General features: G+C 34.8%; 4 protein-coding genes and 1 long non-coding RNA gene across 5 annotated transcripts; 1 reads left to right on the top strand and 4 right to left on the bottom strand.

The window, feature by feature from the left end:
• Nucleotides 1-6326: 6326 nt before the first annotated feature.
• On the bottom strand, nucleotides 6327-7124 carry LOC128237929 (52 kDa repressor of the inhibitor of the protein kinase-like). Its single transcript, XM_052953504.1, has one exon. The coding sequence runs from the start codon at nucleotides 7122-7124 to the stop codon at nucleotides 6327-6329; it is 798 nt and encodes a 265-aa protein (XP_052809464.1).
• Nucleotides 7125-26058: 18934 nt separating this feature from the next.
• On the top strand, nucleotides 26059-28061 carry LOC128237928 (G-protein coupled receptor Mth2-like). Its single transcript, XM_052953503.1, has 2 exons — nucleotides 26059-26240; nucleotides 26551-28061. Exons 1-2 carry the CDS (start codon nucleotides 26231-26233, stop codon nucleotides 28059-28061), a joined length of 1521 nt encoding a protein of 506 aa, XP_052809463.1. The 5' UTR covers nucleotides 26059-26230.
• Nucleotides 28062-34027: 5966 nt separating this feature from the next.
• LOC128239217 (uncharacterized) lies at nucleotides 34028-43880 on the bottom strand. Its single transcript, XM_052955763.1, has 10 exons — nucleotides 43579-43880; nucleotides 43285-43442; nucleotides 42547-42653; nucleotides 42217-42375; nucleotides 40499-42022; nucleotides 40041-40200; nucleotides 36909-37229; nucleotides 36687-36760; nucleotides 35594-36428; nucleotides 34028-34222 (listed from the first exon to the last, which is right to left on the bottom strand). Exons 1-10 carry the CDS (start codon nucleotides 43665-43667, stop codon nucleotides 34137-34139), a joined length of 3513 nt encoding a protein of 1170 aa, XP_052811723.1. The 5' UTR covers nucleotides 43668-43880; the 3' UTR covers nucleotides 34028-34136.
• Nucleotides 43881-57410: 13530 nt separating this feature from the next.
• LOC128236436 (uncharacterized) lies at nucleotides 57411-61057 on the bottom strand. The gene is made up of 3 exons (XR_008261355.1): nucleotides 60714-61057; nucleotides 59133-59330; nucleotides 57411-57633 (listed from the first exon to the last, which is right to left on the bottom strand). It is a non-coding gene; the product is annotated as an uncharacterized LOC128236436 (long non-coding RNA).
• A 3-nt stretch (nucleotides 61058-61060) lies between these two features.
• LOC128236435 (uncharacterized) lies at nucleotides 61061-65606 on the bottom strand. The gene is made up of 9 exons (XM_052951293.1): nucleotides 65537-65606; nucleotides 65211-65293; nucleotides 64888-64959; nucleotides 64665-64791; nucleotides 63625-63722; nucleotides 63157-63236; nucleotides 62366-62507; nucleotides 61492-61674; nucleotides 61061-61082 (listed from the first exon to the last, which is right to left on the bottom strand). The coding sequence occupies exons 1-7, from the start codon at nucleotides 65580-65582 to the stop codon at nucleotides 62381-62383; spliced, it is 633 nt and encodes a 210-aa protein (XP_052807253.1). The 5' UTR covers nucleotides 65583-65606; the 3' UTR covers nucleotides 61061-61082; nucleotides 61492-61674; nucleotides 62366-62380.
• Between the last annotated feature and the right edge of the window lie 6483 nt (nucleotides 65607-72089).

Raw genomic sequence — 72089 nt, 5'->3', positions numbered from 1 at the left:
GTCATCCGTAAGGTATTACCCATTTTGTCATCACTAAGTTTTCACCCATGACCCAGAGTGCTTAATGGAAGACAGGTATGTGCGGCCTTCGGGCTGAAATTATATTAAACAACAAAATATCAATCATGTTTAGGTATCTTGATGACAAAATCATTATCCTTTAACATAACAAGATCAGCATCATCACCAACAGCACTACCATCATCGTTTTAACCATCTTCATTATAATTTTAATCATTAACTTTAATATCAATTAAAGTTTATATCTTTGTTGTACGAATGCCATTCGAAAGAACTATAGTGATATTTCAATTATGGTATTTCCATTAAATAATATCTTTATTTTAGTTCTAAAATTCAATCAAGCAATGTTTTGAATAATTCGTACCATTGCAAATGCCACTGATGGAGCATCGTTCAGGTTGCAAGAGGTATCACTCCGAGTCGCAAGGTGGGACATTTCCGGTTCCCTGGACACTGAAATATTGAACCACATATGGGTCAAGTGAGGGTTAAGTTAAAAATCATCATCATTATGAAAAAAGAAGTCGATCAAGGGTAATAATTTGTATTTAGGATAATATGGAATTATGTAATCGTATTGTTAGACGGCCGTGTACAACTGTTAAGAATGAAATACATTTAATGAACGTTATTTCATCTGAGAAAAAACCCAAAGTTTCTAAGTCGATACCAATGTAACGTTATTGTTTGATGGCCGTAAACAACTGTATCAAGTCAACTGAATGAAGAGTATAAAAGTTATTTGTGAAAATCCCAATTTCCCTTTAAAATTAACAAGAAACACTGTACCCAAAACATAAACCCAAGGTTAATCTATAGTTTATCAGGGGTCATAGTTTGTATTTAGTATGATATGGAGGTATCTAATCGAATTGTGTGATGGTTCTGAGCAACGCTGTAAAGTATGAACGCTGACAACAATGCTTAAACGATAAGTATAGCCCTCCTTATTCTTTGAAAGGTCAAGCTAGAAACAATACGATCATTTTGCAAGACCGAATTGACAATCAATTTCACTATTATCCCCAGTACCATGACTGTAAGCATTTTTCATCAATGTTACAATTGACCATGTAAAACCGAATCATTGTTATATCATTTATTTCAAACTCAAGTTTTATACACAATGCTCACCTGCTCCTGTCCAAGTATCATACGTGATATGTCATCCAAAGCTTAATGCATGAAACATCGATTCTAAACCGGATGGTGGGACACACGCTGAAACATTGAACGAACGCAGTCACTTATAAATACTAAAAAAACGTTAAATATATAATTAAATCAAATTTCATCATAAAAAAGAACCAAATGTTAACCATATGAATTAACGAGCTAATAAACGAATATCAAACTAAGCCCCTCAAATGTGTAATATTCAATAAATATACTAAGTGAAAACATTGTTTCAATATGAATTGTTCAAAAAAACATGCTGAGCCAAATAATGTAAACAAAAACTTACACAAAAAAAGTGAGCAATATCTTTGTTGATGAAGTTGTCCACATAACCTTACGCAAACCTTACTGCGACTGCAGCCGCATTACGCCCCTTCGCCAACTCCACTGCAAAGGGCATCTCTTCCGGTTGACGATTGGCCACATCAGGTACCGTGGACGCTGTAACATTGATATTTATATGAAACAAACAATGCAGTAAATTTTGTCAAAAAGTAGTTTAATTATATATAAATTTAGGCAGTTACATAATTAAATAAACAATTATAAAACATGTGAATAAAAGTTGTTATAAACAAGTATCATTCGAATTCAATTGAATTATGTTTATTAAACAAATATTTTCATATGAATTAAATCAGTTTTATATTGCTTTGCACTCTCAATTCATGAGCCTATCCTACCAGTTTAATTATTAACCACGTTTAGACTTATACAAATTCATAAAAAAAACTATAATTTGACATACAGGAAAATGAAATAAACATTTTCTGCTACTTGGGTTTTGGGGTTATGTGGTTTTTAAGGTAATTAAGATAAGGCCAACGTTATAGAAAAAGCGTTTAAATCCTAGGAATTAGCACATGTAGTACAATGCAAAGAATTCTGAACAAGTCAAAAGTGAGTTTGTGGATGGATTAAATACATAAGGAACGTTATGAAGTTCTTTTTTCAAATGCTATTTTACAAAACGCGGAAATAAAAGCTCCTATATTCAACCAAAGAAAAAAATCAACACAACCAAATTACAAGTGCATTTTTTAAAATAACGGAGGCAAAGTACAGACCCTAATGAATGGTCAATATACAATAAAAGTATAAAACAATGTGCAAATTATTTGTGAATATTTTAATCAATTGTTAAACCTCATTGATGATACATTGCTCACCTGGTACAGCCCAGGCGTCATTATTGAGTTGTCGCCCATAGCCCTCTGGTCACCTAGCCAACTCCACTGCAAGGGGCATCACTTCCGGTTGGATGGCAATTTCGGTACCATAGACGCTAAAAGTGCTGAAGCATTGAACAGAAAAAGTTTACTTAAACAAATACTAAAATAAAAATAATGAATTTCTTAAACCAAAAGAAAAAGCCTGTTTGTAATTCGTGTAGTTCTATATTTTTATCAATTATTAATATGAAGACAATTGTTTTCATCTCAAACGATTATTGATTTCAATATGAACATAAGAGTATCTAAATTACCTCCCCCCATTTTATTGTAGTTCATTAATGTTAACCTTTTGAAATATAAAGTAACCTATTTAGAGAAAACAGTTTAAGCTTGACTTTTCATGGGGAATGATCCTAATAGTGCAGATAGAGCCATGACTAAAATGTAAAAAAGATGTTTTGGGTTTAAACTCATTCTAATACACAAGAAAAAGAGCTAAATTAAACTTGCCTTTCGTTGATGTTTTCATGGCAGCTGCATGGGGCGAAGGTAAATACGTCGTAGGTGTGCGTCAGTGATTCGTGGAGAGATGTCAGCGACTATTTGAACGATATAAAACTGATTTTAAATACTTCCGGGCAGAGCACTTATATATAAATTCCTTCGACAGAAAAGTGTAGATAAAGCTGACATCCCTGTAAATATTTCGATATTTAACTGTTTAGCTGGTACCTTTTGAATGTGTCCTGAACGAGTGAAAGAATGCAAAAACTCAATTAGAAACAATTCCGCATAGTCCAACACAACATTAAATCTAAGCACAACCCAAAAGATATACCTGAAAACAGACAAGATTTTCCTCATGGCAGCCACTATAATAATTTATATTTTGTTTGCTATCAGCTTTAACTGACCAAGGTATAGTTAACACAGGTATTGATATGCAAGGTTGACCGCATATGACTCCGTTCACTCAAACCTAATTGTACACATGTCTAGGGGCTAGAATACATTGTTTGAATATAATATAATCCTTCCACCTATCCAGATTTTGTTAGGATATTTAAAATTTAGAATGGTTGCTGCCCTGGCACTGATTATATGAATTATGTTTATATAGCGTGTGGCGAAGTTAAAGTATGCATTTATTTTGTTTAAAACAGGTCACAAGTTTTTATTGGCCAATCAGCATTTTGCCTTTGGCCGATTACACAAAATGAATATTGATATGGCCAAGACACAAGCGTACATCAGCAAAAAACTTCATAGCCTCTGATATAAATAAATTTAACCAAGCTAGGCCAGTTTGATTTAATTCCATGTTTCTATGTATATCGCTCTGAGTGTAACAACATAGTAGAAACTGAAATTCTGACTCAAAAGAATTCAGAGGACATAATTTACATTTACCTTCTGCCATTATTTTGTTGAAGACTTGTCGACAGATCTACCTCGTCTTGAGAGTGGTCTAAGTAATATAAACAGTATGGGTTTTTCTTCACGAACTAACGAAACAACGAGTAGCTGTATCTGAATTATACGACGATAAGTGTTTTGCATATATTGGTGAGGAAATAAATGCATTAATGAATAAATACAGATTTATAAATGGATAAATAGAAATATTTTTCCGAAAGATAAACATTATATTATTATTATAGCCTTTCTAAATACAATGTATCACCTAGTGGGATTACTCGAAATTCTCGTGCACGATTCGTTTACAAGCCTAAGAAGACACTTTTTCAATAGTTCTGCTGGGTTATAGTCGTATAACAGAATTCAATGATGCATGTAACATCGATACTTTTTACTTTACAGCGTTTCGTAGTATAGCTGGAAAGTATTGTCTTTACTGTACGGTCAGTTTGACAGACAGACAGACAGACAGACAGTTTATTGACTTGCACATAGTACATCGTCACAACACATACATATTATAATACAATTTGTTGACCACAGTTGACCAATAGGTGATTGAGTTTTATGAGGGGTCGAGTTATCCAATAGAAAGGATTAACGGTATAGACCGTGATTTTGGAGACGAAATTGATTCAGTTCTAACATGCACAGTAGTCTGGACATTTCAGTTTTCTTTAATTTTCAAAAATGATTTTATTGAAAAATGTATGTTATATTGATAGCTTTACATATTTTTGGGGTTTTCTGTTTTTGATAAATACATGTAGTATAATTGTTTAAGAAAGGATGCCTTATATATATTAGAATAATATTGATTAGAAGTGTTAATAAGAATAAACGGGTGCAGTTTTCCAGAGCATTTTTACACCATACTATTTGTGTGAATTGTTATCTCTGGTTTTTACTCTGGCATATTGTATAAGAAACGCTTTCATTTGAATATATATGCTTTCAAGATATCAGTGATTTGTGTACAAGAAAATTGTGACTAAACCTACTTCGTCATATTGTTAAGGAGCATGTTTTATGATTTGTATGCAACTGTGAAACTCTCATAAATATATAGATTTATTATCTATACATATTCTGATATTGACAAACATGCTTGCTGAATAAACTGTCCTTAGCATTTGTGCACGCTATCGGCCAAACAGATATACGTATTTGTTGAGTTGTTGATTTAAGTATAGATATTAGGGTGAAGTAAAGTATAAACTGAGTAATGGAAATACATTATATTTACAGACTATCTTTGCAATAAAGGTAATAAATATTTTGCAAAAGCAGTGCCAAACGTACCCTTTTTAGTGAAGGCCATGCATGATAACGATTGCAATACTTGCCTTTTGCCATTAGAGCTAGAAACTAAAATTAGCTATCATTTAAAAAGGATCATTCGTCAGAACAAAATGTCTGATTAAATAAATACTATTCATGTTACGTTTTACGGTACGGTTATCTTAGGCTACCTTTATGATTACACTACGATACTGAAGATTGTAGAAAGATGCACCACACGCATACAATTTAGACACCAAGAGTGTCCATCCTTGCTTATTTCTTTAGCAAAGTTTCGGACATCGTCGTAGGTGGCAATGGCGTATACAAACCTCATTTGGCGCTTGTAGACACGTAATGGTAAGCCTTAAAGGCAGTGCCATAAATCGTCGAGATGGTCATTGTATCCATGTCATGAATTTCGGGACGAACTTTAACGATATCGTGAGAGTAAGAGCTACGCTAAACGAAGAACACTTTTTACTGGCTGATAAGTATTAATATTACGAATTATGCCATTCTGTTGTTTAAAGCTGCACGCTCACAGATTGAAAGTTTTGACAACTTTTTCATTTTTTGTCTTGGAACGAGCCAATTTTTGTGAAATGCATGTACACCAGTGATATAAGACTGCTGACAAAAAATAGATCGCAGATTTATATACTTAAATTAAAAAAAAAATGGTGTTTTATGCATTTTTCTTAAACCTTTAGTAACAGTTTAAGCCATAAAACATTAATTTTCGAACATATGTATGAACATCTGCGATCTGATCTATTGTCAGCAATCTTTTATCATTGTTAGGCAGATATTAACGCCAAAATTTGCTCTTTCCAAAAAAAAAAAAAAATGAAAAAAGTTGTAAAAACGGTACATCTATGAGAGTGCAGCTTTAATGGAAGCAATTTGCATCAGTTCACATACGAGTCCAGTAGTAGATTAATATATAATACTAATAATAAGACACCTTAACCAGGGGCGTGGCCAGGCTTGACTGAAAGTTACGCACGAAAGGGGGAGAGGATCCCCCTGTAGCCGGTGTGTGTGTGTGTGTGGGGATCGGAGGCATCCCCGGGAATAAAATGGAACTAAATGGTGAGCGCGGTGTATTTGGAGGGATTTATAGATTCGAGGCCGGCGATTTTGTAGTAACCAAGTGATTGATTTGGGCTCAGTAAACTATCGAGCACAGAGAAGCAACGTTTACCTCCTTTTTATTACGATATCAATCTTTATGCAATTTTTAGCTTAGTTGTCATTAAAAAGTAAAGCCAGACGCCTATTCTTCCTCTGGGCGAACATGTCTATAACTGTTGCTGCATTAAGTTCTCTGTCTTTATGCACATTCAAAAGACCAAGCCCAGACATGCGTTTAGAAGTCATGGTGGATCTCAAGTACGTTTTGAGACGTCTCATACTACTGAACGATCGTTCGGAAGAGGCAGTTGGTACTGCCATCGCAAGCAGCAGATGGAAACGACGAGCAACATTTGGGTATAGGTCGTCCGGCAGATCGATTAGTACGCTTTCTAGAGAAAGTGGAAGCTGAGTATGCTCACATCGGGTTTTCCAGCGCTGACATTCTCTAACAAACGTTTCCTTGTTGACGGCTAGGTCTTCCTGTGCTGCTGTGAAAATTTCCTCGGCACGTTGGTAACTGAGATCCCCTATGCGATTTGGCAGAATGTACTGTATGACATACCTCTCATTTCTTTGTAAAAGTCGTTGCTGAAGTTCCGTCAGTAGGTGATCAACAAACGGCAGATACATGTTAACCCGCCAGTAATCAAATGCATTGGCAGCCGGTGCATTAGGGCGGTTTTGCTGTCGTTCAACACGGGGAAACGTTGGTTCAACATCAATGGAGCTGGCCATTCCCAAGGCTTTTTCAAACAGCGCGTGCCATACCAGGGGATCAATTCGTTCTGCCTCCACTTGAGTTTTTACAACCTCAGCTTCCGCAGCAGCTTGCAACAGATTGCACGAAGAAGCCTGAAGCTGTTCGGAGAGAAGCACGCATGCAGATAGAACATGTTTTACGGTCATCAGCGTTATTTTGAAGCTGAACTGCGTTATAGCTTCTTAATAAGCGCCAGCTTTGGCATCATTGTGCAGAGCTAAATCCTCAAGTGTGCGCACAACCGTCCCAAAGGCAGCTTTGAATGTAAAAAGGGCATCTGCCCTGGCAGCCCACCGGGTCTCGCACAAAGTTTTGAGCTTGGTCCTCCTTTCCATTTCAGCCCGACCCGCGTCACTATCACCAAGTAATTCTTGAAATCGTAATAGCCGCTTGGCCGAGTAGCCGAAACAAAAGCCAATTTCCTGGACGGTCGTCATCATATTCCTCGCGTGGTGTTCTTTTGACGCGTGAATAATTGCACGATTCAGGGAATGGGCCTTGCAGCGTGTTTAAATAGCCCTGTGAACTACCTGCTGTATGCGGGATTTAACACCGCGGTGACAGCCAGACATGTTTACGACCCGTCGTACCCATGGCCTCTCATTGCAGGGACGTTCACTTCGGCAGCTCGTAAGTTGGCGAGGAACAAGCAAGAGATTCACCGGTATGTGGCAAAGGTTAGACAATCTTTACATACTTTTCCACGTCTGCGATCAAAATATCTGAAATGCAAGTAGATGATATTAATGGATATTCATAGTTTTAAGGCTATACAGTCAAACCTCGTTGGCTCGAGCTCGCAGGGACCGGGGTAAGTACCTCGAGCCTCGAACAATACGAGCCAAGCGGGAATGCTTGCCTTCAGTATAAATAAATCTGTCCGTCAACATCCAGTTCGAGCCAACGAGGAATTCGAGCCAAGCGAGTTCGAGCCAACGGGGTTCGACTGTACATGCTTAGGCTACTGACAAGTACAGATATATTGTAAGGTGTAACGTGCGACGTCAAACAAGAAGGTCAACAGATCCCTTCAGAGAAAAGCATGCTCGACGCTGAATGGTTTCACTGGTCTTGATATTCAATAAATTATCTATCGACACAGAGCCCGGGCTTTGCTTATTTGCATGCAATGTATTACCAACCAAGTAAACATACGTACTATGAACGTACTTCCGTCTATAACGGAATGTTATACTTTGAACGCACATCCGCCGCCTATAGCGGACCGTTACAAAGGTTAGTATTCATCATGAACATGTGGCAAAATCGTGGAAAGGTAGAGTACACGATGACAAAAACCTCATACTATTCTCTCTTGTTCACTCCAATTATGAAATTTACTTGATATGGCGATTTCTGAAAAGCTGCTCAGTTTATAAAAAAACAATGTTTCTCAATGCTCGGTTTAGTATGCAAACTATTTGCAAGGAAATACAATATTATATGCTATCACTGTGACGCAGTAACAAATGAAATTGTTCTGTATAAAGTGTTCCCTTATTCATATTTTGAATGTGAACTTAGTCGGCTATGGTCCAAACTTATAAACCTCTTAGTTGAAGAACAATTTAGACGCTTGATTTTATTAAATCTGAACCATCAACTTGTTGAGATGTTAAGAGGATTCACCGATCTCGACATCACTGACGAATGTCGAATGCAGTGCTTTATTGTTGTGTCAAATTTTGCAAGAAATATAAATTGACAATAAATGCCATTGTAACCACAACACAATGGTTAACATAATTTAATTCAAACACACGATAAGCTTCAGTTCCTGTCAAATGTCAGAGCCAAAGTATTGTTTGTGTATATTGTAAATAACCCTATGCTTTATATGTGTCCATAACATGTGTGTGTGTGTGTATGTGTATATGCTCTACTTCTCCTCACATTTTGGAAGATAAACAGAATAAACTGAACTAAACTAACGTACACGCACATACACATGAACGTTCGTTTACGCTCAAACACACGTACGCACACATGCGCCACACGCACAAGCACATATTCACATTCAAAATATATATTTCAATTGGTAAGAATGAGTATATCAAAGTTTATATTATTAGTGGAGTAAAATGCTTTTTTATTTTGTTTATAAACGCAATGTTTGTAGCCACTCTTACCTTGTTATTCTGTATTCCAGACCTTACCATACACTCAAAGTCTCTGTTGTTCGTAAAGGCAAACATTGTGGCAAGGTAATATGTTGAGGGTATGATGATGTGTTTCGTTGAGGGTATGTTTATGTGTATCGTTGATGGTATGATGATGTTTTATGTTGAGGGTATGATGATGTGTTTCGTTGAGGGTATGTTTATGTGTATCGTTGATGGTATGATGATGTTTTATGTTGAGGGTATGATGATGTGTTTCGTTGAGGGTATGTTTATGTGTATCGTTGATGGTATGATGATGTTTTATGTTGAGGGTATGATGATGTGTTTCGTTGAGGGTATGTTTATGTGTATCGTTGATGGTATGATGATGTTTTATGTTGAGGGTATGATGATGTGTTTCGTTGAGGGTATGTTTATGTGTATCGTTGATGGTATGATGATGTTTTATGTTGAGGGTATGATGATGTGTTTCGTTGAGGGTATGTTTATGTGTATCGTTGATGGTATGATGATGTTTTATGTGGAGGGTATGATGATGTGTTTCGTTGAGGGTATGTTTATGTGTATCGTTGATGGTATGATGATGTTTTATGTGGAGGGTATGATGATGTGTTTCGTTGAGGGTATGTTTATGTGTATCGTTGATGGTATGATGATGTTTTATGTGGAGGGTATGATAATGTGTTTTGTTGAATGTATGCTTATATATATTGTTGTGGGTATGCTTATGTATAGTGTATAGGGTATGCGTATGTGTTTTGTTGAGGGTATGTGTTTTGTTGAGGGTATGTTTATTGTTGAGGGTATGCTTGTGTGTACTATTGAGGGAATGTTGATGTGTATTGTTGAGAGTATGCTGATGAGTGTTATTGAGGGTATGCTGATGTGTATTGCTGAGGGTATGCTGATTCGTACTGTTAAGGGTATGCTGATGTGCAGTGTTGAAGGGTTGCTGATGTGTACTGTTGAGGGTATGATGAAGTGTACTGTTGAAGGTATGCTGATGTGTACTTCTTAAGGGTATGCTGATGTGTACTGTTAAGGGTATGCTTGTGTGTATTGTTGAGGGTATGCTACTGTGTACTGTTGAGGGTATGCTGATGTGTAGTGTTGAAGGTTTGCTGATGTGTACTGTTGAGGGTATGCTGATGTGTATTGTTGAAGGGTTTTTGATGTGTACTGTTGAGGGTATGCTGATATGTGTTGTTGAGGGTATGCTGATGTGTACTGCTAAGGGTATTCTGATGTGTACTGTTAAGGGTATGCTTATATATGTTGTTGAGGGTATGCTGATGTGTATTGTTAAGGGTATGCTGATGTGTTCTGTTAAGGGTATGCTGATGTGTACTGTTAAGGGTATGCTGATGTGTATTGTTGAGGGTATTCTGATGTGTGTTGTTAAGGGTACGCTGATGTGTGTTGTTGTGGGTATTCTGATGTGTTTTGTTAATGGTACGCTGATGTGTGTTGTTGGGGGTATTCTGATGTGTACCGTTAAAGGTATGCTGATGTGTACTGTTGAGGGTATGCTGATGTGTATTGTTGAAGGTATTCTGATGTGTTTTGTTAATGGTACGCTGATGTGTGTTGTTGAGGGTATGCTTGTGTGTATTGTTGAGGGTATGCTGATGTGTAGTGTTGAGGGTATGCTGATGTGTACTGTTGAGGGTATGCTGATGTGCATTGTTGAAGGTATTCTGATGTGTTTTGTTAAGGGTAGGCTGATGTGTGTTGTTGAGGGTATGCTGAAGTGTACTGTTTAGGGTATGCTTGTGTGTATTGTTGTGGGTATGCTTGTGTGTATTGTTGATGGTGTGTGTAAATGTATTGTTGAGGGTATGATATTGTGTATTGTTGAGGGTATGCTTATCAGTATCGTTTAGGGTATGATGTTGTGAATTGTTGAGGGTATGTTTATGTATATTGTTGAGGGCATATTTATGTGTATTGTTAAGGGTATGTTTATGTGTATTGTTGATGGCATGCTTGTGTGTATTGTTGAGGTTATGCTTATGTTAAATGCTGAGGGTATGCTGATGTGTACTGTTGAGGGTATGCTAATGTGTACTGTTGAGGGTATGCTTATGTTTTTTAAGGGTATGCTTATGTTTATTGTTAAGGGTATAATGATGTGAACTGTTAAGGGTATGCTGATGTGTGTTGTTGAGGGTATGCTGATGTGTACTGTTGAGGGTATGCTAATGTGTACTGTTGAGGGTATGCTTATGTTTTTAAGGGTATGCTTATGTTTATTGTTAAGGGTATACTGATGTGAACTGTTAAGGGTATGCTGATATGTGTTGTTGAGGGTATGCTGATGTGTACTGTTAAGGGTATGCTGATGTGTACTGTTGAGGGTATGCTGATGTGTACTGTTGAGGGTATGCTGATGTGTACTGTTGAGGGTATGCTGATGTGTATTGTTGAGGGTATGCTGATGTGTACTGTTGAGGGTAACCTGCGCTCTCGATGGATACGTGTTTACACCCGAACTCGACGTGATACAGGTCACCAGAAAAGCGTCCCATCATAATATCCCATTTTACCTAATTTGCGACGTTCTTGAAATGCGCTAAACTACACGTTTGACACAGGCGACATCATTTGGTTATTTCAGCGCTGGAAGTGAAAGGGTTATGCTAATATTTCCCGAGTCATATACCCGACTTTAAATACAGATTCTTGTATCTTCTTGTCGTTTGAGCACTTACATTAAGCCCCTCAACAGGTTTGATATTCTATTTCTGGACGACTAGGCTTGATCCTGTAGTTTTCATGTTTTTGGGTTTTTATCATGTCATTGGCTGTAACCTATTATATAAAATACAAAATGGCAAGATCTTGACCATGTCTTTGAGAACTAAAAGTTATTCTAATAATTTGTATAACCTAACTTAAGACACTGACCATGATATATGATTCAACAGCTGTATAAGATTGTATTGACAAGTCTTTTCTTTATAATATAAATGTTTATTTATAAGCCTTTACACGCGTTAAAATAAGCAAACTACACTGCAAAGCTATGTTATGCCCGATGACAAAGCGAGGGTCATACGAATGGCTGCTGAGTGGTTTGTAGCAGAAAAAAGGCATTCCAATATAACTCAAGAACATAATTTGTCATTAAGTGTTGAATTTATTATATTTAAATAATACTGTCAATCCTATCATTATCTTTATATTACTATCATTATTATTGTCAAAAGTTAGTTCGTAAAATTCTCATTCCAGGGGCCATTATAACAGGAGCATCATAAGTCAAAATTGTACCTTTCCCTTATATCGAACAATTTCCTTAAAATGTTATGCTTAGTGTATATTCTGTTATTAAAATAGGGACTGAAGTTTTTAAAAATGATAACTCCATTTTGAAGATCTAGATGTTTAAAGAAATATCACAATTCCAAAGTTTAAAATTAAGTGAATATATGTTAATTTTTCTTAAGGTGCGTCTTTAATACGGACCCCGGTGCCACACGCACTTATTTGGATTGCAATTGAGTAAAAACACGTCATGTAGCATCATGAGCAAACGAGGAAACTCCAAGGGCGATTAGAATCAGCCTAAAGGCGAGCTAAGGAGTTCGCATTTCATACACACCAAATACTATAATGAGTAAATGAGGAAACTCAAAGGACGATAAGAAGCAGCCTAAAAGCGAGCTTGGGAGTTGCATTTCATACACCTCAGGTATTATAATGAGTAAACGAGGAAACTTTGCTATGTCTTTAGACGACGGGAGTTCGTATCCTTGAATGGACACTCCATTAAATAAAGTACTTTGATTTCGGCCATTGTAAACAAAATGACCCAGAAAAATTTGACATGCTCTGTGAATATAAAAGGAAAAGGTGTTTTACTCTGATCTTATTTACTGTTTAAATAATTTCTGTCACAAATTTCACGTCTTTTAAGTAATTGCCCTTATGCATTAGTGGTTTTGATTGAGAACATATCAGATAGTCAAGTGCTACGACTGCTTAAAGATCAATCTGTAGCAAGCCTTGGAGACAATAAAACGAGCATTTATGATGTGGATATGAAAAAAACAACCCAGTGTAGATTGAAATGTCTGTCTGGAAGGGGTTAAACAGTTTCAAGGAATTCATTCAGTCACTGACAAAGATACTTTGGCAATGCACATTGATAATTCTTGGCATGATTATACAAAGATTGAACGATGGCCTATTGATGTCGCATGCTATCTGATATCTCTGGAATCAGAATTCGTAGAACATGCAATGAATTTGTTAATCGGTAAAATGCAGCACTCGGTCTGTTACTAACGTTTTAAAGATGTAGCTCGGAGCCTACCGTTTTGCGTTACCTCGCTTTCGCTGAAAAGTGTCACAATAACAATGTTAACTTTGATTCTTACTTAAACGAAGTCAACAATACAATGTAAAGTAAAGGCGAGTGTCACAATCAAACAAGTCTGTCTGTGTACCTTCAAAATAACAATATGTATTTTTAAGTTCTTAATGTGCTTTAAAAGATGGTAAAACTATGACTAGATATCTTCTTGGTCATTTAAATGTTCGTGTTGGATCGTCTCCTTTTTCAGTCGTCCTTTTTTGAAGCAAATATTGACGGTGCTAGCCATGGCTGTAGATCTATCCATGCAGATCAGTGCAGATTACTATTTCCCACCCCCTTTTCTATTCAATTCATAGATACTTACAATTTTAAACAGAAATTGTATATCAAAATAAACTTCAAGATTTTCATACGAACTGGTTGAGGGGCAACTGTCATAATCATAAACATATGTGTATGAGTGTATGATAATCTTTCAAGCAAATAAACGATCGCTGCATTACAATCAATGAAAGATGAGTTCGTTTGAAGGAAATGTGCAAAAAAACGGTATTTCTTCCTCATGAGATGATAGTTAATCACTGTAAATATTTCAACATTCACCAGTCAGTTTATATTTGTGCGTAATCAGCTAATGAATACACGGTTACAATCTTGTTATCAGTAATTAATATAATGACGCATAAATGGATTATTTAGTTGTAGTTGAAGATTTATCACTCAACATTTATTTTTGTTATAAATATGGATGTATTGATCTTAAATACGAGTGCCACTTTAACTTATAAACAACTGTTATCGTATAATCATTAATTTCAATATCTCTATTTTGCATCATTTTATCGACGTATACTTTATTTTGCCTTATCGAAGTTACTGTGTTGGTCACATTGATAACACTAAGGAATACAAATATCCAGTACATATTATTGTAGCTTACACCACCGTGCCATCGGCATATAGTCAACCAAGTGATATATCTAGCATGCCAAAGTTCACATTATCTATGTCCACACTTTTTGTGTTTGTTTTTATTTTGTTACCATTAACTTGCAATTACGTTGAATGACAATTAAAATATCCGACTTGAATCAAATAATCATCTGCTATTTTGTAAGAATACTTTTTGTGAATACATGTTTGTCCCTTTAGCGAAGAAGGTTTAAGGGGTAAACGATATAAAAATCGCGTTCAAGTTAGACAGAGATAGGAATTGAACGATTTTAAAATGGTCGTTAAGTCATTACTTAGTTGATGTGCAAGTCTGTATATATGATTAAATGTTCAAAATGTGAATTATAACAGTGACAAGATGCAGGCTATTTCATTATTCATGTTCAAAGTCAATAAATTTTGAATTAAAACGTATCAGTGCTACAGTAAACTGAGTCAGTTTTCATCACAAAGCGTACCATAAGTTAAAAAGAATTCCAGACGTTTCTGTCAGAATCATAGTCAAGTTAACATTCCATAAGGTAAGCTCATTCTAAAATGCGTATTTTAACATTCTATCATTATTCAGTAACTTATCTTAAGACGGCTGGGAATGAATATTCCACAATCGGGCTACATATCTTAACCTTAAGTAGCTGGCCTAAATGACAGATTGCATTCATCAGGAATTTTACGTAATGCCACATTAAAAAACATTTGATTAATTGAATCCCTGTCAGTTTATTTTGGCATTTATTTTCTGCAACTGGTACAATAGGAAGCATATGGAGGCCCACTGAGAAAAATATTTCAAGTTTTTTTAAGTGCAATTATGAGTTGTTTATGTAGATATGTTTTGCCAGATTTGAATAATTTCATTGCGTACTTCGCCTCAAAATAAATGCCCAGCCAATCACGATCCAACGGCGAGTTCAGGACTGGGCTCTTTTGAACCGGAGAACAATACTCTTTTAACTGATAAAACTGTTGATCATACCTGGGCAAAACATTAATTACATCATCATAATCATTAAGTATAACAATGGGTACATACAACAACACGGGCAGATCGACATTGAACCTTTAATGCGTTGGTAATATCAAGACCGACAGATAGAAATGTTTTTGTCGTAAACATGTTATTAAACAGTTTCTTGACAAAATATAAAAAATATAAACACAAATAATAATATTCAGTAAATACAAAGAAAAGAGAAATGTATAAGTGAATTAAGTTAAAGAACAAACATGAAGTTATGAAAAGAGGAAAAAAGATACATATCAAAATCAAACTGTGAGATATATATTTAATATAGTAATGAAATATTATGGGAGGCTATTTACATAATCTATGTCATAATACTTGAAAGATCTAAACGATGTTATTTGTAAAGGAATTTCATTTAAATGCTTGATTTATAAATTTACCTAAGCTACTGAGTGTGCTTACGTAAATTGATAGCATCAAGGTGTGCTGTGTTTATTTTGTGTGTAAATATACTGTAAATATAAATGACCTTTATGCGATTAGTTTTATTTTCATTGACAAGTCATATGATTTAATCGTATTTTATTACTTCATAATTGTACACTTTTTGACAATGCATGCAAAAGAAAACAGATAAATAATAAATCTAAGTAACATGAAACATATTACCCTACCCTACCTAAACAAGTTGTTTAATAACATTTTGAACACAGGTCAATACCCATCAGTCTGGGCTGAAAGTATTATAACACCGGTTTTTTAAAAAAGGTACAAAAACTGACCCCAACAATTACAGGGCGATTTCAGTGGGTAATAGTATTAGCAAAGTATTCATGAAGATTTTTGCAAAGTGATTAACAATTTGGGCGGAATCAAATAACATTATTGATGAAAGTCAAGCCGGGTTCCGCAGAAATTACTCCACGACAGACAATATTTTTAATTTGCAATCTATTATCCAAAAGTATATTAGCAAACGGAAAGGTCGCCTATATGTGTTTTATGTTGATTATCTTAAGGCGTTTGACAATTGTGTGCACCGTAAACTGTGGGAAAGCCTGCAGCGAAAGGGTAAAAAAGCTGACGGCAAATTCATGACGTTGTTTAAGAGTATGTACTCTCAGCTCAAATCATGTGTTAAGGTTACCGGGACCTCCTTAACGGGACTTACTGAGTCCTTTGAATGCCAAATTGGAACTAAGCAGGGATGTGTGACTTCAACAATAATTTTAATCTTTATATTAACGACCTTGTCAAGTATTTAAATAGACAATGTCAAAATGGTATAGTTGTATCGCAAGAATCGGGAGAATTATATTGTTTTTTGTTTGCGGACGACGTTTCGAGTTTTGCTGATACGGTAATTAAGCTACAGAGACAGATTAATGAAATCAGTAATTATTGCGCTGAAACTGGTATGAGGATTAACCTTGACAAATCTAAAATAATTGTATTCAGAAACGGTGGACCGTTAAGACATTATGAAAAGTGGACATACAATGGTAACGGCATCGAAGTGGTTAACTGTTATAAATACCTAGGAGCTTATTTTACTCCTAAACTATCATGGACAAAGACGAAAGACGTATTATCATTAAAAGCAACTAAAGCTGTTAATATGATTTACACGTACCAGAAGCAGTTTGGCTATTTTAGTCTTTCAGATGCATTCAAATTATTTGACGCCATGGTAAAACCCATTCTCGTGTATTCAGCTGAAATCTGGGGCTATGAAACATGTAATCAGATTGAAAAAGTGCACACGATATTTTGTAAAAGGATATCGTGTTTAAATCGCAACGTAGCTGACTTTTTCGCCCTCAGTGAATGTGGACGTCTCCCTCTAAAAGTCAGCAACATGACACGCTGTGTAAACTATTGGCTCAAACTAACAGTTATGTCGGAAGAACGTTTACCGAAGCAGTGTTACGCAATGCTTAGAAACTTGGATGAGCAGGGACGTACAACGTGGGCAACGCATGTAAAACGCCTGTTGTTTCGTTTTGGCTTTGGCTATGCATGGACCGCTAATGGTGTAGGCAACCCCGACGGTTTCCTAACACTGTTCAAAACTAGAGTTTCAGACTGTTCCAGACAGAAGATACTATCAGATATTAGCAGTTCACCGAAGGCATTGTGTTATAGCATTTATAAAACAACTGTGGCTCCCGAGTGTTACTTGTCATTAAATTTACCATATATGTGTAAACGTGCCCTTGCAAACTTTAGGTGCAGTAGTCACGATTTAAAAATAGAGACTGGAAGACATTCTAATATCGACCGAGAATTTAGATTCTGTACTTTTTGTCTCGAACGTAACGTATACGTGATTGAAAACGAAGTTCACTTTTTAATTGACTGCCCTAAGTATTGTGAACTAAGAGACAATTATTTGAATTTCGATGAAGTTAATACAGTTGTAAATAGCCGTGAAAGGTTTAGAACTATAATGGCGGACACAAGAAAAGAGAGCATCTTTAATTTAGCAAAAATTATTAAACTGGGATTTGAATTAAGAAAAAAATCTTAATTCTTAATTCATTGTTATGTGTATCTTGTTATAAAAGTTTTAATTTACTATCCCAATGTATACATGCATATACGTACGTGTCGAGCTAATGCTACCTAAATTGCGAGTGTAGTTTATATGTATTATGTTGCAACTGATGATCTAGATCTATATACGAATTATTGTTTGCACTTGTATTCATATTTTCATTTTGTATTTTGTGAATAGCGTTAACTTATGTACCATGTTGTAACCGATCAACTATATAATAATTATTAATTTTGGATTTGTGTTATTATCCTTATTTTATGCATTATTCAACAATATATTTATCGTATAGCTTCACATTTATAGAAAAAGATTGTAGGTTATGTTACAACTGATCAACTATATAATAAAATTTTTTATGTTTGCATTTGTATTAATATTCTCATTTTGTGTATATTACTGTTTAACATTTTGTATAGCATCACTCTATCTTATTTGAATGTATTTTGGGCTGGAGGCCTTATATTACAAATAAATGAATATTGTATTGTATTGAAAAAAGCATGACATATTTACTTTGTCAAAAGCAAAAGGGTTGGGCCACAAGTTTTTACAAAATTAGAAAACGGCCCTCCCCTAAATCCGAATAAGCATTTATAAATTACCTTGCAACAAAATACAATATACAGGGGAAAAGTGAGAAAAGTAATGAAAAAGGGAAAAAAATAGTCATATTCAGACCTTAGTACCCTAAGTACCTGTTATGATGAAGGTTATTGATTGTCTCATGTAGTTATGAAGCACACATGTATCGTTTGTGTTTTTGAGAAATTTCGAAAGTATTCTATATCAATGTTTAGGTTAATGAATTGTTCAGTGAAACAGGCTTGGTTCAATCTTGGTTGATCTATCAAACATTTGCATTTTGTAAATATGGAAATAATGTATGAATGCGAATAAATCAAGTTTACCTGTAAATGTAAAATTTGTTAAAAACAGTTAGCGAACTAAAACTAACATAAATAATTTCAATGGCTTTAAGTTAACTGAATGAAACCAAAGTTTAAATTATCTTTATCTGATATTTTATTGATTTTTAGAAGTAAGTTATTTTATTCTAGACGCATCTTTTACTGTTAAGAAAGTTGTTGTATATGAAAGCTACAAGTAGAACACATTATATGAAATAATGTTCAGCACACTTCATCATTATTGTAGAATGTAACGCTGATGGTTGTTTGGGCTAGAAAGAAAGGTATGCAAGTCTAGACAAAACAAGTTGCTGAAGTGCTTTGTTAAGACAAAAATTTACACGTTTGAAATCTATATGCATGGATGAGTTGGCGTCCATAAAAATTGCTGTTCAATTGTAGTAGCAATTCATTTTACAGTAACTTAGACACACAGTTTGTTTTCTTATATATTGGCAACTCATTGTACAGTTCATTATATATACATGTTTGAATAATAGTTCTGTATATAATAGAACTTCATTGTACTGTCTATAAAACAAACCTGTTTTAAAGAAATTCTGTATAAAGTAGCAGTTTATTTTACAGTCCATTAGGCACACCTGATAAAATAAAAGTACTGTATATAGTAGCAATTAATTGTACTGTCCATTAGCTTACTTTAAGGGTTAGAATTAATAAAAAAAACACACATGAACAATAATGACTTTTAGTTTTGTAACCAGGCTACGTATAATCCTATGACAAAAGTAAAATACAACTGGATGCAATTAGATGATTGCGCAGTGTTTTGCTTATATTGGACGCACATACAGTTATATCATTCAACTCTTACATCATGAACTGCCAGTTTAACCTGAGGCAGCTGTGAAATCATCTAATTTTTGCCAAATAAACATTTTCAATAAATTTTAATAATGGGTAAATGATTTTGAAAACCCGTTTTAATATCATACTACAAACATTGTCATCTCATTGAGAATAAATATAACTAAAATAAGTATGCTTTATCATTTTAATAAATATAAATTGAATAAAACCAGATTTTCCTTTGCTGTTTTTTCTATGCAAGGCTCGTTATCCTGTTTAACCTTCAAAATTCATCTCGAAGTGTTCTACACATGCTTAAACGTAAAATTAAGGTCAGCAACATTCAGTGAGAGACTTGAAATGTATCTGAGATTTGAATTGGCTGTTTGTTTACGTACTTCTGACGACGGAAGTTCATCCGCGAAAAGTACGCTATGGAGTACTGTCCTTTTTGCCAGTGAAAAATAAATTCACGAGAAATGCACAATTGCACATTATCTGTGAATATAAGAGGGTAGGCTGTTTTTGTTTGTTCTTATTGACTGTTCTCTTCAATTTGATGTATTTAAAGTAATAACCACTATGTACACGTGGGACTAAAATACAAACATTGCAAATAGTCAAGTGCTATTTTTGTTTAAAGTTTAATCTGTAACAGTACATATATAAATTTCATCCGGAAGCCAGCAAACAGTTACTTGAATAGTGTGGGATATTTTGACATAAACAACATTTTCATTTACTCGAAAGACCGACGTTTGCGATTTGTCAACACATCTTTTATAAATTATAAAGGTCAAGGTCACAGTGAACTTAAATGGTAAAAAGGTTGTCCGAGTGATAACTTGACAATGCCTGCACCCATGGCCCTCAAACTTGACTTGGAGGTTGGGCCTGGCCAGAAGATGGTCTCTATTGATAAAAGGGGTCATTGGGCCAAAGGTCAAGGTCACAGTGACCTGGAATGGTAAAAGGTTATCCGAGTGATAACTTGACAATGGCTGCACCATTGGCCCTCAAACTTGATATGGAGGTTGAGCCTGGCCAGGAGATTGTCCCTATTAATTTTAGGGGTCATTGGGCAAAAGGTCAAGGTCACAGTGACCTTGAATGATAAAAGGTTGTCCAAGTGATAACTCAACAATGCCTGCACCCATGGCCCTCAAACTTGACATGGAGGTTAGGCCTGACCAGTAGATGACCCCTATTGATTTTAGGGGTCAAAGGTCAAGGTCACAGTGACCTTGAAAGCAAACTCGACAATTCTTGGACCTATGGTCATCAAACTTGACATGGAGGTTGGGCCTGACCAGTAGATGACCCCTATTGATTTTAGGGGTCAAAGGTCAAGGTCACAGTGACCTTGAAAGCAAACTCGACAATTCTTGGACCTATGGTCATCAAACTTGACATGAAGGTTGGGCCTGCCCAGTAGATGACCCTTATCGACTTTGGGGTTCATCAGGCCAAGGTCAATGTCACAGTAACCTTTAACACAAAAAAGTTAACAAATCTTCCCCCACTGATATCTCAACAATGCCTGAACCTATGATCATTAAACTTGACATGGATGTTAAGCCTGACCAGTAGATCACCCTTATTGATTTTAGGATTCATAGAGCCAAAGGTCAAGGTCACAGTGATCTTGAATGATAAAAGGTTGTCCGAGTGATAACTCAACAATGCCTGAACCCATGGCCTTCAAACTTGACTTGGAGTTGCATCTGACTTGTAGATGACCCCTAATGATTTAACATGGCGCTCAGGGGGGCATAATGTTTGACAAACATCTCTTGTTAAACAATCGCTTTCGAGTGGTTAGCCGATGGTTTTATTTTGGAATAAAGGGTGAACTTTCTAAAAGTCGCGGAGAAGCTTTTCAAACATTTGGAAATCTAGTCATTTTCATTGCAAGCTTTGGAGACAATAAAACGAACATGAATGATGCGGATTGGAAAATCAACCACTGAAGAATCAGATGTTGGGAAGGGGTTTAACAGTTTAAAGGAATTGATACAGTCACTGACAAATATACGGGGATACATCAATTCACTGTGTACATTTTGCCATAATTCTACAAATGTTAAAAGATGGCTTCTATTATTCGCATGCGAATAAATATAAAAGGTGTCAGAATTCGTAGAGCATGCAATTTATTTATTTATCGGTTTTGCGTTACATCTGCGTTACGTCTGCGTTACGTTTGCGTTACATCTGTGTTACATCTGTGTTTGCTGAAGAATGTCCCCCATAACAATTTTACCCTTCATTCGTACTTGGACGAAGTCAACAATACAATGTGATTTCCGAAATGGTAGTAATATGGCAGAATATTATCTTGGCCGTTAAATTGTTCGTATAAGACCGCCAGATATGGATCGTCTCCTTTTTCAGTTTCATTGTTTTACTGATATAGCATATATCGTCAAAAAATCAGTAAGTCCATCCAATGATGTCATATTTGATATGAACGATATGGTTAGTGTGTTACATTGTTTTTTTTTCTTTCTACAAATAGGTACTTTGTCCAATAATAAAACTGTTTTTGTAGGTATATCCAATCAATAGTTCACTTAATGCTAAAAGTATATACACACTTGTATATACAAAGCTAGAAGGCATTGAAAGTGTTGCATTTACCAGGATGGATTCAATCATACCGAGACCGCCGATATAATACTTGTACGTACTTCGTGCTTTCAAAGGATTTCTCTTCATGAATACATTTATATCATTGACCGTTTCCCGGTATTTATTAATGTGTTTTGTATGCTTCTTTTGTGACGTCTTCGTTTGTTCCCATATGCTTTAAGACACCTTTTTAAAACATGTTTGGACAAGTGTGTAGTTGAGTGCTGAATATATTAAACCCTATCGTATTCCGGTTTCAACGATTCCGATGCGGTAATCGCAGCATTATAAAGATATTTTGATGCGAGTGTGGTCTGTTCTAAATGTTTGGTACTTTATATGCGTTTCTTGTTTAGCCACTGTAATGCCTAGCGTTGTAACTTTAATCTGGGTCTTCTGCAATTGTTCGCCAACTGGACTTGTCCCTGTAGTTTCCTTTCTATAACGATAATGCAAAATACTTTCTGGAACCATTTCAAAACGAGTGTTGACCGGTGTTTTCTCCATCTTGACGTTTCACATAGACATCACTGGACATTTGTATGGACGATGGCATTTATGAACTCTATCATGACAAATTAATGTTAACATTAGTTCATAAAATTATGCATATTTTATGAAACAGGTGTGTAATGCTGCTAAGTTTATCCCTACGACAGCGTTTATGAATTCGTGATTAAAGTGGAAAGTATTTTTATCCCTAAGCAGATATAGACATGATTTTGGAGGAAGCAGAAACATTGTTTGAATATCATTCAAGGTCAATGATGGTATTTGATATTTTTTATAACTTTAACGCACATTGCTTTCATCCTATCTTCCTTATCAATTGAACAGGTAAAAATAATCATTAGGTGAAACCAAGTATACCGTAGATTCAACCGAAAGGGCCGTTGTACCATTTTCAGCCATAGCAAATAATTCAAAACTGAAGTAAAACTTACAGATTGAAATACAAGACATCAGATAAATATCTGAATTTGGATTCGTCGACGTAACCCGATGATAAAAGCGAATTATTCATGAAGAATAGTTTCTTTGAAATAACGCAAATGCACTTCTGTTAGCAAATTTACTCAGAAAAGAGGCATATGCCCTGCTTTATGGTGATGACAATGTGTATTTCAAAAAGCGTTCAAAACGCGTATATCTTCGAAAAGTGTTTTTTAAGTTCATGTTTTTCGGTGATTTATCAAAAATCAAATATAACGATTGATAATATCCCTATATATTCTCTGTTTAAAACAGTGAAATTAACATTTTAATAATTGCATTTTTTTCTAAAATCCGGACTACTTTTTCCCTTCTGAATGCTCGATAATTTTTATACACAGTTACTTCCTTTGACTTAATTTACACCTATTGTCTACTTTTTGACGTCGGCAGCAACAACAAGAAAATGGCGCTAGAGTTCGATCCGGGAATTTTGAATTCAAATTTTAATACTTTTCTTGACCACGAAGAATATAGCGGTGTTGATCCTTATGAAATCTTGATAATGAACATTTTAACTAAGAAAAAAGAACATCATGACACTGTTTTTCTGTTGTTGTTTTTCTATCAAAGAATGAGGTACGGAAGCCGAAAATTATGTCCCCTTAAGTATTAAATGATTACCTTCGTCAGTTTGTTTTAGGTGTCTCCAAAAAAGATGGGTAGAACCTGCGCCTACAACATGAAGCAAGAAGCAGCAGCAACATAAAAGTTGGGTTGGGAAATAAACCCAATACGACTGATCCTATTGATGTAAAAACATTGAAAACATGTAAGAGTACGCTAGGTAACCACACCGCCAGATCATTGACCCACTCTATGTGGTCTAAGGAAATATTTGCCCACCCCATCACTATGCACTTACATTTGATAAGTTGTTTCAACCGTTATATCTTCAAATAACTTTCGACATCAGAAAACAAACTGCATTAACTAACTGATTTAAACTTAAGCATTATATATAAAGGCTTGTACAATCAACTATAAAACAACCGTAAAATGATAACTTTACAAGGCACCATAATCATACTGATGTAGATAAATTTAGAATTTTTTTTATATGCAAGAAAAAGCCTTATCCAAACACGGCAGGATAAAGACGGGACAGCGAATCAAATAATAAAAATCTGGCCATAAGAATAACAATTCATTGAACAATTACAGCCACCTCAATAAGCAGCAGCGACTGGACCATTAATCCATACAGTCTGGCAAAAAAGCATCAAAGAGAACTAGTGCCACAAGTACATGTAACCAATCAGTTGAATTAGCCCGGAAACAATCTTTAGATTGACCGAGCTTGAGGTTTGGAACTCAGGTAAAACGTTTGACACCAATAATTTCCATGGCTTAGTAACATTTAACTTTCACACCACATCCGTGACTGAAGCACAATAACTCTCAAAGGTGATGCATATCAACAAAGCTTGGGATCAAAACGAAGAAATAAGCAACTTTCAAATGCCTTACAAAATGAAATTGGTGATTCCTGATTCATCTGACAGTGATAGCAATAGCTGTGGAACTATCCCTTTCGATCAGTGGAGATCACAGCTCATTAGATACATGTTTGTTCCCAAAAGTTGATGAGCGAGCGCTACTGTTTAGTTATCTATTTTTTTTAAAATCCCTTTCCCCCCATGTTTCCCAATTTTCTATCCAAGTCATAGATACTTATAGTTTCATACAAAATTTGTTTATCAAAATCAAAATGTAGATGTGCAATCATTTTCTTTAAAAAAACTTGTACCAGACAATCGTTCACCTGTTTGTGAAATAACTCACAGTCTTTACATATCAACTGAGTAAGGTGCCAACTGCCAAAACCGTGCACTAATCAAGTGTGTAAGTGTATTTTATTCTTTCAAGCATATGAACGAAAGCTGCACTAAAATCTATTAAAGTAAGGTAGCATGGTAAGTAGGAACACGTGTTTGAGAAAATCGGAAATCTTTCATAATAAATCGTTTACAAAGCTTGGTCTGCCCACACAGTAGCAAATGAATAACTTTGTAAACATCGTCTCTTGTGATGAGAATGAACAATTTACAGTCTGCATACATTTTTACGGCTTTGTTTTGATAGAGACAATACAAAAATTCTCGGACCATTATTACTGTAAATAAGTGGATTAACATGAAATAGTTACGGAGAAATATTGTTAGTTATTATTAAATGAAACTCGGTGATTGGATATCCTTGAACATTAACTTTAGGGTAAAAACTTAGGCTGACCAATTTCCAGGTAACTATGCGTTTTGATTATTTTCTGATATTAAAACAGTAGATATTGTGGCTTTGTATCTGATTTGTTTGGTGCAAATCAAACTTTAAATGGGCGTTACACATAGATGCATTGGATTGATAGAAAAGTTTATTACGTTTGGGTTGTTTGTATAGTTCTCCGCTATTGTGCTTGTGCTGTACTTTTGACAATGACATAGGCAATCAGTTACAAGGAAGAGTGATATTAAACAGTTTTATTCTGTAAAATATAAACTTAAGCATGAATTGAACGTTGTAACTATTGCAATTATTTGTAGGATCTTTCGATACGAGCTTTCTCTGTCTGCTCTTTGTCGTCTTTAACCAAAAATGTACACGAAGTTTAAATTTGTTTTCAGTCCTTTTCAGCGTACAAAGTCGCAATCAGACATCATTTCATAAAGAAAAACAACAACATTTTCTGTGTTTTCTTTTCCAGTCACTCTCTAAAATCGCAATGAGTTCCGACGACTTGATGTTGGTAGCTTTTCTCGTGCTTTTTCCGTCGTCTGTAGCGGACGACTTTCATATCTTCAGTCACGGTAAAAACGATTCCGACACGTGCGCGGGAAGGTGGACGTGTGGAAGTGACCTAACATATTCGGACATTAACTGTCATTGTGATGAGCTATGGGTCATTATGAACGACTGTTGCGATGATTTTGTAACCGAGCAGTCATTTGAAAGAACAACTCTTGGAGTAAACGCGGACCAGTTCTCATGCGAGAGGGTAAACGGACTTGTTGTCGATGATAAACACTCTAACGATGTTTTATTAGTTTCCAAGTGTTAACCAAACTGGACTGAAGCACAAACAAAATCTCTTTGCGAAAGAGACTCTCATTTTGAGGAGGACCTTTTAAAGAAAACGCCTGTTTCAGACGGCTCATTTTTACAAATTATGTACAAAAATATGTACTGTGCTTACTGCAACTTTGAATATGATTTTTTATTTTGGTCGCCTCAATATGAATGTTATGATAATACGACCAATGTCCTTATTATTCCTTTTAGTAATGATTGTCTGCTCTCGTTTACAGCACCGATGGTCAACTCCTCGATAAGAAATTGTTGGCTGGTTCCACCGATTTCAACCTGTGCAAATAATTCAGTCGAGGAGCTTATTGGCTTTTGTGAACAAGGTCATTATTACATTGTTTTTGATAAATATGGAACCATGTACAGAAACGAGCATTGTGCAAAGTGCAATGGGGTGGATATGAGCAAGTTCTTTTGTGAAAGAAGGACGCTTTTTAAGAAGGGGAACAGGGAACGAAAGACAAGTCTAAGGCTTCTTGTGGACCTTAATCTCAGTACAGCGTACAAGGATGGAGAAATCATCAAGTCCAGGAAATGTAGTAATGATGAAATATATGATATAGTGCACGACAGATGTCGGGAGGTATTTTGCCCACTAACTACGTTTGCACAAGAAGGTCGCTGCATCCCCAATACTTTAAACCAAAATTCTCGCGAGGTAGACCACATGCAACAATATTCCTACAGTAATAACTGTACCTGGGCGAAACTAGATCCAGCTGAATACATGTTTATAAACAATTCCAATGTGTTTATTTTATCGACACAGGAAACCTACAACAGTTCTCAATTCCACCAGAATGGTTCAGATGTTTTCGTCTGCCACAGTGTAAACAATACCTGTGTTCAGTGTGATTCGGTCCATGTTAAGTTCAACTTTGATGAGACAGAAGAGTACTTGTCAAAAATCGGACTCGTAATTTCAATTATTTCTCTCCTTTTGACAGTCTTCGTTTATGTCACTTTTTCGCAGCTTCTGAATACTCCAGGAAAGATCCTTCTGTGTTTGGTGGTATCTCTTTTGCTTGCGCAATTGTTTTTCTTGATTTCTTCTGAAGTGTCTTCTCATCCTTTAGCCTGCAAAATACTGGCTATCGTCGACCATTATTTTTTTTTGGCAGCCTTTTGCTGGATGAATGTTATCGCATTCGATTTGTGGAAAACTTTCTCAAGTAAGTTTACAGCTTACAGCTCAAGCGGAAGTGCGAGGAAAAGGTTGCTCTTTTACAGTATCTATGGCTGGGTTACTCCGTTGTTAATTGTTGGTGTGGCATTGTTCTTAGAGTTTGGGCAACTTGACAGTATAGATACAAGCCAAAAACCATTCTATGGGCGAAACATATGCTGGATTAGCTCGCGCAATAGTCTAATCATTTTTTTTCTTGGTCCTCTTGCTCTTTTCAAGGTCTTTGACATAACTTCTTTCATCTTTACCGCCGTATATATTGCCAGAGCAAGGAAACAAGGAGCCGTTGCTAGGAGAAAGAAGAATACGTGCTCGTTGCTGATCAACATCAAGCTCTCTCTAGTCATGGGTCTCACGTGGGTGTTTGCCTTTGTTGCAAATGTTGCAAACTTGCAGTTTATGTGGTACTTGTTTATAATATTCAACACACTACAGGGCCTTTTCATCGCCATTAGTTTCCTTTGCACGAGGAAATTTTTCCGGCTGGTGCACGAGAAATACGAGATACTCTCCAGCACATTTAATTTCCGCCAGTCTACCACATAAAAACGGACATTTCTGCCTTACAATTCTACTCAAGAATAGTGAAATTACGTCAAAAGGGCAGATAAATGCATGTCCAAGACAGAAAAGTGCTACGCAATGTGACTAAAACATTCTGAATTATTACCAATGTAACTGTGGCTCAGATAGATAGTATTTCAATTTACATTAATATAGATAAATATTATAAAGATAATAAAATATATATTAATAAAAAACGAAAACATTTGCAAACGACACTTGCAAGAAATCTTTACGTCATGGATAGTTCGTGTTTTGCGGATGTTACTCTGCATTTGGCAGATCAATACTGTATTAAGTTATATTTACGTGTACATTTCTTTATTAAACTATTATTTTAGATAACTCAGATTTGTTTATGCTGATTTTTGCTTATATAGCTGCTTAGTAATAAAAATATATATACAAATTATGCCCGTAGTTGAACTAGACTTAAAATACTATCGTCGGTGATCGGTAATTATTATTTGATATAAATCATCATTGTACTGTGTGGACAATGCTAGTTTGCCGTACTTCTTATCTGAGTTACGAATGCATTGCAGTTCATGTACATGTTCAGGGGGTAGCATTGTTTATGTGCCGTTGTTTTGCCGCAGCATAATTCGAACTTACTTTGCTGTTGGTTAAAATGAAGTAAGAAGGATGCTTTTAATGAAATTTTATAGTATCTGAAACTTTTGAAGTTACATACTTTAGTCACAAGTATTCGTCGTAAAAACAACAATATGACAAGAAAAAAATGAGAGAACTCGTCTTCGGGAAAAATACATACTTTTTCGGTTTGATAAATAAAATTATTTACTTTCAAGTTCAAACAATAACATAATTGATATTTAATTTAATAACGACTATATAATCAATATTGCATTAGTGACAACCTTTACGATGTAAATCAATAATATTTGATAGTCCGACCTAAATTGGCAACAGTTACGTTTGACGGAAAGGATTGAGGCATTGGTAGTGGTTGACCTGAAAACGACACTAAGTAAAATCAACAAATGCTTTCAAAGAACTGAGTGACTAAGTTGAGTCAACATACAGGTGCACATTAGGTGTTTATATGGACCTGAGCGACATCATGAAGTGAACATCCGTGATAAATCTAAGGATTAAAAAAAATTAGTGACTACACTTAATCCAGATGGCCAATATAGCGTTTAAACAGATTTGGGCTACACAATCAATTGAGCATTCAGTTGAAACATAGCATTTCTGAAAAATGAGTATCTACATTTAGCGAAAATCCATGTTTTCACATTTAACGCGTTAAGTTTTAAATTAGATTAAAAGTCTGAAGGTCAAAAAGCGATCACAAAGGTGGATGGCAATAGCCCCCCCCCCATAAAAAGGTATACAACAAGTAAGCGAACAAGCTGAAAATATGGAGAATGGAGGGGTGGTTCTCGGTTGTTAAGATAAATTCAAACTCCTCTGAACAGTTTCGCTGTTGTGCATCCAAAAAAGGCTAATTTCTGACTTTGAACTATGGACTTTTATTTAAATACTCATAGCCTATTACAGACATACAGAGTTAACAAATAAAATTCAGTAATAAAATGGAATGACGAACAATGGATACACATAACATACAAATAAAGACATGACAATTACTCTCTACAACACTTCACCGAGATATACCAATGGACAATAATGACATAAATATTTTGCATTAAAAGAAAAAAAGGAAGCTGAAGTTGGAACTTAAATAGAATTTATCCCTTAAATTTGAACAAAATAAGATAATTTTTATACAGATGTTGTGTTACACTTGACAATGTGTGGTCAAACTAAACAAAATTTAGTTGCAATAGCTACAACCTCCAAGGCGAAAATACAAAGAGGAAAATTAAATAATAAATTGTCTCGCAAATATAAACCACTTTATAAATGGCTTATAAAGTATGATTTTATTTTTTGCACAGCCAAGTTTCCGCAGTTAATCTGTGACAAGAGGGAAAAAGAAGAGTAACTCCGAAATGGTTGAAAATGTCTGGCAGTTATAGGTTATGGCAGACGGATTGATTTATAAGTTATAAATTAGATAAAAGTTTGTAGGTTATTTAGTCGGCACTGATGCAAAAGTCAATTGAAGGACCAAAATTTAAAATGATTAAAAACTTCAACTTCTATTTAGTTTTGTGGTTCGATATTGAATAATGATTCATATATCAGTTGAAGAATGAAAAGCTGTAATAAGGAGTTGAGCAAATTTTACGAAATAATATTTTATCAGTTTTCCAATAAAAATGCATTTACGTTTTCCCGGAAATGTCTTAATACAAAAAGAATATATTTATGATTCCAATTTATCGGAACTGCCAAATAAACAACGTATTTGTGTTGAATGCAGCTATTTAAAGAAAATATATATGCATTTTTGTAAACCGGAAATAAATTTCATCCACTATTTTTCATTATTTTTCTTAATAACTAACTTATATGAAATGATATCACCAAGAACTATCAAGACATTTTTGAATATAAAGTCTGTGGCATTTGACATAAAAACAAAGTAGTAATGCCGACAGACATTTCTGAAATAACGTGAATGCTTTTTGATCTAAAATGTGATAAAAACCTTTTTGGTAAAATTTGTTTAACTCATTACTTCCCCAAAACATGTCAACAAAAATATATGTTTCACTCCCAAAAAAGATCGTTCCTCAAAACTTAATGAAACATGAACTTTTTAAACGTTTTAGTTTTTGACTATCCCCACCAACTTTTGCATTAAAAAGAGATCACAAAGTTGGACGGGAAAAGCCCACCAAGGAAATGACGTGCATGTGCAAAAAGGTTGATGATTTACAAAATGATGTACAAAAGGTACAAGACAAGTTGAGTCAACGAAATTGATGCAAGTAAGGGTGGCCACACCACAATGGCCAGAAGGCATGATGTAAGAGAATACACCCCAATGATCTCAAAATGGTGATGACAGTGAATCAAAAGTAGTATTGCTGAAGGTTGGCTAAAGTATAATTACAGAAACTTAAGGAGAGACAAATCAAATAATATTATGCACGGTAAGGTGGCCGCACGCCAATGGCCAAACTGCGTCAATTGACAGTTACATGTTGCATGAACAAGCGCTAAAAGAATGGCATACAATGTAAAAATGCAAACAAGGAATAATGAGAGAATAAAAAAACAAAAGATATGAGGCATGTGAAAGTGGCCAAACACACTTTGTAAAAAATGTTCAAAATTGTAAAATGCACAATTGTGTACAAATGACATTAAATACAGCTAGAACATTTCACAAAAAGTAAAAAAACAACAACAGTATATCATTCATGGTATAGTGGCCACACACAAATAGCCAGAATGTTTCATTAGCACAGTCGTTTACTCATGGTATACAATACGACTAGAATAATGCAACAATAAGTACAAGACAAAGGAACATTTGTTTCACACGTAGTTTAAATGTACACAATAAAGTTGAGATAATTAAACCCCAATGCAAAATAACAATGAGGAAAATTATAATAATAAAATGTCTCGCAAATATAAACCTCTTTATAAATGGCTTATAAATTATGATTTTCTGAACATGATGTGTACATCCGGGCCTACAGAGCCTACGTAATCATGGGTATGTGGTTGTTGTACCAGATGGTAATAAACAGCTCGGGGCCTTCAATGGACACATGTATGCTTTCCTGCGCCGTAAATAAATAAAACAAATGCTGGAACATACACAGCCGTTGACACCCCAGACCGTGCCGAGGTATAATTATTACCTGTTGGATATCCTTGAATGATATTCGTAGACGAATACAGGCCATTAACTGATTAAGACCTTAACACGCTATCATTATTGCTGCGGATTGGAATAAGAACCATTGTTTCGACATTTCTTCCTCCTTGTTGGAATATTAAAGCATCTTATATGGGAGCCATCTTAAAATCACTAAATTATTTTTGCACATATTTGTAGCCTATAATACTCGGTTATATTTGTATTGTTTTCATCTTTGAAATAAATACCTCCTCTGACATATTTTTGCAGACGACGTCATATAAACATGTTTACTTGATATAAGTGGAGTTCGAGTGTTCTATTAAAGGGCTTTGACACCAGATGAATCACACATGAGACAGCAACATGATTATAATGTTTATTATTTAAACCATAAAAGTGATGCAGTGTCGGCCTCCTATTAGCTTGAATTGACAAATCTAGTTTTGTTTGAGGAAATACTGTATTTGCCAAATATTTGGCAATCCGATGTCTAGCCCCTTTAAGAAATAAACAACTAACAACAAGAACACTGACTTAAAACCTTTGTGACGGATTGCATATGCCGTTTCTACCCCGACATTTATGTGTGCATGATGTTATGCATTCCCATTTAACTGTGTGTGTTGTACTGTAGATGTGCATTATATTTGGATCTTGTGTTGTGTATTGTGTTATATGAATGATGTGTTGTTTGTTATATTATATTTGGATGTTGTGTTGTGTGCTTAATTATATTTTGATGTTGTTGTGTGTTGTTGTATCGGTTTGTATTATGTATTTGGATGTTATGTTGTTTGTTGTATTATGTGTTGATGTTTATTGTATGTTTTACTGCATTTGGATGTTGGCTAGTGTGTCGCCTACTGGATGTCTTACGTGTGATGTTTGCTTTCTTGTGTGTTGTGTTTTATGTTGTATTGTATGTTGCATTGTATGTTGTCTTTTAGGTTATTTTGTATTGTGTAATGTTTTTTTTTGTGTTTTCTGTGTATAGAATTGTATGCTGTTCTATCCTTGTTTTTTAATTAGAGGTGTCGTAAGTGTTGGCATGTGTTTAGTATTGTATACTGTTAAAGTGTTTGTGTGTTTCCTTTCGTGAATTGTCCTATGTGTTGTCATGTTTTGAGTATCGTTTGCTGTCAAAGTGTTTGTTTGTGAGTTTCCTTGTTTTTGTTTGAGTTGTGTGGTGTCCTACGTGTTGTCATGTGTTGAGTTTTAATTGCAGTATTAGGTGTGTGTTTGTGTGTTTCCTTTCTTTTTTGTTTTTTGTGGTGTCCTATTCGTTGTTATGTGTTAAGTTTTATTTGCTGTATTAAGTGTTTGTTTGTGTGTTTCCTTTGTGTTTTGTGTTTTTGTACTGTCCTTTGTGTTGTCATATGATGAGTTTTGTTTTCTATTTTAAGTGTTTATTTGTGTTTCCTTGTTTTGTTTCTTTTGTGTGTTTTCGTAAGCGTTGTATTGTGAGTTTCTGGTGTGTTCTTCCACTTCTTTAACTATTTGGTGTTCTATTTTCCGCAAACACGACTCTACTTCTTTTGTTTCTTAGTGCATTGTTTAGATAATAATTTAGAATTTCCATCACAAAAAATGAATTGATTAATTGATATCTACCGTACACCAACAATCACGGGCACATCTTCTGTTTCATTTATTCAAAAGCATCCAGAAAATCTTTGAGGCTTTCATGATGCAGATACAAGGCGAATTGTGATATGAATATACCAGGAGCTAATCGACATGGTTTAAAGTAATTTAATTATATTTATAAGTTTACTTACCATCAGTAAATCAAAACATTTTTTATTCTGTTACAGTGCCCGCAGGCATGCTTTTTATTTCAGTTCAAATTTGACAGTTATGGATAAAGATGAAAAATAACATTTAATGAATACACTTACGTATGGATCTTAAGTTTTAGTCTTGTACAACGACTAATAATTTCCGAAAACTGTCGTATGATTAAGCTTATATTTTGAGGATGGTTATATGCAACAACATGTACAAGAAAACGCACTTTTGCTTTGGGGTCAAATAATGATTTGAGGAATTAATGCAGAGAACATATTTAGTAATACCTTAATAAATACAATTTCACTGATCTCGGATGTAAAACAGTCAATAAGTACTGCTTATATTCCCCCCCCAAAAAACAAAACAAAACAAAAACAAAACAAAACAAAAACATGTGGCAGGATTTAACCGAATTCAATCCACATTCTACATATTTATACAGCCATTGTTGTATTCAATTCTACAAATTACACGTCGAAAGTCACGTGACCACTGACGTTGAAACGGAGAAATCACCCTTCCGCATGCTTTGTGTTTCCCACATCTTTGCCATTTTCCGTCTTAGAAACCTTTGGCTGAGGTTCGTTAACTCCATCTCCTAAAATATAATACCGGTAATAATGATATCAGGCATTATTGTAAGCTGATTTAAAGTTGTTTTGGAGGGAAGTGCATTTCGTTGATCTTGTTTAATTTTATTATTTTCCATTGACAAGAATGATGGGCAAATTTTACTGACGCATGTTCAAAATAAATATGATAATTTGAAATATAAAAAAAAACAAAAACAATAGTCGTAAGGCCACAACAAATTGATTATTTGTTCGTCGGATTTGCCGCACTTAAAATTCGAAAAACGAAAAAAAATTTATAAAACTTTTTTTTGCGCCCGCACATACTATTTGGCCGCGCATATTATTATTTTTTTTACTTCTGAATTTCCTCTATTTTCGACTTCGCCCTTTTTGAAGGTATTTCCATGCTTTCATTCCCCGCGAGCAAACTTTCCTCGTGTCAGGAGAAAATCAGGTCCGGGTAACCGCAAAACAGCCGATATTTGTTGACAGTATTTTTTGTCGGGAATATTTTGCAGGACGCACCGTTGTTATTTATTTCCGGTATTAATTTGCACCTTGCAGGATACTTTCAGTTTTCGTAAATGTAAAATACACATTTTTAATTGAAAATCAGTGTCATAGTCAATGGATTATAGTCTTCAGTAAACAACAACAGTTTCACAGCGTCGAAGGCAATAATTATTTATGTGTGTTTTAAGTAATTCATTGTTTTGTACTCAAAATTTAGTGTTAAATAATAACTTAATCAGATTTTGAGTGCGAAACTTATATTAAAATACACGGACACTCGACTTACAACAAATGAACATGTTTCCGTGAGTTATTTTTTAAGTTTTAAAATGCATTTCTCAGTTTTTAATTCTCAATGTCAAAGTCACTACAACCTTATCATTTGCTTCAAGAGGTTCAAATATAGACCTGACCAAATATTTGGAAATGCTCAAATGATGAATTACTCTTACTTGTCTAAAAAAAATTCTTTTGTGATAGTATTAAGTTATTGGTCTTCGAATAATTGCACGTTACTATGAGGAATGTTGTCTTTACAATATATCCATGCTTAAATTGAAGTTAATAGTAAAGCACTGGATCTTATTGCCATTTTTTATATATTGAGACAGATTTTCATGTGATACAATCAAAACATTTTAATTTATATTTAAACTACGAACCAATGTTTGCAATTAAAAGCATTTCTTGACATATTGCATAATATATTTGGTAAGAAATAAACTTTTTATATTTTTTTTTAATTTTTCGCCTTGCGCTCGCTCTGAATTGCCTGAAATTTAAAAAAAATGTATTTTTTTTTTCGCTCGCTCGCTCCTACTTTTTTGGGCAAAATCCGTAGAACAAATGATCAATTTGTTGTGGCCTAAAGTATATTTTACCTATGTTTGTCACCTCCACGTCACAAACATGAAAAGCTAATCTTTCTTGCGGCCCTTCCGAAATACACGCCATTTTTCTTTGCGAATGTAACAATAAACTATTATGTTCCTTCTCATCAACATCCGGATCATCGAAGCTACTAGCTTGAGACCCACAACTTGAACCAGTTATCCGGGATTGACGACGGCTCTCAGTTGAAGAACCCTTTCTCTTAAGTGAAAAACACCCAGAAGACGTATCTGACGTTTGCGACGATCTGCTTTGCTTTGATTGCGAGTTATGTCTCGTTGTCACTACATTGTCATCCTCATTTTCATCTATACCTGTATGAAATGTACCTCGGACGTGTTCATCAATACCAAATTGTCTCACTAGTACCTTTGTTTCTTCATACGTTGACGAACAAGGTGTGTCTAATTTGAGGATCTCGGACTCACCAATCGCGTTTCGGGGCTTTTTTCGTTCCGGGTCATTTTCGTTATCATGAATCATACTTTCTTCCAGTTGCTCTGACTGTGTTTCATTTATGTTATCATCAACGAACATGTCTTCTTCCATTCCACTGTCCGTTCTTTGTTGTGAGAATGTCATTTCCGATTGAATGTCAACCTCGTCACCTTCGTCTGATGTTGAGATAGTCCTTGAAGTGTCATTGGAGTCTGATTCTGAATCATCCTCAGATTCACTGGTTGAATTGTCTAGGTCTTGATCAGCGTCTGGTATAAATGAGGCCCCGGCCAGAAGTGCTTGCCGTACCTTTTCTTGCGCATCATAATCCGGTACATACCGCCGGTTTTCAGTCATCAACTTGTTGAATTTACCAAGTTCAAACTTCTAGAAAGTGAAAATAAATGAAGGTAAAGCTAAGTATAAACACAGCAGTCTAGGTTATATATCGCTTGTTCATAGACGGGAATGGTAAGTCCAATACTGTCCTCTAGCACCGACTTGAATCAATAATGATTGCGGACAAACTGACGAAGAGTATGTATACTGTTGACTACAAACACTTTTTAGACATTTAAAGTTAAAACATTAATGAGAGTCAAACAAAATTTGCTTTGTGTACAGAACTGTGTGCATTTTACATACCGCATACTTTTGTTTCGTTTTTCTGATTTCGGTCTCTTTCTGACGCAACTTCTGCATTACTTTAATGTGGTTTCCTGAAAATGTATAATACTTTAAAATACTTATAATTATTACGTGATACGAATATTTATTTTCGTGAAAACGAATGATGACGTTATTAATCTTCATAAGACAAATAAAAATTATTGAAATGACTGTGCAATTTCTTTTCAAGTCGCATACCTTTCGTATGCCTGTAGGTTCTAATTGTTGGCTGATCTAAACGTCGATCTCTCAACCACTGTGCAACGTCGCGAAAGACAGGCTCGTTGTGATCGTCTATTCGCGATGCATCACCCGCTTGCATTGCATTCATGGCTTCCTTGTACTCTTGGTCTAGGCCTGAACGTACCGGTGGTAATCCATGTTTGATAAGCTCAGCCAATTCACGAAAAATGCTTTCATCATCTGATTGCTCTATCGATGGAATTCCTCCTATGCAAATCTCACTAAGCGCTGCGTTGTACATTGCAAGGGACCCGTGAAGATATTCCTTGCCCTTTTCTGAAAATGTTTTAATTAATAATATTTGTATATTTTGCAAATTTAATTCTTATTATGCCGATGTTTAATTACACTTTCCTGCAAAATCAAACTGCTCAACTGTTCACTGCTTATGAATTGGCTAATGGGCATCTTCATTTTTCCGTTCAATGTGCACATATTGTTACGTTGAAATTTCATCAAGTAGATACGTTTTATGTGCACATACAACACACGCTATGTTTATGCACAACATATCGTCATGTGTGAGATAATGTAAGCAATGATGTTTGATACTGGGGGTGGAGGCAACAACGTCATTGACATAACATTTATAAATAAAATAGATGATATGTCGATACCAAGTTTTCTTATGATTATATAAAACGATCGAATGTTCAGGAAAGAAACAACGGACACATGTTCAGATCCAGTTTATTTATTTGAAACATTAGGCGTGCAGAACAACGCGTTTGGCAATCCTTGTGGTAATGGCGTTGCACTAATTATAGACGATCCACAGCTTGGCCCTGCAGACCTCCAACACCACAGTGGAAACTTCCGATAGCTGGTAGACCAAGCTTAAGCTTCTTGTCGGCAACGATAATATGTGGGTGAATAAACGGCGTTGTAAAATTTCCCGTCATGCAAAAGGATTTGAAACGAGTTAATGAATGCAGTGAAAAATGCCCACAAGATTAAAAAGCATATGTTCCACATTTAGTGAGAATGCATAACTGTTCATACATATGTCCGTAAGCCTTATGCAAGCCATGAAAGACACCAAATGCAAAGAGGTCGTAGGTACTCTCCTTCTCGTAATGAACTGTGCAACAAAAACCTTTATGGCAGATTGTTTCAGCTCCTGATGTCCACTTGACAAGCACAAAGTCATACCAATCCTTTGAAATTGTTGATTTAAACTCATTAATTTCTTCTCCGTACGTCCAAATTTTACAGGACCGACATCGCAGGGAATCATATCAACCTTTCAATTATTAATTGGAACATCAGAAATCAAGAGATGTCCACCGAAGGGTGTATACGGATCGTGGACATATTAAAGAGCACCTGCCGGAGTGAATATTCCGCTGCCATGAAATCGTTGTTGTTGTGAGGATATCGAATGTTACCACCCGAAAGTTGATGTCCAACAGAAAATGACATCGTGTAACCTATAGCAGAGCAATACGGCAATGTAATTGACCAGGCTGTGGGAAACCCAATGTCCGTAACAACATGGTTCCTGACACGCCCGGGATATCATATCATTATTCTAAATATTCCAAATTCAGTGTCAAATTACATGTATCCTTTTTTTTCGGTGCATTAAATTGGGGTTCAAAAAAACGATTTTGTTTGTGATACTTCGCTATAAACTTTCTGTGACGATCGTACGCCACGTTCGAATTAAACTGGTAGAATCCATCTGGTTTGCAATTCGGATCCACTCTAGCATGGCATTTTTTAATATCTCCCATATTTGCAACTACATACATGTTGTTGCGTTTGGCACGACAGCTAAGGTAGACTTGGACTTCGTCCTGTGGGAATCTCATTGGTTCATCACAAGGAATCCAGTCGACTAGCTTAGGGTCTGGAACCGGCTCGAGATACCATCTTATCACATGCCGCTCCTTGATGACGTAACCATAAATACCGTCCTCTGGAAATACCATGATATCGACACCCTAAAAAAGAGAAAGTCGTTTAAAGCGTGTAAGAAGCAAAACGAAATACAAATAAATTTAACACAGCTAAAAGCAGGTCTTACCGTATCTTAAAAACATTATATTTTAGAATGTTATTTATGAGCATGAAGTATATTATGCTCGTGATGAAATAATACGACGTAAATAACTCGAATTATAATTGGACTAGTGTCTTATTAAATAGAAATACAATGTGATAGAAGTAAAATGATAAACTTTCATACATGTTTGTCTGATACATTTTTCACTGCATTTAACATATTGTACTGAAAACATGTTTTTTTTGCATTAATAAAGCTTAATCAGACACAACAGGATCGAGATAAATGGTGGCTCTCAATCGGATCACTAACTGGATAGGGCTGACAATTAGTCCAGATGAATCTAGACCAACAACACATGTTATAATTCATAATCAATTCATTACGAAATTGGTGTACCTTTGCTCTTTCGATTTCAGCCTGCTGTTCGTATACTTTTAAACTTGCCATCATCTGCATGACGGCCATAAGGCGGTTCTTCGCCGATGGGTAGGGAAGAATCACTTTGTGTTCATACACAGCTGCGCGGTAAGTCAATGGCTTAGCCTTTTGCAATTTACCCTTAGGTATCACTTTGAGACCCGCAGATTACTCCAAATCAACTTCGTTATACACGATTGTTAGATAAAGCAAAATGTAAAGTACTCTCGTCAATTTTAATACCACAACATGCAGTACAGCGTTCGAACCGTATAGTTATGAACGTGGCTTTGTATACTATGATATAACCCTTGTAAATACAAACTTACTATAATTCAATCATACGAAAACATTCGCTCACTTAGCGTAACGCGGTTAACCGTCGCGCGACGTCAGCGATTTCATCACTACAAGCTTATGCATATCGATACGTTATATAAAGTGGCTGGTAAAACGTAATGTTTATGTTGGTTTACATTTTTTTGCCTTTTTTGTGTTATGCTAAAATATCTAATTAGTTATGCTGTTAATTTGGTAAATGACTAGTATAAGGTAACCACATACATAAATGGGACGTTATCAAAACAAATTTCAAATATATATCTTCCCTGTATTATCTTATACTAAATCAAAAACACTATAACCGGTATTGCACCCACCTTGTTCGCCTTCATCTTCTATAAGCCGTTTTCCAAGTTTGAATTTGTAGTTTGCCAGACGTTCATATGCCATTGTCAACTCAGTATGGGGAGACACGTAACGGCTAAGGCAACGTCTCCTCACCTTTTCACCGTCAGCTATTGCCTTTTCGTACTCCTTCTACAAAACCCCCAAAACAAAACAATTAAAGGTTACTCTTTATAGTTTAAAAATTTGACATCTAAAACATAAATGAAGGCATACATGCGTGATCAACAACCAAAATTCAACGACCTGCCAATTATAAACATATTCAATTACTAAAATAGAGCAGAAATTCTGCCTATGAAGAGACAAAGAGACACTTTTCATTATAAAAAAAACAATTCGTGCAGAAGAACATTGGTACAAATAGTAAAACAATGCAAACTCAATACCAATTTTTATACTGTAATGACGTAACAATTGAAAAACCTGCCTCAAGATAGTTGATTTCAGCTCTGTTTCGAAGCAAAACGACTTGTGGTGGTAAATTATCACGGCCCATACGTTTGTTGTTATCAATGCATTTGTTGTACATCTCCATAGCTTTTCCAAAATGTGTTCTTCGGTCCTTTTCATTTTTCGTGTTCAACCCAAGTTGATGTTCACAAGCTGCGATATTAGATTGGTACTCCACAATGGCAGTATGACATCTATCTTTTGTAAACTGTAAATCTTGTGCTACAATTTCTAATGCTTTTTCATGAAAGGTAAGAGCTTTATTTACATCCCCTAGTTCAAAATGTACGCAGCCGATTAAATTTTGAATTGTAGCTCTGTCAAGCTTTTTTATTATGTCCAGATGTTGAATGTTGTCACATATTGCCTGAGCAATTTCAAGATTCTTCAGAGCTATGATAAACCTTGGCTTATTCTTTTCTTTTCGGCCTATATGAAATAGCGCCTGTCCGAAGACCTTATACAGTCTTGTAAGAGAGAATAATTCGTCTGTAAGATGTGTTTGCCAACCTTCTGTTGTATACGAAGGGAATACCTTACCTGGCGTTGCAATGTCTACTTTAATTCGAAAGTCATTAAATACACCGGACATTTTTTCAAACGCCAACTCCGTTCTGTCACAAGCTAACAAGCATTCAGCTTCTTTTGACTTCCAGTAAATGTATTCGAACAGTTGTTTCTTGTTTTTTACAATTTGTGATTGATTTTCCGCAAAATACATTCTTTTATGGGGAACACATGCAAACTCTGCTGTGCTCATGACATATTCGCATCTTGAAGATGTTGATGCCTTTGTTTTCTTTGTTTTGGACAAGAAGTCTTCCAAGCGTGTGCCCCTTTCCCCTAACAGTTTAAAAAACAATTCTACGTGAGGTTTGTTCATTTCAAGTGCAATCCTTGCAGCCACTGGTGATGAGTAATTTTCCTTTCCGTAATGTTCAAATTTCTTACAAAAATACCATAAGAATTTTTCTTTCGCAATTTCAAGTTCATCTTGCATAGCTTTTGTCTTCTCGCACGTGTCATGTAGAAATCTGAGGACAATTGAATGAAGCGAGTACAACTGGTTTTCTTTAGCATTCCCCTTTCGTGTGAATGATTGCAGTTTGTCAGCTTCTATGAAATGTCTATTTTCAAGACATGTCAATTTTTGTTTAGCACATTCAGCTTCAAACTTTTTTGTCTTTTGTTTTGTGTCGAATTGAACATGCAGTGGACTAGCAATGCCCTCTAATACATGCACGGCTACATGAACATCGAACCAGTTTGTCCGGAAAACCGACAACCTGAGTAAGGAATATTGAATTTCCACAGGTTGAAGCTTGTCAAAACAATTTTGCAAGAGGCCAGAGAAGGAGTTCAGGGTGAGTGTTCGTATCGACGGGTAGGCGTTCATTGAACAATCCGGAAAATCCCTCAGAGCAATCCCCGCGACCTTTAATGCCTTCGGATTACCATTGAATTCCTTCGAGATTTTCTCGCAAAACGAACCATCAAGTTCCTAGAAAGAAAGATATATTCAGTGAAAGAAGCATGTCTTCATATAAATAAGGGGATTCTTGTGAAATAGATTTCATTGATATGGCATTTATATAGAACCAAATATTTCTGATGAAATATATCCTAACGATCTTTTATATAAAAGCTTTACTGAAAACATTTACAATGAATATTGTTATAATAACTTCAGCATACCTTATGTGATGTGGCGGAAAGAAGTTTTCTTGCGTCAGCATGATCCAGACCGTGTATTTCAAACTCAAGCATGGTGTTTTTCAACAGTGCTTTGCCGCCAAATTTCAACAATTCTTCCTCAGGACAAATCGTGGTGCCTACGGTTATCAGAAACTTAACCTGCAAGACATGGGTATTAGTGTGCGATAAATATATTCCATGAAAAGGGTTATACTTTACAAGTACATTATCGATGGTTTTTAATTTTGAATTGTTGATACCATAGATTATAAGCGATGTAATGATATAACGCGAAGGAATCGAAATGATTTAGAAAAGTAAATTCATTACGTTTTGGGAGTTAGATATCTCGTGGAAGATCGACGATAAAAGTTTACGCAAATCCGACGGATTCCTGTGGAATTGATTATCCATGTCGTCAAGCAGAATCAAGTGTTCTGAAACAAAACGACGGATGGAAACAAAATTTATATGACAAAGGAGATATAAATCGAATTATATTCTCTGTGTGTGTGTGTGTGTGTGTGTGTGTGTGTGTGTTTGTGTGTGTGTGTGTGTGTTAACTCAAGCACACTGCAAATTCGCTGTCGATTTTTCAACCTCCCCCCCCCTCGTCTCCTCTCTGTCTGTCTAATTTGTTTTGTATGTAAATAATTTAACACATACTTTCTCATAAGTCCAACTTTATGGGAATTTATCTATTACTTACATTATTTTGTAATCATACAATTTATTCGGACTGGGGTGCCCTTTTCAAAATAAATACCGGCTGATGTGCATCAGCCCCTTTAATCCAATTGGCTGTTAGTATTTTCTGTCCCATAAATAAACTCCGGATGTGAGTGCGCAAATAAAAGTATATATACACAATAATCTTTGCAAGCAATGGTCATTCATACATACATATAGCCATATTTATTCTTCACAGACCACTGATACTTGTATTGCAATGTAAAATGTGATTCAGCAATTTTTTTTTAATATAGATACGATTTAAACCACACGCAATATGTTTCAGTTCAAATCTACCATAACAAAATAAATCGTTATTGTAAAGCTGTTACATACTCGAGGTTTTTCGGCTAATTTCCACAATCATGTCAATCAGCATGTCTCTTTTATTTTGATCGGTAAGTTCTTCAAAGTGTATCTCTGACTCAAAAAACAGATCTTTGCTTAAACCATCCAAAAGGTCGTTCATAAATTGTCCTAAATTGTCTTTTTCTCTGAAAAAAGAGAACATCAACAACACTATGATTGAAATGATAGTTTCCAACATACAAAAAGACCCCACTCCTGTACACTTTTCTTACAGTTGATGAAACAAACACATTATATACCGAAACAGTCATTTCATAGTACTTTTGGCGACAAACTGTGATGTGCCAGTTGCATTTGTTGTTGTGCATCAGCCTGTAACAAATCTGGCTGGCCAGACTGGTTTTCCCCATACCAGATAATCCGCATTAAACGAGTCCTGAAATATCAGTTGAAATCGTATAACAGTCAATTGCAGCCGGCGTAATAAGCAATTTTTACCCCGTTGAATATTTCCCCCTGAGGAGTCATTTTTTGTATGTTTTACCGTAATGCTTAGTACCTGTATGTGGTCTATATTTAAGTTTGAGGATGCAACTTCAAATTGATATATTCAGGTGGGATACAGAATTCGACGTCGGAGGAGGAAAAACTTATGGGCGTTCAATTTTAACTTGCGCCCCTTCCTCCAAAACGAAATTAATTTGGTTTAAATTGTTGGCAGGGGTGTTTGGTGACAAGTTTAAAATATACGTTAAGTCAAGAACATAACTCAATACCACAACAACTATTAAATTGACCCTGGTGCTGCAAGGATCAGTTTAGGAATATTATGTTTTCATTTTAATTCCAGAGATACCTTTGTACTGATATTCGCGGTGTAAAATCTGAAGAAGTTCCTCTATGATATTCTGTCGCCCTACAAATGTTGGATCTATTTCCAAGCCAAGCTTGGAACATTTTGAAAGGTAATTTCTGTTCTCTTCTTCATATAAAAGAAATAATTTCTGGTAGTTAAAAATGCCTGAAATAGTGAAGCATGTCTATTTAAAGTCTTTTTTATATATTGATTTAAATACAATAGGACCATGTATATTTAACATGGTATGGTTTTTGAATTACGAACGTATCTGGACAAAATCTCTTGAAATGTCTTCAGTCTCTTACAACTGGAATATACTTATGCTAACTTTTGTAATTTGTGGATTTCTTTTTACATATTTAGGAGTTTAACATACTAATTATCTCTAACATAATTCAGACATGTGATTTAGCTGGCAACTGAAGTGTTGAAACAATTTTATTTATTTTTTATTTTTATTTATTTATTTATTTATTTATTTATTTATTTATTTATTTATTTATTTATTTATTTATTTATTTATTTATCGATTTATTTAATTATAAATGTATTTATTAATTAATTAATTAATTAATTAATTAATTAAACAAACATATAAATAAATAAATAAATAAATAAATAAATAAATAAATAAATAAATAAATAAATAAATAAATAAATAAATAAATAAATAATTTATGTGTTTATTTATTTATTTATTTATTTATTTATTTATTTATTTATTTATTTATTAATTCATTCATTCATTCATTCATTCATTCATTCATTCATTCATTCATTCATTCATTCATTCATTCATTCATTCATTTATTTATTTATTTATTTATTTATTTAATATTTATTCATTATTCATTTATTTATTTATTTATTTATTTTAATTTTTTATTTATTTATTTATTTATTTATTTATTTATTTATTTATTTATTTATTTATTTATTTATTTATTTATTTATTTATTTATCTATTTATTATTATTTCTTTTTTTGGGGGGGGGACTCTTTAGGCCTACCAGAATGGGGATAAAGGGGTGAAGAATAAATTATAATAAACGTTTTTTCATTGCTCAAAATAAAATTTATGTATGCGTTTTGGTTAATTGAAATAAGCTACCTAAGCATATCGAGTAGCCTGTGATGAGTTATTCAGAAGTTACCGCATCATCGACAGTTTATTCTCGTTCACCAGAGTGATGATGCTATGCGTACGTTTCAGTTTAATGAGTAGCCTTAATTGGACTGGTGTATTGGAATATTGGTTTATAGCCCCTCCATGTGCGTCATCTCTGCGTGGCAAATGATGTTATATTGGCCATCGTTTTTGACTTGCGAGAGGTGTGGTGTTAGTAGTTTATTAGTAGTTGACAGTTCAACCACCGCACACCTATCCTGGGCAGACTACCTGGCGATAAACCAGTACTAGGTGCCTTCACCTCTACAAGGAACTGACAACTTCTGTACATCTCAGGTGCAGTGGTACAGTGCAAATGATCGTAGAAAGGATTTCATTACCAATCACAACAAAAGTGACCTGGTCCGCTCGGGATTCACACTCTACCGATTGAGCTAACCGGGCGGACATCCTTATTTGGGCTCTGTGACCTAGTTTTTGACCCCAGATGACTCATGTTCGAACTAGAGGTAGAAATCAACGAGACAACATTTCTGACAAATTTCAAGGACATTTGGGCTGAAAAGATTACCTCTGGAATGTAAACAAGGTTGTGTATATTTGAGCTCTGTGACCTAGTTTTTGACCCCAGATGACCCATATTCGAACTTGAGCTAGAAATCATCGAAATAACCTTTTTGACAAATTTCTAGGATATTTAGGCTGAAAATGCTACCACTAGAGTGTTAACAAGGTTTTTTATATTTGGGCTCTGTGACCTAGTTTTTGACCCCAGATGACCCATATTCTAACTTGAGATAGAAATCATCGAATTAACCTTTCTGACAAATTTCCAGGCTATTTAGGCTGATAATGTTACCTCTAGAGTGTTGACAAGGCTTTTCCATATTTGGGGTTCTGTGACCTAGTTTTTGACCCCAGATGACTGATATTCGAACTTGAGCTAGAAATCATCGAAACAATCTTTCTGACAGGATATTTCCAGGATATTTGGACTGAAAATGTACCTTCTAGAGTGTTGACAAGGTTTTTCCATATTTGGGCTCTATGACCTAGTTTTTGACCCCAGATGACCCATATTCGAACTTGAGCTAGAAATCATCGAAACAGCCTTTCTGACAAATTTCCAGGATATTTGGGCTGAAAATGTTACCTCTAGAATGTTTACAAGAGTTTTCCATATTTGGGCTCTTTTACCTCGTTTTTGACCCCAGATGACCCATATTCGAACTTGAGCTAGAAATCATCAAAACAACCTCTTTAACGTATGACCAGGCTATTTGGGCTGAAAATGTTACCACTTAGCGTGTTAACAAGGTTTTTCCATATTTGGGCTCTGTGACCTAGTTTTTATCCCCAGATGACCCATATTCGAACTTTTGCTAGAAATCATCAAATCAACCTTACTGACAAATTTCCAGGATATTTGGGCTGAAAATTTTACCTCAAAAGTGTAAACAAGGTTTTTCCATATTTGGGCTCTGCGGCCTAGTTTTTGAGCCCAGATGACCCATTTTCAAAGTTGAGCTAAAAATCATCGAAACTACCTTTCTGACATGTTTCCATGATATATGGGCTGAAAATGATACCTCTTAGAGTGTTAACAAGATTTTTCCATATTTGGGCTCTGTGAACTAGTTTGTGACATCAGATGACCCATATTCGAACTTGATCTAGAAATCATCGAAATAAACTTTTTGACAAATTTCTAGGATATTTAGGCTGAAAATGTTACCACTAGAGTGTTTACAAGGTTTTTATATTTGGGCTCTGTGACCTAGTTTTTGACCCCAGATGACCCATATTCTAACTTGAGATAGAAATCATCAAAACAACTTTTCTGACAAATTTTCAGGATATTTGGGCTGAAAATGTTACATCTAGAGTGTTAACAAGGTTTTTCCATATTTGGGCTCTGTGACCTCGTTTTTGACCCCAAATGACCCATATTCGAACTTGAGCTAGATATCATCGAAACAACCTTTATAACGAATTTCCGAGTTATTTGGACTGAAAAAGCAGCTTCTAGAGTGTTAAAAAGATTTTTCTATTTTTAGTGTGACCTTGTTTTTCATCCCAGATAACCCATATTCCAACTCTCCCGAGTAATTACAGGGACAAACATCCTGTCCAAGATTCGTGACAATTGAGGCAAAAATGTGTCCTCTAAAGTGTTAACAAACTAAGTGTGGACGGACGACAGATGACAGACGACGGACATTCATCGATCCTAATAGCTCAGCCTACGGCTAAGGTGAGCTAAAAATAGATAATTGCACTGTGAACTCAGAAGTTAAAAAATAAGTAATCATAATGTATTTCAATATAATACAGCGAGCAGGTTTATGGTACGGCATGAATTGAAACAATGCAATAATTTTAATTTATTGAAAGTGAGTTTAATCGAGTACAAGAAGAATTGCTCAAAGATAGGTAAACGTACACAAAAACATAGGGTTTCAACGTCCCTAGTTTTTAAAAACATTGTCGGAGAGAAAGACTTGACATATCACAAATCGGTAATTAACCAGTCGGATTGTACTTTTATCCACTCGGAACCCCTCGGGGATTTCCCATAAAAACAAACTCGGATGTATAGTGACGGTTTACAAATGTCAGAAATCGGTACACTTTAAATACTCTGCAAGTAGATCGCGTAATAATTTCAATTTAGCAGTTAAACTTTATTCCTGGATATCTTAAATACAATGCAATAATACACTTCACTGGTAATCAATTTTAACTTAGATGTTCATTTAAAAGCTAAAACAATTTTATGATATATTGCGAAAATTTACGAACTATTTCTAGTGAGGTACTGGCATACACCGAGGTTGTTTTCGTAGGAAATAGCCAAGGAGGTCCGAATTCAACTCACCACAGTCCCCATGAAAGTTCAGTTCACCCATTAGGTTTTGAAGGTATTTAACAGTTCCATCTTCTCCAAGTCTGTCTTCCAAACAATGGAAGAATTTGATACCTTGACAGGTGCGCTCTTCGTTCAAAAGTTCCTTATAATGGGCTCCAAGTTTCGATTGTGACAGTATAAGCAACCTACATAAATGCATTTGAAACAATCCATGGACACTTTCAAACCGAAACTTAACTAAAACAACCATAGTACTATATATATCGCATGTTTCGGTGTTATTAAGATTTACAAATAATTAACAAGTTAGCCTATAAAAATGAACGTTTATATATATAAAGTCATTCGAAACACATTATTTGTATATAAACGTTAAAAATTTCTAAATCTAAAATAGTATTTTGAATAAGTATGAGACGAACAATTTGTTAATCCAACTGCAACGTAACTTTATAACTAATGAACTATATCTGTGTAAAATACGTTTTATGAAGTATTTTAAACAATCATCAGTATTATTTGAGGTTATAAACTTAAACAAACTCACCTATTAATGTTATCGCCCGTCAGTTCTCCAATTAATTTATCTTTAAGTTTGTCCCACGGATGAACGGTAAAGTGATCCTCAAAACTCGAAGTCTGTGTGACCAAAGTTGCTCCTCTTCTCGACTCCATAAGTCATTAATCAGCCTCCAATACCTCAAAATATGTAGTTACAAAGTGTGTTCCATTCATCCTTTCCAAGATCGTTGCAAACGTGTATCATATTTTCTTGTTTCATTTAACATCAGAAACCAAGATTGCGCTCAATGAGTGTTTGTCAGTTATTCATAAATTAAAACCTGATAACTAATCGTATTCATTTGACCTATTTGTTAACGAAGCTCAAGTGTTTGTCTTGTATTAATCTCGCCACAACTTAAATTTAATCGCGTGTAACGCTTCAAACACTCTGTATTTTAGTTCACAACGTTTTTGGAATTGTGAATTAAAAACGGATTCTGAATATTACATTCCATTGCTAATTGATGCTTCTTAGTGTCCTAAATTAGTGAATTATTATTAAGTAAAATTAAACAAATCCGATGTATATATTCAATATTAAAACTTAATTTGCACAACGTTTAACAATGTCTTTATAGTTTTTGTTAAGTTACAGATCCAACTATTAGAAATGCATGCACAAATCTGGCCTAGTTTCAGTGATAACGACCGATGACATTTATCTCATATTGCATTATTGTACCGATTAAAACTTCCTTGGTGTGCACTTGTCTTTGTTATTCTGATAACGTTTTGTCTCCAGGTGACCTTTTAAATAAATGTTTTGGTCTTACCGTTAAAAATACTTAATATCTGACGAATTGCTTGAGGGTTTTCAATTTAAAATACAACTTAAAGTGACACTCTTATTCAAAATTAATACATACACATGCACAACATACAAACATTTGAGTAAGAATCCTTTAACTACTTACTAATTAATGCATTTATGGAATCTATAAATCACTTATTACAAGATTGTATAAGAGAAAAGTATTTTAAATGATTTCCGAATGTGATCGTTGGTCTGCCCCTCGTCACCCTAGTACCAAAAAACGTCGTCGGTGAAAATAAATTAACCCAACTCATTGAAATGTCACGAACGCGTTATACGGCACATCGCTTAAGATGTGTTTATAAATGCTCAATATTTGAGTATATTTCTTAGCCTTATTTGTGAGTAAACCAATTTATAAATAATCTCAAACTTAAAAAAGAAACGAAAATAATCGTAGAGAACATTAGTAAATATACCGAAATTCTTTCAGATTGATGGAATTGTCATAGTTTGGTTTTAAATAACAGATATTATTATACCTCACTTTTGTCTACAATGGTAAAATCCCATAACCCGAAAAAGAGATATTTTGACTATCAGAAACATTTTCAACCATTTTGACACATGAACAAGCGAACATTCACTGTCTGCTTCAATATTTTAGCTTAATCATGACGTGATCGCCTCCCTTATACACATACAGCATACTTATGCCCTCTGTAATTCTGTAATTTTGATATCATAGGGTAAAATAATGTTAACATAAGAGTTTTCAGATGCATTACCGGTAAGACTATTTTTTTGGTCCAGTAACATGAGCGAGTCACTTTAATCTGGATATAAGATTATCCTTCGTTATCCAGCCGATATTTCATATATCTATTTAATATTTGTTCTACTCATCATAGCGATATGCAGAACACATATTAAAATATTGTTTGGTGAACGTCGCTGAAAAGAGTCCATAACTATTGTATCCATGGAAGGATTATAATGAGCATCTTCAATGTAGGACATGAAACGCATTTAACTACTGTATATCAAAGTCAAGGCAACAGGACCATGGGAGGCATCCACAGATTGTGTCCGCTATGTATTAACTTGACCGGTTTCCATCCAATCACAACCAGATAAGGTCGTATTGTTTGTCGCCATACTATCTTGAAAAAGGTTGACTTGGTCACAAACTAGTTCAAACCCCCTATAAATATTAACATTTTACAGACCGTTCCAAGGCGGTACCTTAAAATTCTTAAAAAAACACCCTAGTTTTATTTATAATATATGTAGTGTGTTGTTTGTGGAGTTTTGCGTTGTTGATCCATGTTTCTGGTTTTCGATTGTTTGTTTTCGTGTTCTATGTCATTGACGACTGTGCCATTTAAGGGCCTGCATCGATGCAAAAGTGAGTGGGGAATAACAAAAACTCAAACGTTTAAAAAGTACATAATTTATTTAGTTTTGAGGAACGATCTTTTGTTGGAGTGAAACAGATATTCTTGGCGACATGTTTTGGGGTAGTAAAAAGTTAAACAAATTCTATAAAAGAAAAAAATATCAGATTTTGGACCAAAAAGCATTCACGTTATTTCGGAAAAGTCTGTCGACATTATTATTTCGTTTCCATTTCAAAAAGCCCCCAGACACCCTATTCAACAATATATTGCGAGTTCTTGATGATATCTTGTCAAATTATAAAGATATTCAGAAAAAAATAATGAAGAGTAGCGGATGAATTTAATTTCCGGGTTACAAAAACACAAATATCTTTAAAATAGCTGCAATCAACACAAAGCCCCAAGACAGTGTTCGTTGGGCAGTTACGATAATTATTAATCAACTATTACGTATTTGGCGAAATACAGAGACAATTGCGGTACCAATACCAGACAATTGAAGACAATATATGCCAGAACTCGCTCAATATCAACAAAACTCGTCTAATATGAGTTTTCTCCGTTTTATTGGCTAAAAAACTCGCCTAATATAGGATTTGAGAAAATTGGTTATTTTCATTGGCTGTCGAAACTCGCCTAATATGAGAAATATGCCGGAAATTATTTTTAAAGGTAGCCATTTTGTTTTTCGTTTTCCGACTGTTTTGAAAAATTTGTGCTTCGTATAAACCTATTTGGAATACTTGAACCTATTGAATGATTGAACCACCTTATACGGTTTGATATTACAGTTGTATTTAACCCGTTTGTGGATTTTACGACTTTTACGATTTTTTACAAAGACAAAATTGACGACGAAGGTGAAACATTTGACGTTTTAGCAAATGATTTACGAATTTAAGACGAAAAGACATCTTTATAATGTACAGTGCTTTATTCATAGGTATGTGCTCTAAGGATGCATGTCAAAATCAGCAAAGTTATAAGAATGTTTTTTACCGAAATGGTAATAGTTAATTAATAAAATACTTATTAATCAATATTATTACCCTTTCGGGCTCAGTCAAATACAGCTAACCTCGGACAAATAACTAGACCAATATGAAATCAACTCACTAATAACATTATAATATGATTCATAAACATACCCTTTTTGTATTAAGACATTTCCGGAAAAACGTAAATGCTTTTTAATTGAAAATCCGATAAAATATTTTTTCGTAAAAACTGCTTAACTCCTAATTACAGCCTTTCATGTTGCAACAGATATATGAATCATGCTTGTTAAATATTTAACCTCAAAACTAAATAGAAATTGATAATTTTAAACATTTTAAATGTTGGTCCTTTATCGACTTTTGCATCGCTGCCGACCCTTAACGGGGTTTATGTTTAAAAATTGTTTCTGTAGTTTTCCATATACATGCAAATATAGTTATCGCACCATTTCGCAACCAACCTTTGCTAAACTTTGGAACAATATTTATGGGGATAATATCACAAATGTGTGCAATACATAGCCAAGTAAGTCTTGGTTATAATATGTAAAGCCCCTTTATTTATCATAGTTTAACAGAAGAAACCTTGTCCGCTTTCTTACTGGACAATTGTTTATCATTTAATTCTTACTAAACTCTAATTAACAATATATGTATTCTGTTGCAGGATGCCTTTTTGCGAACTTTTTTTTAAATCTGCACTCTCACAGATTGAAGGTTTTGACAACTTTTTATTTTTTGTCTTGGAACGACCCTTATGTTGCGTAAATCCATGTCAACCAGTTATATAATACTTAAACTTAAACAAACACCGTTTGTGCTGACGAGACTAGTTTATTTATGGCAACAACAGATACAAGGGGGGGTAACAACAACAAAACATCCAAACACAAGAGTCTACTATAACTATTAAATTATATGCGTGTATATAATACCATACCATCATGTGTGCGTATTGTCATACATAACGTTATCTTCTTACAACTGTACATACGTATACATATATCATCCCCAAACTGAGCATGTCACAAGACTATCGAAAAACATATGTTTCTGAATCAGTAACGCATGCAAAAAGATAAGATCAAATATTATTCTTTGGGGTACTGGCCGTTCAGGAAAAACCGAGCTTATTATTTTAAATATGTAAGGACACCTGTATTCGTAACAATGCCCGAAACACTTTTTAGTGCTTCTCAGACTTACCCTTCAAATATGAGTCAACAAACATATCTCAACATGCTCCATTATACAAATTCAAATGTGATTCAATTGTATATACAATCTCATCGTGGTCATATTGTAAAATGATATATATATATTTCAAATTAAAGTTCGATGTTGCCCGAAAAGCAGTCTCGGTAAAAATGACCAAAGCCCACTTTAATCGCAAAACTACGTTATTTCTCGCGCTTTATTGTGCCACCTACAAAACTGACCAAACCACTTTTTCACAGGCTATTTTGAGACAATTGTTCTCCGCTATACGGTGTTACACTGAGAACTTTATAAACATGCTATTAAGTTCAATGACTATGAAAGTTTTCTAGCATATTTGGAAGAGGTAATGTATGTGTGCTTGAACAATATTCAAATGTACATGCTTTTTTTGTGAAAGCCTTGATTTCGTAACGGTTTTTATTATTCTAAGAAGCAGCATAACGTTTTCCTTTGCAAGTCACTTGTAATTGAAGTTTTGAAAATTCATATCCTTCAGGGATTGTTCAGTTCATAAATACAACTATCTTTCTGATTTCTTCAATATTAAAAAGGTGTACGCCAAGGTTGTCTCCTATCTCCGTATTTATTCCTTATTGTATAGAAGCGATTGGTGTCGAAATCAATACAAACAGAAATATCAAAGCTATCAATGTACATAATACAGAACTGAAGCAAACGTTATTTGCTGATGATGCCAGTTTCCTTATGGATGAAACACAAAAATCTTTCGAAGAACTTATGATTAGTCTTAACGAGTTTCAGGGTTACCATTAAATAAAGCTAAATGTGCAGTTTTACGATTAGGTCCACTTAATTACGCTGACATACCGATCTGTACGAAACATAACTGGCAAATCACCCAAACATCTGCGCTAGGCATAACATTTACCAACGGCACAGTTGAGATGGAAAATGTAAATTTCACTGATAAGATTTTAGAATTTGAGGCATGTCTTGAAAAATGGAAAAATGGAATCTTTCTTTATTTGGCAAAATCACTGTAATAAACACGTTTGCGTTCCCAAAACTTATGTTCCCACTTACTGTTTTGGAAACACCACCTGAAACATGTTTAAAAATGATACAAAACAAAATGTACACATTCTTATGGAATGGAAAACCCGATAAAGTAACAAGAAATCAAATAATTCAAGAATATGTAAATGGTGGTTTAAAAATGCTCAACATATCTATTTTTGTCAAAGCAATTAATGCAAGCTGGGTAAAAAGAATTATATTAAATAAACAATCTATATGGGTCAAATTATATAAGCAAATGACTAAACAGTTTCGGGAAGATCTAATTTTAAAAGTTGTTTGGATCCGAAAAGCATTCAAAATCTTCCATTAAAATCTGTTTTCCTTCTAGAAGTTATACAGTCATTGGCATCGTTTACATATTAGACGGATACTGCGATCGTATAAAAAAAATTGGAACAACAGCAAAACAAAACTAACTAAAAATAAAACTTTTTTTTTTACAAGAATGGCATAATAGGTGTGTCGAACATTTGTATGACTACATATTTATTTTATTTTTATGACTTTACGACTTATCGAGACTATACGATCTTGGTACATATGATTTTTTTAAATATCAGCTGTATTCCTGGTGACTGGAAGACCTGCTTGAAAAATGAAGGCATTTCATATAACACACCAACTAACTTTGTAGATAAAATGGAGGAAAATACAAAAATAAGTAAAATTGTCTTCAAGCATCTTATTACACAACTTGAACCTGAAAATAGAACTCGAGAAGAAAATTGGGAATCTCAATTTGATCTAAACTCAATACAATGGAAAAATGTGTACACACCGGCGCTCAAACTAACAATAGATACGAAGTATGTGATTTTTGTGTAATGACCATCGACTCAAACATCCATATGTTTTGGGAATGTCATATTTCGCAGACGTTTTGGGGTGAATTTAGAACATTCATAACCAATTATTTTAATGAAGTGAGCCTTTAGAGAACTATCATACAAAACCATAACCTTTGGTGATTCAATGCCAAACAAAGAAAATATTGGTTATCAAATACATTTGAGGATACTTTTAGGACAATATTTCATTTTTAAATCAAAATATGAAGGAAAGATACCAACATGTGCCATGTCTGTCCAATATCTTAGTAAACGACTTTAAATAGAGAAAACAATAGCAACAGTGAATAATAAAATCAAGACCTATAATAGACGATGGCAACAATTAGAACACTTATTATCTTAGTAAAACAGCTTTAGTATATAGTAGTATTTAAAGCGCATTTGAATATCCACCAAAGTACTATACTTTATAAGATCCTTGTTTTTTAAAGTTAGTATTTTTTTTTCATTTTTAAATTTAACATTTATGTTAGGAACACTTTTCCGAAACATCAAAAACAAAACCATCTCACCCATTTTTTTCTACCGTCCGTAAGTTTTATGCGAACTTTTATCATTCAAAACATCAAAACTATTTGACTTAAACCTTAAGGGATGATGAAGTTTAGAACTTGGGGTTTCGTTTACAGCTGCAGATATTACGAGGAGAGTTAAGTCACCTTAATTACCAAATAATTGGCATTTGCCATCTCATGCCTTTCCAAAACTATATGACATACAGTCGTAAAACCTTAGGGTTAAGTTGTTTGGTTAATAAGTTGTGCACCCGGGGTTTTGTCTGCAGATGCACATAGTTAGGAAAGAGAAATTGCCATTCTACTAGAGAGAATTGGCATTTTCTAATTATGGCCCTCGCTCGCCCAGTAATTTTTGTTTTTGCCTTTCTACTTGAGAGAATTGGCATTTTCTAATTATGGCCCTCGTTCGCCCTGTAATTTTTGTTTTTGCCTTTCTACTTGAGAGAATAGGCATTTTATAATTATGGCCCTCGCTCGCCCTGTAATTTTTATTTTTGCCTTTCTACTTGAGAGAATTGGCATTTTCTAATTATGGCCCTCACTCGCCCAGTAATTTTTATTTTTGCCTTTCTACTAGAGAGAATTGGCATTTTCTAATTATGGCCCTCGCTCGCCCAGTAATTTTTGTTTTTGCCTTTCTACTTGAGAGAATTGGCATTTTCTAATTATGGCCCTCGTTCGCCCTGTAATTTTTGTTTTTGCCTTTCTACTTGAGAGAATAGGCATTTTCTAATTATGGCCCTCGCTCGCCCTGTATTTTTTATTTTTGCCTTTCTACTTGAGAGAATTGGCATTTTCTAATTATGGCCCCTCTCGCCCTGTAATTTTTATTTTTGCCTTTCTACTAGAGAGAATTGGCATTTTCTTATTATGGCCCTCGTTCGCCCTGTAATTTTTGGTTTTGCCTTTCTACTTGAGAGAATTGGCATTTTCTTATTATGGCCCTCGCTCGCCCTGTAATTTTTGTTTTTGCCTTTCTACTAGAGAGAATTGGCATTTTTTTTATTATGGCCCTCGTTCGCCCTATAATTTTTTTTTGCCTTTCTACTTGAGAGAATTGGCATTTTCTTATTATGGCCCTCGTTCGCCCTGTAATTTTTGGTTTTGCCTTTCTACTAGAGAGAATTGGCAGTTTCTAATTATGGCCCTCGCTCGCCCTATAATTTTTTTTTTGCCTTTCTACTAGAGAGAATTGGCAGTTTCTAATTATGGCCCTCGCTCGCCCTGTAATTTTTGGTTTTGCCTTTCTACTAGAGAGAATTGGCATTTTCTAATTATGGCCCTCGTTCGCCCTGTAATTTTTGTTTTTGCCTTTCTACTAGAGAGAATAGGCATTTTCTTATCATGGCCCTCGCTCGCCCTGTATTTTTTGAAAAGTTCCAAGCTGATACAATTGGCCAAAATGTTTCCTTTTAAATGATACTAAATTTGAAAATGATAAATCGTTTTACGGCATATATGAAAGGGTAACCCTGCTGTATCTTCAAGGCAAAGGAAAGCAAAACTTTTACAAAATAAATTTCGTTTTCAAATTCTCAGATCCAGAAAAAATACTTTTGCAACTCTTATTCAATTTCTTAAACTCTTACAAGGAAACAAAACACTTAGGGAATTACAAACCCAATAGACCAATGTTTTCTTTTGCCGAATAGTATATTTTACTTTAGGCATCTTTCTAAATATACCATCCATTTAATATAAACTACAATTGTGTATGTCTGAATCTTTTAAACGCAAATGCAATGAAATTACGAACAAAATATATCACCTAAATTAAGTTTGGATACTAACTAATCTCGCCTATTAATGGTTGCATCAGACAGATTTTAAACAGAATCATCTAACAGCAATATAATTACATCAACATCAAAAGGCCTCAGTCACATCAACTCTAACTTACACTAAGCAATTAAGTAGAACAGGTATACATTGCAAAACGTTTTGTCACTTTATTCTGAATACTTTTTTATAAAGGTATTTCGCAAATAGATCTATTTTCGTCATCACAGTTTCTGTCGTTTAACAGTTTACCGATATATGCAACACACTGCTCGTGGTGAGGGTCGTTCGGTTGACCATGGTTCCATGAATTAGGACCAACAGGGTGTTCATTCAGCCAAGAAAATTGGATGTTTGAATTTTGATATGCAGCCCCGACCCAGTAATCATGACCTAAAAGGAAAATAACTATTTGATCACATCCTAAATCGAAGGAAATTTTCAATCCATTTTATTTGTGCAATACCTAATAAATGAATTTAATTATTGATTTAAGAATTAATACATTACATAGTATCTGAAATATTTGTTGATGAAATATGCATGTTCTTTATATTTAAGTTTTATATAAGTTTTCAAGTTTAATTATTAATCGGGGCCCACATTGGCATGAGAATAACGTTTGTCAAACATACACCAGAAAGTTAAGAAAACATAGAATCTGCTACAGTACGTTTACAAGACGTAGATAATGAGGGGTCATACTAATATAACATTCGAATTAACACTGGATCACACTGAAGACAAACACATTATAGTTTAAACCGGCACACTGTATATATATGTGTGTAGTTGCAAATCTTTTTGGGTAACATCTTGGTATACATTCTACTATTAAACAGAATTTAAACGATCCGATAAATCTGTGGTTTTAAATTATTCAGGCTACTACATTTCTGCAATGCATGTAGCGCTGGAAATGGCATTGCTCTGTGGTTTTTGGCTCATCGCAAGAGCTGGTTAAACACGCAGGTCGTTTTTGTTATATTAAACTCATAAACACATGTGATAAGGAAATTCTGACACTCATCATCATAGAAACACACAACTTTTATTAACTCGTCCAGGAAATGTGTCGGTTAGGTCGCCAAATGCTCGCTTACTTTCATATTTCCTGAACTCGTTGAACAAAATTGTGAATTATATGACGACTCGTGACAGATCTTATAATGTATACATATATTATATTATGAACAAAGTTTTCTGTTTATAAGCTTTATTGGTGGCATGTACTTATAGAGCGTACGACAACATATCGGCCTATCAAGAATTGTAATTGTATATTATGTTAGTGTCATAAATTGAATAGTATGTTTAACTTTCAAAATAAATCAAATGTTGCCTTAACAACTACAGTTATTAGTTTTAATATAGGTTATTATATCTACTAAGAAAAAAACCGATTTGGAAAACAATGGTCGTACAAAACGTGTGTCGATGAGTTAATACCATTCTTCACAAACGATACTTAGCCTCAAACGGGCACATTTGAGAGATTGAAAGTGGTCATGGTCTATAGGCGTCCGCCCCTCACCAAAGAGGTTTTCGGTGCGATCCCTACCAGGTGTACCTTTAATCTTAATCAGAAAGTTGAATCGAGAATGATTTATATCAGCTTTCCACTGTCTTCACAATCAAGCCAAAATAAATTAGTATTAACCAAAAAAATGTGTTATTCTTTAAATTGATATTCGTTTCTTTTAACTTCATTTGCTTTTAACCTTTGAAAATACACATACGTTTGGAACCTTTTGCTACTGAGCTTGATTCTGTAGTTTTTCACATAAGTAATGATCACTTGACTTGTGTTACACTGTATACGTTAACAACAAAACATACACTATATATACAGCTTAGTTAATATGAACTTAAAGTGTTGGAGAAATACTCACTGCCTTTATGATGAGCCATTAGAGTCAATTTTTCATGGCTGTCTAGAACAACTAATCGTCCATGATTCTCGTGTGCACAATGTCGCTTGGCATCTTCCCAGCTTGTATGATGGTCGACAATAAGAACACAGAGACGTGTGTTTCCATCCACAAACAATTTGTATCCATGATGATCTGTGCAATATTCTGGCGCTTTCGCTGAAACATGAGATATGGGACAGCTGATTCACACACCATACTCCTCTTCCGCTCTTATTGAACATTCAGTTACATACGTTTGAGTTATTCAATATTTTTAACGCGGACGAGGATCACGGAAATTACATATTATAAAACTATTGGATAAGCAATATTGTCTTTATGTATGGGGTATAATGAAATGGAAACTTCAGGAACAGTAGCATCTTATGCCAATTAACACACTTTTGAACTGTCTGTGGGCCGCATTTAAGTTCGTAATCATCTTCACAGTATGTACAAATGCAAGCAAATCAACACGTTAACAAATACCACTATCTTTCATCGAACAATTTGCAATAATACTCTTATTCAAAATGTATACATACACATGTAAAACAAACATAAACTGTGAGTGATACACCCTCAATTACTTGTTAAATAATTCATTTATCGAAAATAATGATTACTACTATTTAATAGCTGAAAATTTAAAAAATATTAAATGATTGGTGAATGCTTAAAGATTTACTGCGATTTACTATGCTCTCATAAGGTAGCAATACCGTGTTTTCTGCACATTTCTTTTAAATTAATCTCGGTATCCACCATAAGCATAAATATTTTCGACATTTGTTCATCCTTTTTGGTATATTAAAACAATTCTATTAAATGGGTTACATTTTATTTGCGAGTAAAAGTGCATTTTTAACCTAGTTGACTGTTGACCTAATATCCTTAATTTGCTGATGACGTGTTAAAACATAAACAAAAATACATATAGGTAAATAAGGTTGCAGAGCATATCTTTGTTATTTGTTTCAATTAAAATAGGATGTTAAATGACCTTTGTTGTTCGTATTTTCTTTCGGTACAAATTTTGCACATGAAACCACTGTCAAATGATATCAAAATAATATAGGGTCATTTGACACCCATTTTTATGGTTCGATTACATTACAAACTTATTTGTATATAAGACTAGTTCTGAATACATGGATCTATTTTGCCGTTGAATACTTGAGGTTAGAATTGTTGTGACGTAGTATGTCACTCAGTGTACATGTATACAAGGTTCTGACCTTTAAACAAAGGTCTTACTTAATTTAATACTTATGTGAAAAACTACAGAAACAAGCTCAGTAGCCAAAAGTTTAAGGCTGGAGGGCTTGTCCGTATTATTTTAAACTCAGTAGTAACAAAATAAACTGCGCGGAAATAAGGCAAAGTCCAGACATGTCATTAGTTTATCGCACCAACTTCGAAACGGTTACAACTATCCATGTTAATAATGATAGTTACGTACGTTGAATGTTTCAAATTGAATTTTATTGTTTTCAAGCTGTGTTAAGGTTTGTTCACACCTTTGAACGTATAACCATTGTAGAATGAACAATATTATACCTGTAGTTAAAGGCGCATTTGTTCTGCTCGTCGTCGTTGATGTAGTCTTTGTCGTCGTCGGAGCTGTTGTGGTTTTTCTTGTTGTTGTTGTTGTTGAAGACAATGTTGATGTTGAAGTTGTCTCTACTGAAGTGAATTTTGGAGTTGTTGCTGCATTAGATGTTGCTGTTGTCGTGTGTTGATTTAAAGGACGTTCGCAGATGGTGTGATATTGTTAGTGGCAAAAATTATCATACCAGAGGTAATTGTCCATTCCATTAATCAGCACACATCGTTGTTGGCTACCATGATCAGGTTCACCAGTGCCCCACCTTTCAAATGCTAAAGTCTGATCGTTCAACCACTAATATCTTTGGGCACTAAGTTGTTCTGGTCAAACTGGGAACAAATAGAAAAAGTAAAGCAGTGTGACGACTAAACCTGAAAGTTGCATTAAGCAAACAACAGTCATTGGATATGAACAGTGAATGCTTTTGTTTACACATATTTATATGCAAGCGCAAACCAACAAGCTTTTGGTCAGTTGCTTCATTTCGTTGTGCAACCATCCAATTAATAAGTGGTTGGCAGCTACCAAATGAAGTCAACCTTTTTATAAATCGTTAATAAGTTTATCTTTTGGCTTGTTTGCTCATGTGAACAATTTGATTGGGTAATATTCTTATTGGTTATAAACATTGATGAACAATATACATGAGTATTTCTTTCGGGCCCTAACATCCTGGCATTTTTTGAAACATTTTTGGTTTTAATATATTACAATATTGTTCAACCCTACCTTTTGTTTGATGTAGAATCACATAGGTCACGAAGACTGACTTTTCATTGGAATCAATTATAACAAGTCGGTCTCCAATACTGTGGCAAAATGCCTTTGCCTCATGAAAGGTGAACTTGGATGTTTCAACAATTTGTATACAGGCCGATGAAACACTGTCAAAGATATGATCTTGCGGGCATCCTGAATAAAAGTGTAGATGTTAGTAACTGAGGTAGATTCTCCTTGTATATGTAATGAGAGCAGTGCAAACATAGCTCCTACTGTAATGTACACACGATCCGATTGCTGGTTTGCGGCATACGTGGGCAGACCACAGTGAAATTTATTTTGGCCGATTTGTAAGAAATGTGTAAGAGTTAGCAACGTTCATAATGCCATCGCTGTTAACTTGCAAATCGGTACTGCTCTGAACGTTAAACGGATACAGTTGTGATCTGCTGTATTTCAAACAAGATTTGAGACCACTCTTTTAGCTTTTATGATTGATTATTTATTTATTTATTATTTATTTATTTATTTATTTATTATTTTATTATTATTATTTTATTATTATTATTATTATTATTTTTATTATTATCATCATTTATGTAATATTAGCTATAATTGAAAAAAAAATGTCTGATTTGGGGGAAAGAATTGAAAGCAATTCAAACATGTAAATAAAACGGTTTATCTTGCTAGATACTATATTTATGCATTGCATTTTATTCAGAATTTAGTTTTAGTATTTGGTGAGTCACATTTGCCCATTGGATGATAAAGAAAAATAATCTTAAATATTTAAACAACTTACATGGTCTCAAATATGAAAATCAGGGAAGAATGCTTGAGGATATAACAGCATACATTTCCCAGACAGCAAATATTTTACCTGTTTGTTCAGTGTTTACAGTTGTCGTATATGCGGCTGTCGTGGTGGTGTTCTCGACACATCTATCGTTGCAGAAATCGTCAGGACAGCAGAACGCTGGACATTCTGTGTGATCATTGACGACTCGAAGTGCCTGGCAGGCCTGTGTACAGGGGAGAGATTTTTTTCAGTTTGCAGTTTGAATTTTATTTTTACCATCAACGCCATTACGAACTTTTACAGTAAACATTCACATTTGTTGTCTGCATCAGTTATTAGCTGAATTAAGTTCAAAAGTGGCTGCGTTTCATTAAATAGTTATTAAGCAGTATCCCTCTGTAGCATAGCTGCAATAGTAGTTTAATTTTTTTGAGGCGAGCCATTAAGAATACTTGCACCGATTTTGAATCTAGAAGCTGTTTCAACAGTTACTTAAGTGTTACAATGTTGAAGACCTCTGCTATGTTCGAACTCGGATTCTTGCTGAAACTCCCACAGGTCTGCGTAAACACTGTTAATAATCGTCGTCAAGTAAACTGCGACAAGCAGAAATGAGTGATGTTTTAGTATTTATTCATTTCAAAGATATTATATCTATTTACATATATTTATCAACAAATAATAATTACGTAACAAAGAGCACAACTAAATTAATATTACATTGAAAACTACAGGGGCAAGCATATGCATTCATGAATACACCCCGTTCAGAGGTACATATAACTGTGATGTTTTATCTTCCGAATTTTACTACAATATCTATTTCTACTTGTCGCAAAAGTAGGTTTGTTTAACAATCGGTGGTTACGAACCGACTCTGTGTCACACAGTCCGGTATAGAGGGAGGACTAGGAATACCCTGGATGTGAGGTTTGGAATACAGCATACAGTGCTGAAAGATGAATAGAGCCCACGTTTATTTACAAATAATATCAACTAAAATAATTGGTTATCATATTTACTGACATACCTTAATGAAAGTCTTCATGAATCTATTATTTATGTCATAAACATCTAGAATTCATTTACATTCTATGTCAAAATCGTAAAAAAATGGGATAAACTCAATTAATATCTTCTTTCGTAAAAATGGCTAAGCTCTAAAACACCGTAGCATGTATGCAAATATTTTTGTATCCTACCTACTTAAGACTTTCATTAATAAAACGTAAACCTGCATTATACATATCATGCTGCTTTTAGCCCACATGTTCTTTGTAGCAACTACATAAACGTTTTGTTAATAGTAATCTATAAAATGGTCAAATAAAAAGGCTGACCTCATCCACCTGGCATCTTTTCACCCGCCTGCATTCGTCAGGGGATTCGATGCCCTCACATGTAAAACAGTATGGACCACGCTGCGTCATAGATAAACCTGAATAACGAATAACCAGTATCTGCGGGCGTTTTCAAAAAACGATTTTCGTAGTTAGTTCAATTATCTTAAATCTGTGTAAACGTCATAAATAGCAGCACGTTGATTTTTTTATATTTTCTAAATTTTATGTTTATTTTTTGTACTAACTGAACTTCAAGTTTCAACATGAAGTATAATTCATACAAATACGTAGCAAACTAACAAAAATTGACACTAAAATACTTCCGATTTTAATCGACTCAAATCTTTATTGAAACGCTCCCCCGGGACTTGTTTAAATTTTTAAATAATTATGCACAAGCATTAAACACTATTTACACCTCAATTTCCATTAATTAAATGAACTGCAATCCGACAGTTGCGATTATCATCCGATGATCGCAACATTTTCGGATCGCGAATCGTCGCAAAACAATATACGTGAAAATTGAAAAATGTTAACTTGTTATTGTTTGTTTTGTGTCAGCAGGCCCCGAAAAACTTAAATCAACATTTTAGAAAGTGTTTTTTTTTGATATGTTAAATATATTGTTGTCATTAGTGTTTCAAAATTACGTTTAAAGGTGATTTCAAGTGGTTTATCTCCCGTTTTTTTGTGACGTCATTTGATAAAATGTCATTTCGTTCTATTTACAGAAAAGGGTGAAACAGAATTACTGTCAGGTTTCTCAAATGAAATGATTTTTTTAACAATTCTTGAATGAAATAATGCTCTATTGGTGTGTAAATATTAGGAATGTATTCTGGGATTGACATCATTATCGGGGATATGAATGCAATTGGACTGGTTAAAGTACGCGATGACTCCACGCACTTTAACCAGCCCAACTGCGTTCATACCCCGGTAATGACTTCAATCCTGCAATTCATTCTTTAATTTAACTAAATTTACTTAATCTTATGATATGTTCTTGTACAATCATTCATCGTTATGCTCACTAGTTTGTCCGCACCCGGCGTCATTGCAGAAGGACAGGTTGCAGCATTCTGTACATATGGTGACATTGTGGCCGTTTCTTATGGTATTGTGTGAAGGTTGACCACCCTTTGTACTTGGCTGACATTGCTGAAATTTCATACTTCATGATTATAAAGGGTATGATCCCACACATAGACGAATGAGTTTTTATAAATGTCAACAACACAAAGAACTTGTACGTACGAGGTTTGATAAACATCCAGTATTGTAAAGAACAAGACCACTTTCACTGATATACTGCTCCACATGGCACACCTACAAAATAAACGGTGATTACGCGACACCAACTGTGACATTATACTTTACATGCCCAAGAGAAAAAGCAATTATGTATAACCAAAGTATGCGCAGGTGGGATGCTGAGTGTGATTTTTTTAACCAAAGATATATTTTATCAGTTCCAATTGTCTAAGTAAAAGTTATTATATCGTTCTTAACAGACGTTTTAAATACATACAATTTAATCATAAGTCAGTGAAGTCCTTTCAGAGCAGGACGGTACAAACCTCCCCGCTACCACATGTTGTTATCCTGTCGCACTCGCTGAGGGAGAGGATGTTGCGACAGTCGAAACAGTCCAAACAGCCACCTAACAATAGCGATGCCTTTATTAATTACACTTGTTTTACATAAAATATTTGAAATAAGACAATTACATGTCACATCGCATGCATCTATTTAATATAAACAGAACTATCAACGATTTGCTCTTAATAGTATACTCGAATTTTGTTTCGCCTTATCATTGGCGAGCCCGGTCAAAGACTTATCTGTAATTGAATGTGGACAGGAATATGGATCCTGTAATCATTGAGAAAAATCAAACTCTTACCGTTTGAAATAAAGACACTTGCTGCAAAAAGTATAGTCAACAACATGGCTGACTTTTCCAACCTAAAAGCGTCTGTAGTGATACGCGTTTGTCCTCATATTGCACGTAGATAAGACCATAAGTGGAACGCTATTAACCTGCTTTAGCTGGTGTAAAATTGATGATAACATTAGCTTTATGAGTCCTATATAATGCAGTATTAACAGTACATTATGTTTGCAATTTCTATTCTTAAAATGCACTTAATGCACAACGGTCTGGTGATGTATTTAGACATATCGCAGAATTTTTAAATATGTAAAGTTTAATAACATGGCACGTCTTCCTTTGAGAGTGTATTTGTCTTTAACACCTCTAGCGGTAAGAATTGTGAAGCGGCCGTCAAAAGTCATCCCGTACATCGTTCTCAGAGAAGCGATTTCTTTTCTGGTCCTTGCGGATATGACTTATACGCTCTTTGCAAATCTCCTTTGCAAATCTACTATTCAAGAAACCTTATCGTGTTAATTAACACATTAAATAGTATTAAATGTTCTGAGGACCTGTAACATGTTTTACGCATAATTCTGCGTGTACCATTTCATTCTGCAATATTTTTTTGATGAAAACCTGTCAACAAGGAAAACTGCTGACCACAGCAATTTTGACATCTGTTTATTTATCATTACAGATTTTTTACGCATAAAGGCAACAAAGTTAATATAGCGTTATAAAAAGATATAACTTGCTTGAACTGTTGTAATACAACAAAGAGAATATTTTCGTAAAGGTATTGACAAAGGTGGTATTTTTTTTTATAAAAAAACAACATCTTTTCATTTGTTCTGTACACTGTTTTCTTAAAAAGAAATTGTATATATATATATATAACAAATCGTGAAAATAACGATGCAGTGAGATAATATAACATGGTTTATTCATCATGAAATATAATATTGCGAAGTGTGTAAGGACTGCTTTAAACAATTATAAAACTATTATATCTTTCTTCATACAGTTTGCGGTTAGAAATTCAGTGATCAAAGGCAGCTACACAGATAAAAAGGAGAACGATTTCGTAATTTTAAGCCATGGGTTTCCCCCTTTTTTCTTATAAAAAAAGCAAAAAAGGTGTAATTAATTCAACGTAGTAGACAGGTATGTGCTAGAGCAAACATTAACTGATATTATGATGACAACGTTTGTGACGGTTGTGCTGTAGATTTTTCTATAAAGCAATGAATGCAGGTAGTGTTTAAAAGAAAAATTCATAATTATAAAATAAACTAAAACGCTATTGACTTGAGTGTTCCTGCTTTCACAGCTAAGTTGGCCAAATGCGAATGATATAATTCACTGTACAATCACAAGACCAGCCGCAACAAACATACACACACAAACGTCTGAAAAACGATCGTGTATTATACATCAGTTGAAAATGACTTATCTTCTTTAGATCTGGTAATTCATGTTATTCTGTAGAAAATATACACCTTAATGCGTATTAAAGCAACATCGCGATGTATGCTTGAATAAAAAAATAAACAAAGGTAAATATTGAATTTATTTCAATATTCATACTGAAAGCCATTCTTTCCCATGGTTGTCTTAATCGAGTCGGCGTAAATCAAAACCCAGGCTCGTCGGTCTTTGCTCAAACCCCACCGGAAGAAACAATTCCTGCAAAAAAGGTATAATTGCACTACTAAACTAAATCCAGGTGGACTTGGACTATCAAAATCCATATCGTGATTCAATGAACTTTCTTACCACTGCCTACTTTTAAATGAGTTCGTGACAATGACCTTTTGTTGCTGTTTCAACTGAACTGACCTTGCATGTACCACTTTCCATTTGAGCTTCCCTTGCATAAAAGTGGCCCACCGATGTCGTTCTAAAAACATACACGTATATCAATATACAGTATATACAGGTGAAGGCATACTATTTACTTTGATTACAAAAAACTATTTCATCTCATTCTTAGAACTGAAGTTTATGTAAGAAACCAAATAAATCTTAACATATCTGGAAAAAGCATAAAAGAGGGTTTAGCATACAGCACAGAAGTCATTTTATCCATTTTCATAGCCGGCACATATTTTCGTTTCCGACAGGACGTTGGTCGAATGGGTTCAACAAGTATAGTTTGAGCATTTTATACAATACAATACGCACTTACAGTGTCTCCACAACCAGCCAGGTAACACACGTCACCGATGGCGTATCGATGGCCGCTGTCGGGTAGACATACCGGCCGGGTTGTGGCGTTGTATCTGAAAACCCGAATTTTCGATAGAATTTATAAAGACTATCCGATTCTTTAAGAAAAACACTTACACGAACTATTTTATGTCAGAAATTCGATGCTACGCTTGAAACATTATTAAAGAAAGTTTTGTTTATTTTAAGCGTCATTTCAGAACTGATCCTTACTTTTACTTTAGAATTGCTAAATCTTACGCGATTGCGTTTTCAGTTATAATAAGGACGATATCATTCTGCAGGTTGCCTGCATTATACTGCGGATGCACGTTGATCTTCTGGGGATGGTAGGGTTTGGTGGATGTCAGGCGTCTGCCGACAGGAATTGCTCGGTACAAGCTATCGTACATCTTCCAATCAGACAGGTGAGAGGCACTCGAAAGGGAACCTTTTAGTTACATGAATTGCTTTCATATTGATTTTAAGAAAATGATATTTTATTTATAAGACAACACATGATTATTTGTCACAAAATATCAGCAAATATACATAATGTGCATCATATAGCACAAAATATAAGTGTATAGGTATACGTTTATTTTTAAAATACGGTGAAAAGTCCCACAATAATGATTATAGAGAACATATATGCAAAAATACACGCTTGTTTAACGATTCCGTATCGAAAGGTTGATAATAAAAAAATAAGCTTGACACGGTTCGCCTAGCTTACTTACCCGTCGAATAGCTTGGCAGAAGACACTTACACTCTTGGATGTATAATGGCTGCTGAACCAACAAAATTCCCAATGGTGTCCTTCAGAAGTATCTGTTTTTATAAATATTTATATGAAAAGCTACAGAAACAAGCTCAGTAGCCAAACGTTTTAACATATACCCCGTTTAATGGCATAAGGTTAACGCCAAAGACATAGGACACAAAAACAAATAATCTCAAGCAAGAAACACGAAAGAACAGCACAAAACTTCACAAATAACACAGTGTATACAAATTATATACTATATAAAAACTAGGTGCGTTACAAAGGAATGTTAGGTACCGAATATATTAAAAACACATAGGTAGTAAAATCCAGTAACCAAGTCCAAAACAATCATGCATACGTCTGGCAATGTGAATATTGAATGTTGTTCCAATATCATAACACTAATTTTAATAAAGAAAACTAAACGATACGATAAAAAGGTTAGCGCTGGAACGATTCATCTAAATATACGTTTTGTCAACATCTTAACCAGGGGCTCCCCACAGCGTACTTTGGCTGCATTTGCTGTTTTAAATAAAACGAATTTGTGTTAAAACATGATGTCTTTTTACGAACTAGACATAGCATGCATCCTCCAGTTGATTTAAGTAGATCGTATGACGACGCTATTTAACGATAAAGCTCATAAATTATCGATTGTTTTCCGTAAAGCATGGCTCTCACTATCAATGTAAGGACAAATATTTATCAAAGACGTTTCAATTTTGGTGAGTCCTTTTTGAAGGTGGTAAATCGAGGACCATGGATCTATATGACGAGAGTACGAATATCAACGATGTTAGTCTGACTGAAAGCAGATTATGTTTCATTGTACTACGATACGTTACGGTCTTATACGTATTAAACCACGATCAAATTTCGTTGACGATGTCTGAGATAAGACCTTGCCATGATAAAAGACAATTTCAGGCAAAAATAGTCGATCACACTTGTTTGTTGTAAGATTATGTTGTTGTGTATTTTAGTCGATTTTTTTAGGTCAGAAATAAGAGCCTTACTCTTATCATTACTTTGCATTTGCGTAGAGTAGTTTCACGTCGACACATATGACTATAATAACGTTATGACAATTTTTGGACATATTTTGAAAAAAAAAACGTGCTGAAAACCGAATAAATCGATAAATAGTGTTCATGCATTAGAATTTACTTACCTGCTGAAATGTTTAATGTAATATGTGTAAATATACTTGCTTAATCCATTTTTATCTTATAAATTCAAACTTTAATAGATTCAAGCATTTCAACGCAAGTAGGGCTACTTATCAGTTACTTAAAATTATATGATCTCAAATTTCGAAAAGGAAATTTGGAGAAGTTTAAATGTTTGTATTTTTTATGAGCCATTTTTTTTCATCATGGGTTAAAATTTGATGGTTCTGAGTCTAAAAAAACTGAATGCAATATCTTTAACGATATTTAGACACTTGCTCAAGCCATACCTCAGACATGCAAGCCAATATACACGGACTTATTTGTATCACTGTTAGCAGTATCAGTCAGAGGTGGTCAACATATTGTTTTGATATAATTATATGATAAACATAGTATATATAGTTATATCAAACAAGTTTGTTCACTATCTCTGCGTGATAGTGCAACCCATGGTTTGCACTGCTGAAAGAACAGGAGACGGATGCATTCTTAAAATCCATTTACATATGCCATGTGCAATGATTACAGAAACCTACGTTAAGATAGGCATGTGTCTTCAACAAGTTCGCGGCACAAAATGTTTAACAATTTATAAACAAGGAAACATACGTAATAGCATATTTGCTCTCTTAACACTTTTTTGTGAACATCGTATCTGATTATGTTTGACTACTGTTGTATATTATCTAATTATAAGTAAGTGCACATGAAATGTCATAAACAATATTTAATTCCTCAACAACCAAGGTTCTTCTTAGAAGGCAAATGTTATGGGGACTATCTTTTTACTTCAGGCCGTGATGGCGCCACTTGGAGTCACCAGGGCCCATACGGTTAACGTGGGGAACTTGCTTTGCTAAGTTAAGCACATTCCCGACCACTTAGAGGGCTGGGATTGGTCGCGTTCTTTTTAGAAGGCGAATGTCCTGGGGACGACGTTTTTACTTTAGGCCGTGATGGCGTCACATGACGTCACCTGGGGCCGCCCATACGGTTCACGTGGAAAACTTGTTTTGCTAAGTTAAGCACTTTCCCGGCCACTTAGTGGGCTGGGACCGGTCGCGTTCTTCTGAGAAGGCGAATATCATGTGGACTCCTTTTTTACTTCAGGCCGTGATGGCGTCACTTGACGTCAGCCTGGGCCTCCCATACGGTTAACGTTGGAAACTTGTTTTGCTTAGTTAAGCACTTTACCGACCACTTAGAGGGCTGGGACCGGTCGCGTTCTTCTTAGATAAATGATAGTATTTAATTTCTAAACAACAAAGGTGGCGAAAGCCAAATGGTCTTGTGAATATGCTTTAACACGCAGTAAACTTGGGGTTTCGTTTACAGCTGCAGATATTACGAGGAGAGTTATGGCACCTCAATTACCAAATAATTGGCATTTGCCATCTCATGTCTCAAAACTATGTGACATACAGTCGTAAAACCTTAGGGTTAAGTTGTGTGAGTCTTGTGAATATGCTACTGCTTTAACACACATTGCCTTACGGATCGCAACAACCATGCTTGGTAGGACATGACAGTACTTATTTTACTATTTTTTTGCGTTGTTTCGTGACATTGTGCTAAACTCTCACTTTGATGGACAGCATCGGGATAACTATTATAGGCACAAGTAAGTGTCACTGTTGTGACCAGCTAGGTCAGCCAATACATAATCTTCTGGTGAAACTAACGTTTATTCCAAGGACTGATAATTTCAAAGTGTACCAATGTATACTCTGAATATGCCCAGGTATTTATGGCTTTGTCGTGGTAAATCGTACTATTATAAAAGTGTTATCAACAATACTTTAAATACACAAAAATGTCCAAAATTAAGGCTTTCGGCATTACCATATTTCAAAACAATTGTATTTCCGCGAAGGTAGGCATATCAAAATCGCACCTTCCGCCCGTCATTTGCCTGTCCGTCCGTGTGTCCGGCTCAACTTTTCGGGTCAGGGCTGTACTTTTTTGTATGGATATAATCTAAAATAACTTGCCAAATGTGTTTGACATACCCAAACACGTGTCGCTTGGAAAACCCTACATCTTAGGTCAAGATCACACAGGGTTTTATTACTATGGAATGCTGCATATAAAGAAATAGCGTATAGGTGGCCGTGTTCGGGCTGTAACTTTCTCAAGTATGGACAAATTTTAAAATAACATGCAACATGTGTTTCACATATGGAGACGACGTGTTGCATGCAAGACCCGTGTCCTAACCTCTAAGTCAAGATCACGCTTAATGTTTAATCACAACGGAATGATGTTTATAACGACATAGAGTATTGTCGGTTGTGTCCGGGCTGTTACTTTCTCACGTATGGGCATATTATAAAATAACATGCCACATGTGTTTGACATACCAAGACGACATGTCGCATGCAAGACCCGCGTCCCAGCCTCTCAAGTCAATGTCACCCTTATTGTTTA

The sequence above is a fragment of the Mya arenaria genome, chromosome 6, assembly GCF_026914265.1.
Source record: "Mya arenaria isolate MELC-2E11 chromosome 6, ASM2691426v1".
NCBI classification, from domain to species: domain Eukaryota; kingdom Metazoa; phylum Mollusca; class Bivalvia; order Myida; family Myidae; genus Mya; species Mya arenaria.
This window is presented reverse-complemented; position numbering and strand designations above follow the sequence as displayed.

Excerpts from the sequence above, each read along its gene's own strand:
- LOC128239217 (XM_052955763.1), bottom strand. The coding sequence starts at position 43,667 with ATGGGGAAAACCAGTCTGGCCAGCCAGATTTGTTACAGGCTGATGCAC. Across the intron at positions 42,654-43,284 it reads AATTAGCCGAAAAACCTCGA|AACACTTGATTCTGCTTGAC; the intron begins GTATGTAACAGC and ends GTTTTGTTTCAG. Across the intron at positions 42,376-42,546 it reads AGATATCTAACTCCCAAAAC|GTTAAGTTTCTGATAACCGT; the intron begins GTAATGAATTTA and ends CATGTCTTGCAG.
- LOC128236435 (XM_052951293.1), bottom strand. The coding sequence starts at position 65,582 with ATGTTGTTGACTATACTTTTTGCAGCAAGTGTCTTTATTTCAAACG. Across the intron at positions 65,294-65,536 it reads AAGTGTCTTTATTTCAAACG|GTGGCTGTTTGGACTGTTTC; the intron begins GTAAGAGTTTGA and ends CGCTATTGTTAG. Across the intron at positions 62,508-63,156 it reads GACTGTGTGACACAGAGTCG|GCCTGCCAGGCACTTCGAGT; the intron begins GTTCGTAACCAC and ends CCCTGTACACAG.
- LOC128237929 (XM_052953504.1), bottom strand. The coding sequence starts at position 7,124 with ATGACCGTAAAACATGTTCTATCTGCATGCGTGCTTCTCTCCGAACAG.